At 40.9% G+C, this 72,089-nt stretch overlaps 1 protein-coding gene across 4 annotated transcripts; it reads right to left on the bottom strand.

The window, feature by feature from the left end:
- Positions 1 to 27,016: 27,016 nt before the first annotated feature.
- Positions 27,017 to 33,390, bottom strand: TMEM74 (transmembrane protein 74). Of its 4 annotated transcripts, none has more exons than XM_027657121.1 (2): positions 33,365 to 33,390; positions 27,017 to 32,297 (listed from the first exon to the last, which is right to left on the bottom strand). In XM_027657121.1, exon 2 carries the CDS (start codon positions 32,137 to 32,139, stop codon positions 31,198 to 31,200), a length of 942 nt encoding a protein of 313 aa, XP_027512922.1. In that variant the 5' UTR covers positions 32,140 to 32,297; positions 33,365 to 33,390; the 3' UTR covers positions 27,017 to 31,197. The 4 variants fall into 4 exon arrangements, with proteins under 4 accessions (XP_027512922.1, XP_027512921.1, XP_027512919.1 ...); XM_027657120.1 differs by lacking the exon at positions 33,365 to 33,390 and adding an exon at positions 33,084 to 33,232; XM_027657118.1 differs by lacking the exon at positions 33,365 to 33,390 and adding an exon at positions 33,055 to 33,232.
- Positions 33,391 to 72,089: the final 38,699 nt, after the last annotated feature.

The following is a 72,089-nucleotide window of genomic DNA, read 5'->3' on the forward strand; positions in this document are numbered from 1 at the left end:
AGTCTTGATTAAGAAGAAGATGAGATTTTTTTTTTTTAATCCCTTGCTAGGGAAGCTGTGGAACACACAGTTGTAGGGTCAGTGGCGGATGCCAAAAGGTTTACGTAGCTTCTAACTTGAGTAGCCAAATTTGTAGTAAAAGGAAAGAAGTCCCTCAAGAGCTATTCAACACATAGATCCCTCTTCTGGAAAGGAGGTTGCTGAGCTGCAGACTGCTGTAGGCTGGAAGGGGGGTCTGGGGAATCATCACTATGTGCTTGACCTGCCCTTGGACTCTTCTCTTGGCCTCCGTTACTGGCTGTTGACAGAGTTTGGCCACCAGATCTTTTGCTTGATTCCTGACTGCTGTTTTTAAACCATCACACAGAGACTGGCAGCACTGTTATACCTGTCACTCTGGCCTCTGTAAAAGTGTTCTGCTGGAACACCTTAATTTTGTGTTCTCAGAGTGAGCACAGTACTTGTGCACAGCGGATCATTACACTGATAGTGATATCCATGAAACTATATTGAAACAGACTTATGGGCAACTCTAAGACTATCAATTGTTTGCTGAGGACTTTGAGGATCTAAAATTCTTGGTTTGTATTGGCCATAATAGGCTTCTAGCCATTATAACTCCCTCCAGTTTACAGCTGAGTTAAAGCTGAGTATCATTTGTGACACCTAATTCAACAGGGTGTTTAAGTGATTACTAAGTCATCATGCCAAAGCATTTTCTTTGGTAGTCCTTAGTTAATATCAAATTGAACAATACCATTTGTCAGTCAAGAAATAGAGTACCTATTCTTTCCCTGCATCCTGCACCTCCTGTAAATCTCTTAGTGATACCAGCAATAAAAATCTTTGGCAGAGGCAGCTGCTTTTCTAAAGGAGTGAACTACCAAAGGTGTGAATGACAAAGTGGCTCTTATGTTATTTCTGCCATCCATAAAGCAAAGATGGAAGTGAAAAAAAAGCTCCCAATGTTCCAGTAATCCCACACTGCAAGCATATTTCTACTTCATTTGCCAGCATCTTAAAGTCCCAATATTTGCCTTGCTGACTACAGTAGATTTAAATTGTGGGTGAAGGAGATCTGGGAGGACTGAAAATCCAATCAGCTATAGGATGATGTCTTGGCAAACTGAGCTGGAATCAACTGTTGGGATGCAGCAAAGGCCAATATGAAGTAGTCTGAAGGAGAAGAAATTGTGAAATAGGTAAAAATAGGTGAAGAGAGATAAATGAGGTCAGTAGTAGTTTAACAAAGAGATTGGGAGTGGGAGGATAATTGCTGAAGATAAATTAAACAGTGGTCAATGAAGACTGAGACACTGTCATAATGTATTGTACCTACTGGAGGAGTAATTGAAAGGACTCTGTTAATTTCAGTGGGAATTGGATTAGAGTCTGTAAACTGCTGGAGGAATACTTAAGTTAGTTTTTCACATTAAGTTTTCATGGACATAAAAATGCTTTCAAAGGAAGATCCTAGAACTTCCACCATTGTGGACAATAATGCTCTATTTGAGTTAGTTTCAGGCTAATTGAATTAACACTGCTGAAACACAGAAATATGCGTGGGTGAGTTCCCCTGAAAAACACTTAAGTCTTACAGTTGTTATACAAAATCTGTGAATTTCCCTATTTTTCCTCAAGTATCAAAGCCAAAACCAAAGAGTGCATTTTAATATATAAAAAGATGGTTCACTTTAAAAGTGGTGAAGCTGTAGTTCTAAAATTGTCACATCAAATGAATATTCAGTGGGTCCCAATACTGGATTTGCAACCTTTGAGAAAAGCTGTCAATATTCGTACCTCCGTTTAGATTCACAGTCTTTTAATATTAGCTGTTAAGGTTATGCTCGTTAGTTTTAACCAATGTCTGTAAATCTAAAAGTGTTGCCAAGTGCCTTCTCTGAGCAGGTACTCTAGGGTGGTGCAGAAAGGAAAGCACTGGAACAGAGCTGATGGGCATAACAGCAGATGTGTTAAGTTAGATGAACAGCTACAGCAGGAGGGATGTCTTTAAAGAATAATTTGTAGACACTGGGCATCAATTGTTTCTTTTTCCTCAGATTTTAATATGATTATGAAGCCAGAGCCAAAGAAAGACAGGCAGCAAGGTTACATTTTATCCAACTACCACGTTTGAAATGGGTTCCAGTTGACAAGTGGGTTTTGATTTTATCGTTCTTGATGCCTAGTTCAAGAACTGGAACATCTGTTATTTCAACAATGTTACATACACCCAGCTATGCATTCTAAATAAGCCTTGTCAGTTTGGTGTACACGATCTGAGATGAAAACAGATGCGCTTCTGTTAAAGGGAAAAAAAAAGTTGTGCTAGCAGATGTTAGAAGTGCTATGATAGCTGAGGACCAGAGACTATTTCCCTTAAAATCAATGGAAAGCTCCTGTCCCTTTCAGTGAAAGCCAAGAAATTACAATATCAAGTATTTCTTTTTGTTTTGATGAAACTGTGTCTACAAATGTTCTTTGTTTGAGAAATAACACTGTATCATGAAAAGCACTTATACACAGGGTAATGAGAGAATTTTAGTAGTGTCATTGCTAACTGGAATGTAACTAGTAGAAATGAAAGGGCATCTGGTATTTTCCGAACCAATATGCCCCGCAAAACTGCTCTGCTGATTTTTCGCTACCTCCCTTCAACCTTAGAGAAGGAACCTGTGCATTTGCACAGTCTGACTCTAAAGAACTGAGCAGGTTAGATGCATGTAAATCAGGCAAAAGAAATGGCATTGTGGCAAAACCCAGTCATTTATTCTGGAGGCACCTGTGTCTTCTCAGAGGTGTGGAGCTGTGTCAGCTTAGACTCACCTGATGTGAGGATGGAAATAGAAAGCATGTATAGAAAGTCTTTGAATGAGATTTATTTATAGGCACTATCTCAATAAAAATGTAGTGGACTGCGTACTTTTACATGTTTGCAATAGGGGGACAGAGTAGAAAGCTGCACAAAATCTCTCATCTAGGATAAAAGATAGAGTGAACACTTCAAGAATATTGGGGAATTTGTTTGTTGGGGGTTTTTGGGGGGTGGTGGATTTGAGAGTAAAGAACAAAATACAGAGTTCTTTTTTTATTAATTTCTTTGTGTTTCCTATTTCTTTCTGGATATCCTCTTCCAACTGTCCCCCCCCACAGGGTTTCAAACACAGATATTATTGCACAAGTGAATTAAAGGAAAAGAAAAAAGGGGAAAACCCTGTCAATGACAGTCACTAACGATTGTCAATTTGGTGAAGAAACAAGGACTCAAGAAATCAGATGCTTTGTAAACCCACGGGGCTTTCAAAACTGTATCCAAACTCCTGAGGCAGCAGGTAACCTGGCATCATTTGGCATTCCAGCTGATTCTAGGAGGTGGAAGTAGATATGAATGTGAAAAGCATACTGATTTTTTTTAACCTCAAAACATTTCCTTAGTGCTGAATTATGGTTCAGGTCAGTTTGTAAGTTATATGAGCCAGTTTGCTGATCCCTAGATATGAGACTCCAGGGAGATAAAACCAGACTCCAAAACAATCATTCAAAAATCCAGTCAGAAGAAGGATGAATATGATACTTTTGGGGATGGTGGCCTGTGGAGGGAAGAAAAAGAATTTTAAATGGGAAATTACTCAGAAGATCATAAAAATGAACAACGCAAAATGAAAAAAAATGACAGATCTTTGCATTATGGAAAAATATTTTCCTCTGTGAGACTTTGCAAAATAAAAAGGTATCTGTTATTGTAGTTCATACTTTCCCCTGAATTTCAGGTGAGTCTGCCAGAGTGTGGCACATCCAAATGCATGTTCTTCCTGCTTGTCACAAAGATCCTCACTGTACTCATCAGTAGCAGCATCACCAAAGATCTGTGTTAAAGGTTTGCTTCAGTAGTTCCCAGAACACACATGGATTTAGTGAAAAAAGCAGCATATTTTGGTAGTAAAACAGAAAGGTCACTGAAGCTATCTGCAAGGCTGCATCAAACACACCTACAGATTTCCTTCATGACATTAAATCCTGAAGTTCATGAGTTTAGGGGTTCCAAACCTATATAAATATTTTTATGTTTACTTTGGCCAAACAAGAGCTGGATGTGTATTGAAGGCACCATTCATGTGTTTGTCTGGTCATCTCCACATGTAGTTAATGAAATTAAGAATTGTTTTCAGCAATATGCCTGCATTGTGCATGCACATTTCTGCACTGAAAGCATCTGAAAATTGGACCTATGACCTCTGCCAATGTTTCTATTGGTAAATGTGGTGAAATAGTTCCTTCAGTAAGCACCCAGGGATATTGTGAGGCTAAATGAATTCTTTTTGAGGGCACCTAAAATCCTTGGAAGGAGAGCACAATGTAAGTACAAAGCACTTTTTTGAGTCACATTCCTCTGTCTTATGTATACAGCTGAAATAGTTGTTTAGTATGTCTTAATTAGGAGAGGCCTGCAACATGTTCTGTGGGTTGTATGGTATGATCATTACTGATGTAACAGCACTGGTGTTGAGGTTCTGTGAGCTGAGTGCTTTCTTATGAAAAAAAAAAATCAAACTCAAATATGGCAACAGAACCCCAACACAGGTGACCCTTTTTTTATGAATGTGTACATCTGCTACAGGTGCCTTGAGCCTTGCAATTATATAGATTTTTTTCACAGAGAAAGGGGATGTGAAATTGTTTTGTTTACATTGATGATATATATTATCAAAGGGTACCAATCATGAAAGCATCTGATGTAGGACAGAGGACTAAAAGGGGCAGCTGGATAACTGCTCCCTATCACTCCTGAAGCACACTATAACTACAACAGCCACAGCATCACATGAGCTTCATCTCTTTGGGCATTATCCATGGACTAGCATAGGAAATAAGGTGTGTTTTAGTGAGCTACACAGAGATTGCCTCTTCATTGTAAAGCTGAAAATGAGAATGGGATTTTGAGCTATTAAGTGGAGAGGGGAGCTGGGGAGTCAATTTCTGTAGCACTCTGGCTGAAATTTTCAGAAATAGATCTGTATATTTGGGTAACTGGATCCATCCTCGGCATCCTGGCTTGAATCAGCAATAGTGTGGCCAGCAGGACCAGGGCAGTGATCGACTCCCCCCATACTTAGCCCTGGTGAGGCCGCACCTCAAATTCTGTGTCCAGTTGTGAGTCCCTCACTGCAAGAAACACATTGGGGTGCTGGGGTGTGTCCACAGAAGCACAACATAGTTGGGGAAGAGTTTGGAGCACAAGTCATGTGAGGATCAGCTGAGGGAACTGGGGGTGTTTATCCTGGAGAAAAGGAGGCTCAGGGTAGAGCTTCTCACTCTCCTCACAAGAGGAGGTTGCAGCAAGGTGGGGGTCAGTTTCTTCTCCCAGGTGACAAGCAACAGGACCAGAGGAAATGGCCTCAAGTTGTGCCAAGGGAGGTTTGGACTGGATATTAGGAAAAAATTCTTCACTGAAAGACGGGTAAGCCTTTTGAAGAGGCTGCCCAGGAAAGTGGTGGAATCACCATCCCTGGAAGTGTTGAAAAAATGTGGATGTGGCACTTGGGGATACACCTGAGCATTCAACATGGTGGTGCTGGGTTAATGGTTGGACTCAATGATCTTAGAGGTCTTTCCCAACCTTAATGGCTCTATGATTCTATGATCCCTATAAGCCTAATTTTAAAAAATGCTGTATCTAATTCCACATCTACAGAAGTTCATACTTACTTAGCCTACATGTTTTTACCATGAGAAAAACAGGGACATAAAGACCAGACTGGCTTCTTATTTCTGTTAAAGCATCATTAAAAAAAAAAAAAAAAAAAAGAGAAAACCACCCATCTAGAAGCCAAACCCTCTGCCTGGGACTCCATTTGGCTTCAGTACAGCTACCTGCCAGGCTGATTCCAAATTTCAAGTAGTCTAGTGAATTGTGACAAACTGGCGTCAGTCTTGTATTCCTATCTTATGAAACATTTCCAATGGAATATTTTAATTAAGATCAGCTTTGCACACTGGCATTGGTAAACTCCTAACCTTCCCAACAATCAAATATCAACTGGAGAAAGCAGTAAGCAGTTGACCACAGAGCTGTTGTTTAACTTTGAACCAAGGTGGGAACCTGCTCAAGTTTGCAGACAGTGTTTACCTGCTGCCCTGCTGCTCAGGTTCAACTTTGACTCCTCAGTAAGAAAACAGTAATGTAGAAAAACCAGCCATGTGTCTTTTCCACAAATATTCAACTCACTCCCTGGATTCAGATGGATTTTCTGTTATTTAACAAGTAAATCTGTAATGGAGTAGGGAATTAAAATTAATCAAAAACAGAGCTGTTGAAGAAATTCAGTGTCTGCATTGATTTTTTATTGTTGTTTTCCCCACGGATTTCAGTCACTGAGCACTGTTTCCAGCTTGCCCTGTTGGCAGCATTCACAGGATCCCCGCACAGGCTGTCTGAGGAAATCAGGTTGTTTTTAAACAAAGATGAAGAATGTGGTCACTTAATTTTTTCATCTTATAGATTTCAGGGTACTTAAAGTTCCTTTTAAATGGGGCAGTTGCCTGTGCAGATACAGTGGCCAATCACCACTTCTCCTGTTAATTTGCATATAATGAGTCTATTGTTCATAAGGGATTAGCATCCAGAGACTGCTGGCTGCTCAGTCTGCTCTTTGACAGATTACTTGGACCTGTCATGACTCTTTAAGGATCCCCACTAAGAGGCAGTCAATTACTCTCTGCTGAGCTCTGTGCTGCTGTGGCTGGGCTGTGGTTCATTTAAATCGAGTTCAGCTATTACCACACCGCACAGCAGCATCTGATGCAGGCAAAGAAACGTGGGGTTTCATGCAGCTTGGGCAGTGGGGCTCGGAGGGCTCCTCAAGAGCTGTTGGCTTGACTCTGTTTGCAGGGAGGGCAGATCCATAGGGGCTGATCGTGGTCATACCGCCATAGGCCTGGTGGCTTTGGTAGCCCTAAGGGAAGTCAGTGTCCTTGGCTGTTCTTTTCTTAGAGTCTGGTCACTGCCAGGAGTCACTCCCATTAAGGATCAAGTAAGCATCTTCATCACACTTAAGAGACCACAGAAGTGAGTGGTGGAGAGCTATCAAGTGCAGTAGCTGGATATATTTTGCCTCCTTTCCTGGTACAATAATAGGAGCTATCAAATGAAGCTAGCATGTACTGAGTTCAGGATAAAGGGAGGCAGCTCACTGCTCAGGGTGTGAGGGAGCTGAAGACGCCCTTGCCACAGGAGACTAAGAATGCAGTTCCCATGAGTTCAAAGGGAAGCTGGATCTATTCTTGAAGAAAAAAATTGCTGTAGATATGAAGACAGCAACTCTTCCTCAGAAAGGTCTCAAGCTATCAGATGCTGAAGGCTATGAGAGTATTTTGAGCATGTAAAACTAGATCCTTGTGCTGCTCCTGTCTCTTCCTCAAGTATCTGCAAAATCACCACCTGTGACTGATGGAGACAAGGCACTGAGCTGGACTCACCATCCACTCAGAGCAATTATTCCCCCATTTGTCACAGATGTGCCCCTTGCTCCCACCCACTTTCAAGCCATATGCTAGCCTATTGTTGACAAGCCTTTTAGTTAATTCAGGTATCTTTATTTGTTTTTTTGTAATGTGTTTTCCACATTACAAATTAAGAGAGAGATTTACCAAGATACTGTGGTCACTGCATAATACCAGTGTTGCAAAGTTTGGGAAGTATTGGCTGATACGCTTTGGAGAATCTTCTATACTGATAGAACTACTTCTAAAAGTTGAAAATATAAAAGGAATTTAATACTAAATCTACCAGTTTTAAAACTAGTGAAAATACACTGTTAGTACTGGCTTTGGACTTCTCATACAGAGAACATATATGCCATTTTAATTATCATAAAATGTCATAAGAGATGCCAGAGAACAAAGCTACATTAATCTGGAGTTACTGTTAAAAGGATAAAGTACTTTAAGGAGTAAAAAAATGTTACAGGAATGTTGCTATTATCTCAGAACCAAGCCTTATGAATCCAGGACATGTAAAGTTAAGTTTAGACAAAGTAATTTTATACTTAAAAAATAAATCTAGGCAAAAAATATAGGGAATATATACAGAAGACAGCTGAATGATCATAACAATCTTATTAAAACAAACCTTTAGCCACAATATGAAGAGAAAAAATATGATGAAAGAAAAGTGAACGTGCCTGTAAAAATCTATTTAATCTAATTTGTGACTATGCTTGTTTCTGACTGCAGGGAAGGCCAACGTTCTAGAAAGTTATATAACATTTTAGCTAGAGGTAGGATGACACTTGTTGTCATCTTAACTCAGGGACTGAAAGCCTGAGGTGTCAGTGGCACAGGCTTTACCTGTTAAGCACAGGTAACTGTGCTAACTCTGCATGGACTGATTTACCCTCTCTGAGACTCCACTACTGGGACACAGCTGCTTCTCAGGGGGCAGCAACAGGAGGCTGCTGTGCTGGGTTGGGGCATAGGGATAGGTAGGAAGCATTGCAACAATACCACCAGTGCTGTCAATAAGGTATATGTTTTTAATAATTTTTTAATAGAAATTTCCTTATGTGATAAAGAGGGTTTTTTACTTGTTTTCAAGTACTAAAATATTCTCTTTCGCACTTGTTCACCATCTGACTATCTCTGTGGAAGGCTGATTTCAAAATTCTGAGATTGTGGATTTGAAATTTTTGATGTGTCATGGTAAGAAACATCTTTAGAAGGGCATTTTTAAAGCCGAAAGCTTTCAAAACAGACAGTAGCCTAGTTGCTATATATATGTAACAATATGCTATATTGTTAGGATGGAGATAATATTATGCACGTGTGATTAGTGAGAATTAATGTGGATTTCCAGTACCTGAATTAATAATTCTGAACCAAGAATAACACTGCGATTTTCAATGAAAATTTTTCCTTAAATGGGAATGTTTTGATCCAGCTCATCTGCTGGCACTATCTCCGAGCATCCAACCTCCCTAGTCCTAAATACCAAGCTGTGCTTACAGAGGCATCACACAGATGAAGAGCATGAGAGAGGACTGGTGCCAACTGTTTAACCTACTCTCCCTGCTTCACCCCTCACAATGCTGATTGTCTGTCTATGTGCAAACATTTTTTCTTAAGCAAAGGATTTCTGAGTCTGTATTTCTATTTCGGGTGCCTGGTCCTTTTGAGGCTGGAGCTTGTTCTCCTTCACAAATGAACAAATGCTGCTCCCTGCTGGAAAATCTCAGTACAGTAGTCTGCTGATATTTTCCTTATGAAAAAAAGGTGGTGGAAAATGTAAATATCTCTTAAAAATCAGACAAGTGCAGTCCCCCAGGGGTAAGCTCTCCAAGGATCAATGTTACTGCCATGCTGCCACATCTTGTACCGTCCCTCTTGTTCTGCAAGGCTGCTCTTTCACAGCGCTGGAGTTGGAGCCACGAGGACTGGGGCATCCTCTCTATCAAGGCCTTGGAATCACAAGAGAGGAATGAGAGAAGCCACACAGAGACAGCCTGGTAGCTGCTCTTGTACCTCAGGTGCAATCCAACATACCTGCATGCCTGCAAAGGCAGAGCTGTCCCTATTGACTCAGTGTGTAAAGAGCCATGTTATCCAGCGAAAAGATGAACCCTTCACTGCCTATCTGGTATCAAGTACATAATTCCAGAGAAGCAGGCAAAGAGGAAGTGTTTCTTCTAGGATCGATGGACATTGACAGCAATTATGAACCTGGTCCCTAAAGAATTTAAAGCATTCCCATTGATGTCTGAAGGCCATGTGGGGGATCCTACTGAGGAGACAAGGCTGTAAGAAGACCACAGATGTGAATTACAAGAGCTTGACAAGCTGTCGTGCAAACCCATTTTATGCAGGTTAATTTAAGTAGAAAATACATTCAAATGCTGTACTGGATTAGGCCAAATCCTGAACATCTGTTCCACCCACTTGAGTGAGCTTCGCGGAACGTGCTGGGAGCAGCAGCATCTAGTCCCTCATGGGAAGATACAGTGTACTAAAACATTTCCACAAAGTACAGAGACATCCTTATTAATCTGAATCTAAGAGCTTTCAGATCTGGAAGATGCTACATCCTAGCACTCACTGTACTCCCATATCATCTCTCCATGGACTGCTCCTCCACACAAGGGCTGTGGTGCCAGTGTGCTTAGATGTGTCCATACATGTGAAGAGCTGAAAAGACTGGTAGAACTCTTCTTGGTCAGATTGCATGAACTTTAGTTAATTTAGCAGTGCAGCTGCAGTCAGGACAAGAAGTAGTCAATATGAGCTAAGGATGAAGAAATTTGCAAAGGCAACAGCGTTTCAAGGAATAAGAAGCACATCAGAGTACGACAACATGTTTGCCTTTTAGCTGTAGGTGATACGGGACCAACTTCAGTCTCGCTTTCCTGTCTTTCAACTTCCCTTCCATACCTCACTTTGGTCTAACATCCATATTTTTTCAGCCTTCACCTCTAGCAATCTTTGCCTCAATCTTTGCCTCTACTCCTTCCTCAGTTGTGGTTTCTGAATTATTGAGACATCCTTTTTTGCACCCACAATGTACAATGATTCCTTTATAAATACTGTATTTACTAAGGCCCTAAGCCAGTACTTGGTGACGTTGGTGGGATTCAGTCCACTGACTTCAGACGACTTTGAAACACACTTTCTCTGTGAATTACAACACTAATTTAATTTCTTAACCCTTTTCTTAAGTGATGGAATATCAGCATGGAAGCCAATATGTTCCCAGCTGCAAGCTTTGCCTTGTCAGTTCCCGCAACAAAACCTGGAGAAGGGAAGGCAGCCAAGGCAATATGGAAGAAAGCTGAGGTTCTGTTTTTCCAATTTTGTGGGAAGCAGATGGTAATTGTTGTTAGTTTCAGGCCAGAGTTATAGCTCACGAGCTGGGTCTCAGTCCCTGGTTCCTCTGAGGTCAGGTTGGAAAGGATGAATCAGGGGTGAGATTCAATGATGCATTAAGAGCTCTCCCAGCAAAAACAGATTTAGAGGAACAAGCAAAACCAAATCTACTCAGTTAATGTTCTTTCCTGAAGTCCAAGAAAAGCCCAGGACAACACATGAGTACATCAAGCTTCCAACTGATCTGCAACTGGAAACAGAAAACAAAGACAAGTAGGTGCATCGTTGCAATACTGTACCCTGAAACTACAAAACACTGGGACTATGTGGCACTTTTTTCTCTCTTCCACCTTATATCTCCTGGTTCTCTCTCAAACTTGTCTTTATCCCTGTGCAACCCCATTTGTGGACATTCATGTCTTCTCTGTCCTCTTCACTAGGCTCCCATTACTCCTGGATGCTGTTTGTAGTTGTCTCTTTTGTTCATGCAACTTGTATGAGTTCTGTTCTCTTAGCCATTGCTCAATCAGTCCTGCTCTATCTAAGCTCTTTTCTCTTGCCATAGAATTCATCTTCTCATTCCCTGTGTATCTCCTGGTAACTTCACTTCCAAGTGTGACTAGAAATCCCCCAGAAAGTGGTGTGAATCATATCCACAAATGGATTACATCAGGCAGGCACTACCTGAAACTTTAACTTCCCATTAGATGGAGCAATGTCTATGGAATAGGTAAGATTTCTGCACCTGGAAAGCAATTTGTTATGTCTTTAATGTCTCTGTCTGCTTTTATTTGGGGTTTCATCTTTAATGTAACACTCTTCAGTGCAACATTTGAGCATTTTTATCTTCTTCCTCCTTCATGTGCAGCAGCATCTTTTTTAGCTAAATGCTTTTTTTTTGGTGAAAGGTGCAAGAAGTGCTGGGTACTTTCTGCTTTTTCTTTTTTTTTTTTTTTTTCAGTTGTAATTCAATGTATATTTTACAGAAGATTAACTAAAGGCTTTAATCAATTTTGCAAGAGACATCAAGTCAAATGTTAAAATCTCACTGTTAAATAAAAAAAAAGTCTTTAGGGAGAAGTAAATGTTTGGCTGATAGTTATAAATACAGTATCAATACCACTCAGCCTGAACTATTTCCTCTTTCATTTGTGGTAACTAAAACACAACAAAATGAAAAGAAAGTACGAGAGCAGTAGAGAAAAGTTTTTGTGTTTTGGGTTTCTTTTAAAAACAGATGGATGGTGTTGGAAACTACGATGTTTCAGGACTAATGTTCACAGTGGGAAGGAAAGTTCAAAAGCTTTGGTCAGTATTAAACACTCAAGAATTGAGAGGTTAGAGGTGGTGGTAGAGGACAGGACCTTCTGAAGCACTTTTATTGAGGTAAGGTTGCTGCTCCTGTGTTTCAGTAGGATTTGAGACAAAGGGAAAACAGGACAGTGCTAACAGCCATATTGATGCTTTTGACGTGTTTTGAGTTCCATCACCCAACAGCTAGACTCTTACATTCAACATCAGAAAGTATTTCTAAGTGATATTTTATTAAAACTGTATTTTTTTGTTCCAAATAAGAAGTTAAGCCTCTCTGTAGAGATGGGACATAGTGCCCATTTGAGAGGGCAAAATGGTACTGATCACTTTTCTGACACTCCTTTCCCCTGTGAGATGCAGCAACTCCTGCCAAGCTTAGATGAGGTGTGAGCTGTACCTCTCGCAGCTGCTTCTTGTAAATGCTTTGGCTTCTAGATGTAGGGAGCTGGTTTGTAGTAAAGAAGGGGTCACAACAGTTGTCTGCAGCTACTTAGGGGCATGGTTAGAGGAGAGGCAGATAAAGGGAAAGAGGTAGCTCTTACGACTTGCAACATGGAATATTATGGTTATAAAAGTAAGGAAAAATATTCTTCATATGTGGTCCAGTGGTGAAGCACTGGAAGCAGCTGCCCAGAGAGGTTAGGGAATGTCCATCTTCAAAACTCAGCTGGACATGCTCCTGAGCAGACTAAACTAACTTTGAAGTCAGCATTTCTTTCACAAAGATATTGGCCAAAATAACCTCAAGAGGTTCACACATATTGTTTAACTCCTTTTTTATGTCATATATCCTATATAACCCAGGCATCCATTCGAGAATACCTTTACCTGATCTATTAATTACAGGAAAAATAAAGAGGAAAGAGATCAAACTGGAAGATGAAGGAAGAAACAGTGCGGTTCTGAAATGTTCTTCACTGACTTCCCAAAAGAGAAGAACTTGGGAATTGACTTCAGAAGTGCAAATACCACAGTAATTATGAAATATGACAAAGGATGGCTTCAAACATTGAGCTGTTTTCTCTCACAGTATCATTAGTGAATGAACAGAAGAAAGACATTGGGTTCCTGAAGTAAAACATGTCTCTGAGGAGAATACGTCCCAAAGAAAACTTTAACCCAAGGATCATAAATTCTTGAGTGATATCTATGGATAGAATTCAAACACAGGATACTGCCTGCATGTGTTAATGAAAGTAGTTGATAAAAGTAATTCTGGCTTGGATGATAGAGAAGACCAGGAGACCCTCTCTAACAGGAGGCCTGTGAGGCAACTGAGAATATCAGCAAAAGTGGACTGGACATAATATCAGCAAAAGTACTGAAGAGATTAATCCTACATTTTTGAGGAGGTATAGTGGACAATTAAGATCTTTGCTTGATTATTAAAAGAAGAAGTAATTTGTAAAAGCTAAATAACAGCCTTCAGAAGTGTGTGAGTAACATATGAATTATGAACTGCATTCTGTAACTTAATATAACTGTAAGGAAAATTGAAAAGTTGGGAAAATGTCGCTGTTCACGTGGGGTATTCTTTTTTACAAGTTACTTTATACTTTTTTCTTCCTTTTTTTATTCTTTTTTTTTTTTGTCCCCCATGTTTTCAGGATCACTTTCTGAATACATAATTGGGAGATTTCTTCTTTTTGTAGCACTTCAAGAACACTATTTTGCTTCATTCAAAGTGCAAGACTGAAGATCATTATGTACCTGATTTCTTCCTTATTTTATACAAAGGCAAGACTAATGACTCTAGCTATGAGGTTTGATTTTTTTATGTCTATTAACACTTTATTGGCATGTTTCTTTAGTCAGTTATATTAGAGTGATTGTGCTGAGACTGGATTATAATTAATTAGGGACATTAAAAACAACCAAACCCTAGCAACCCAGTGTTAGACACTGAATTTAATAGGAGATACTTTAACACCTAACTCCCTACTCACCACCATCACCTCCTTCCATTACACAAGTATTTTCTTTTAGTAAGAGTGTGCATTCTTGTTTTTCTTTTGGCAGTGTTTATCTTAGGGCTCTCTGTGGTTCTTTGTCTACTTCCATCTCACAAACAGTATAGAAGGGTTTATAAGAGCTTTGTCATGTAATTGGCCAGTATGGTATTGTAAATAGTAAAACTAATTCCCTGGACATGTAGATATTGTATAGCATTAGATGCACTGAGCGGAAATAATGGATTTGATTATGTTTCTCTCTCCTGCCTGTGAAAAACAGTTCCCTTAAGTCTTTTATCTAATATCATGTGGCTTAAGTGCTGAGGCTCCTGGTAATTGCCTTACAGGACTGTTCCTCATCTAAGAGACATCTGCAACTTGTGACTCACTAGGAGTCTACTGAGAATTCCTTTACACTGCTTTCCATCCCCAACTCCTAATTTGTCTCTCAGGCTACTCTAAGCAGTATCTTTCAACTTTACATTTTTCTAAGAAAATTCATCAAATGTACTCACGCACAAGGGTAGGAACCAGCCTACTGCTCAGAGAAATGCTCTCAGAGGACACACTTGATATCTGTTCATGATCCTGTGCTGAGAAATCAGTGTTACTTGGAAGCAGGTAAGGTGGGCTGTGCTGTGGGTACCAGCTTAGGTCTTAGTTTGGTGTATGGAGAAAGGGGCTGTAGCAGGACAACTCAAAAAAAATCTGTGAGAGGCTCAGCAGAAGCCTCTGCCTCTCTGCTTACTTGGAAGAATGCAGCATAGGTTTGAACTCTAGGTTCAAAACTGGACATCTGTTTGTCAAGTAAGAGATTAATCCAAGGAGATTCTGTTCGTCCTTTCTGCATTTCACACTAGGCACAGGGAGAAGACACCCAGTTTGAGCTTGGCATTTGCAAGCTAATGCTTGTGCAGAAGAATGAAGGCGGTTGGAAGAAGTTCTCTGCTGCCTTTGGCTCTCATTTTTATTGCATTGCTTCAAGAGGTGGAGAAATTGCTAATCACTGAACTAAGAAGCAATAGGTAAGTAATGTTATATAATAACTATGCTTAATAAAATGAGAGTCATCTGTCAGTTCAAGTTCTACATTTCCCAAGAAGTTAAGAAATAACTAATATGAAACTGCAGCAGAGGCAGTACAGAGGTCCTGTTTCTATAGAAAAATATGTCTCTAGTAGAAGTATTTTGTTCTGAGATGACATTAGGCTAGTTTCCTCCTGCCCATTCCAAATAAATTGAATGTTAGTAGTCAAATGACACTTGACCTTGTAAAACTCTGATCACACACTGGAAGAAAACAAAATCTAACAATACAGAGTCTTTCTGATGTAAGTAAATAAGGTTCATTTACCTGTTCCCACTAACCTGATGTTCTATGAGCTGCATTCCAGAAATACTGAGGCAGCCTTTTCTATAATAGCCATTTATCCTGAAAGAGTGCAAGAGAGTCAGAGCACTCAAGAACAGCTGCTGCTTCTGCTTGTTCTCAGGGGTTCAAACAGTAGCAATTTGTTTTATGGGACATGACAACCTCCTGCCCTGCTCATGCAAAGAATTGGCTTTTTGTAAGGCCCCTCTGTGTGTGCTCAGTACCAGCAGATTGCCTTTCTTGGCACATGCAGACGTTTCAGAGGGAATGTGCGTGGCTCTATTCTGCCTGACAGCTATTTTATTCATATGGGGCTAATTTGCCTTGTTAGCCATCAGCCCAAGTAAGTGTGACACCTCAGAGTCCTGGATCCAAGTTAACCTAGGGACACTGTTATCCAGAGGTAGCTTCTTGGGAAAAAGCCTCTCCTCCCCTTTTCCTCCGGAAAACAAGGAGATGCATATTGTACTTCTCCCTGCAGAGGGAAGGCCTTACTCCACTCCTTGTGCCCACTAGCTCGTTTGGCTGATGCATAGGAGCAGAGAAGAGATGCTCAGGCTGCTCCTTCCACAGCCTTGCTCTGTAGGGTAGGGATGTAGAGGGAGGGAAACAATATGTGTTGAGAACTGAAGCAAAGTGGTTAGAGTATGTGACCTGCATGAGGTGAACCCATGGCTCTAATTCAGGCCAGTAAAGCATGATAAGGCTTCAAAGAAGACTAATTACAATCAATTACTGCATGTAAGGTCACAAGAGACTGTAATTACCTCTCTGATCTCATGTATTACACAGTACAGAGGGTATCTATTATGATTATAATAATTATTATAGTTATTATTGCTATTACTTTAAGAAAACCATCCATCTTGATTTCAAAACTTCCAGGGATGCAAAAACTTTGGTACTCACCTGGTACTTACTCCAACTTGTTTAAACTACCAGTGCTGGTCAAGCTGTAAATCTCTCTGCTGAATTCAGTAGCCCTCTACTAACAATTTCTGGTCTACAGTAAGTATTGATAGACCTAGTCAAGAACATCCTCTATTTCTGTGTGTCTACCCGTGGTTAACCAATACAGACAAATGGTTTTCACTCTGTCGTGACAAAGGGCTGGAGCTGATATAGAGTGCTGTTGATAAGGATTTGCTTCACTGGTGCTGCTTGAAAATGCCAGATCACAACACTCCTTTTGTCCTTTGCTTGTCAAAGACCAGTGTATCATTTTCTGTTGAACTGCAGATAACAGTATGCTCTGCTTTCCTAGCTTGGTGCTGGGTAATACAGAGATCCTCTCTGTATTATGGATATATACCATTAGACTGCAAAATAACTTAGAGGCAAAAGGTAGTAATTAATCTGCCTATAAATTTCCCAGGAGGGACTAATGTAAGAAACTTGGTCTGCAAAGTGCCTTTGTTTTAGACCTTGTTTAATCTGTACTTTCTTCCTGCCTGCACTGATATAATTTTCATGGGTAATTACTATAGGAAAATATAGCTTCATCTCTGTACAAGATTTATTAACAAATCAAATATGCTATCAGAATGGGCAATGTTGAAAGTGTGCACATAAAAACCCAAGTTCTTATATACTACGATCACATTCAACAACCAAGAATTGCTACTAAAATACTTAAAAAACCCAAATTTGTTATAACTGTGAATATAACCAAAGCACAAAACCATTAAAAAACCCCCCAGTCTGGTTTGTCCTAGTGATAGACAGTAACTTTTCAGTAGGCCACTTCCACACAGGAAAATAAGGAGGATCCTGTGCTTTTCCCATATATATATATTCACATGAACATTTCTCTTAGAAACTTTTCTTCCATAAAGTTTGATTGCATTAATCAATCCCAGTCAATTTGACACTAGGGGCATGGGGGGTGCTAAATGCTGCATATATTGCTACATTCAGTGAACATTAGCAATTGAAAAGGAAACAGGGATCTTTTTAGTTCTCCATCTGAGAGAACAGCATAGCAACAGCTCATGTCTTTTTAGACACCAGACAATCCAAAGAAGCAGAAACAGCAACCAGATCTCTGGAAAAGCTTCAATTAGCGATGAGACAAAAATGTGCTGAAAGTAGCACTTGCTTCATCCCGGTGTTCAGAGGACTACTTAGCACAGCACATCCCTTGGGGCTTTGCTGGAGGGGCAGGAAACTGAAAGCGCTCAGCTGCAGTGGAGATACTGTGGTACTAAGCAAACACAGGTTGGGTCTCCCTATCAGCAAGATCAATTGCAATTGTAACCTCAAATTTCATTAGCTATATCTGTTTTCAGAGCTATGGAAGAAATACTTCTTCCTTTTGGAGAATTTTGCAGATTGTGGGCCACAGCTCTTGGCAAAACTCCCACTGATTCAGGGGCAGAGAAGAAATGTCTTTACATGCCATAGTTAATTACAAGCTGTTTGCATTTTTAACTCAGGCTAACAATCCAGTTGGAGGATTTTTTTATCATTATTTACTGATTTTTTTTACTGTAGGCCAAGAAAATGGGTATTAATCCAAAAGGGTCTGAACATCTCCTCTGGAAAAAAGAAAGAAGGAACAAAGAAGAGCCATGACACTTAAAATTTCAGAGCAGAGAGAGATTTTATCATGCAGTCACCTCCTGCACAGTTAAAAGTAAGAAAGTGCATTACATCATTTATGAGCTAAGCAACTGGCAAAATAATGATGGCTTTTGTCGATGGGAAGCATGAACTGATACATGCCTCAGATATATGACTCTGTTAATTTAGAAATTGCTTTCTTCAGCTGAAAAGAAAAAAGTTATAATGCCCAATGACTGCATTTTATTTCTGGTGTTTATGAATCAAATCCACACAAAAATGAGGAAATCAAAAGGCACCAGAAAGATGTTGAACTGAGATGGGGATGGTTAATAGTGATGTGATGAGAAGTAAAGTTGCCAAAGACTGCAGTTCATGAATAGTTTTAGATGAGCTAAAGACCGAGAGAAATTCACAAAATAATAACATTCTTCTGCAAAAAGCTTTAGTTTCTCATTTCATGTATTTTAATTTCAAACTGACATAAGCTAAGCCAAATATTCTGGTTTTGTTGGGAGAAGGTAAAAACCTGAAACTCTTTCTAAAGCAAAGCATCTTGTAGTGCTTGCTTGTGTTAACGACAACACCTTTTTTCTTTAGGAGACATCTGTCTTGAAGCAGTGTTTCCCTTTTCATCTGTCTAGAGGCAGAGACCTCTAGATCCAGCCAGAAGGTGCTAAAAGTTGTTTGAAGGTCTGTGCTCATTGCTGGAAGGTCTGTGTTCCTCCGTGTGTGACTGAAAATGTGGTGTTCTGATTTTATTACAGTCAACTGCTCAGCCTGGAGAACAGAAGCCTCAGGGAGCCTTCTGTGTATCTTATCCATGTGTATCAAAAACTGAGGGGGAGTGGGGGGTAGATAAAGGAAATAAACCTAGAGCCTTCTCAGTGGTGTGCACTGACAGGGTAAGAGGTAATGGGCAAAAAATGAAACACAGGAAATTCTGATAATGATCAGAAAGACTGTGCAGGTGGCCAAACATTGGAAACCTCTGCCCCGAAAGGCTGTGGTGTCTCCATTAATGGAGATATTCAAAAGTCAACTGGATGAACTATGGGCAGTCTGCTCTCACTGACTCTGCTTGAGCAGGGACTGGACCAGATGAGCTCCAGAGGTGTTCACCAGCCTCCACTGTGGTTCTGGGAAATGGATGCTTCTCTACCAGTACTTTTTATGAAGTTCTGAAAGCAGCCTGACACACTGAATGTCATCCAGTGATCAGCTCAAAGTAAATGAATAGTCACTGGGACATGTTTCTGAGCAAAGAAAATTATTTAACTTCTAATCAATCTTTATTTTGGCAAATTATTTATCTATCAGCTTGAGAGATAAGATCAGACTATGCCTGTACTTCCCACATGTTTCTTTTGCTGCAGATCATTCAGCTAAAGTTTCCTGAATATCCAAATCTGACTTTTAGATTATTATTTTGAAATATTTTGGATAAAAATATATGAATCAAACTTTTCTGAAGAGGTATATAGACCATTTTCCTACTGCCAGCACTATAAAGATGAATTAGCTTCACTGCAGAAGAACAGAAGGCATTCTGAAGGTTTGCTAGAGATTAGTTTAATTAGCTAATAAACCGAATGGAATACACATATTTCATCGAGATAGCACAAATGCATTATCTTGAACAATAAACTCAGCATTTACATGCAGCTCATGACAACAAAGAGACTGTGAATAATACGAGAGAGATAAAATGAACAAGAGAGGAGATGCTGAACGAGGAGAGAGGTGAGGATACAGGCAGAGCTGGTAGAGCAGTGAGGACAATTGCCATGATGGTTAAGGTTGTAAGGATATAAAGGCAGCTGCATTTAGCTCAAGCTTTCTTTGCCCAGACTATGCATGAGGCAATTCCACCCCACAAACCACAGAGCTGTGCAGTATGCTAAGAGGTACAGCATATTGCTCAGGCACAGTGCCACACCACGGCAGCTCTGTGCTGCCTGGGACCAGAGCTGGCTCTGTGTCCAGTTAGCTCAAAATCTTGCACAGCTCAAGCAAGGGGCTGCCTGTCCCGTGCACACAGGGGTGCCCTGAGGAGTAAATGCCCAGAAGCATCTTAGTTGCTCCCCAGGGTGTTCATGAGGCTGTAACTAGTTCTGAAACAAGCTGAGAAAGGGAAATATATTGTAAAGCAAAGCAAATGCGACATATGAAAACAAAAATAAGAGAGAAAATTACGTTAATAATCATTAAATAGTCTTCTGCTGGACCTAGCACTGGTTTATAATATAAGAGGGCTGGTACACAGGGCAGAGAAGGACTGCAAGGCTGAGAGAGGTGGGGGGAGCGAAGGAGAAAAAACAGAGAAGAAACAAGATTCCTCTTCGGTACATCACAAAACTGTTGGATTTGTTCAGCTGTTCATGAAGACACTGCCTAAGGTTTTGGGGTGATTTGTGCCCTTAGGGGTACTTGAAGAGTGTAGAGTGTCCTCAAATTAATTGCAAAATCAACTTTTATTCTGAAAGACAACAGAATGATGTGAGAGAGAATTTAAGGTCTGTCCAAAGCAATTAAATTCAAAAAAGTCACTAGAAAAATAATTAGTCTTATACAGTGTGGTGTAAGAAACTCCCCACATCTGACTGTCCCCTCCATTAAAACAGAAAAGGGATAGGAGCCTTTGAACACACTGAACATAACTAGAGGACATATTTTATGAAAATGAGTCATTGCTCTCAAAATCAGGACTTTTTATTATTGATGATAAATTGGCTTACTAGGATAAAGAATGACTAATCTGTAAGAGGCCTGCCTTTGGATTTATTTCTTTTTTTGACTCACAGTCTTGACTAGCCTCCTGTACATCAACAGCATCAATCAAGCTGACTCAAATCAATTCAATACAAATTGTGAAATCTGTTTCCCCAATAATTATTAACTGTAGCTATTAACATTATGAAATCTATATTCCTACCTGCTTGCTGTCAAGACCTTCACCTCCCTCTCATTTCTTCTTTTTAGTTCCATATACTTTCTCTGACAAAAAGAATGAAAAATATTTTTCTTATTTTTTCCCCCTTCTGGTCCCCAAGTTAAAATAATAAGATGCACAGGTAACTGTGAATGCTTAAAAGATTTTACTTAAAGGAGGAACTAAATCAAACATTGCTCTATATACATGACAGTAAACATCATGTATGAACACAGCAATTAGCTTGGGGATCCCATGAGGTAGGCTTCAGCCCAAGGTAAAGAAAGATGGTATCTCACTTGAAGTTTTAACAAATTCACATCCTGTGGTGTTTGGATACAGACCTCCTTACTTGGATGCATTGGTTCATCCTGTGTGTAATTAAATGACTTTAGTTATTTATATAAGCTTGTTATGTGTCCTAGCATTTTTAATGGGATGTAGGGCAGTTTCAGTGAAGAATTCTTAAGTAGTGTACTAACTCACCAGGTCAGTCCTTCATGGCCTTCACCGCTGCAAAAAAAAAGCCACTAAAAAACTGTTCTGTTTACTGTAGTAAGATAGACCATGATTTTAAACCACAGTCTTGAGCTATTACCACTGTGCTGTGAAGCTGTTTATCTCTTTGAGTCACAATTCCTTTCCTTTCATCTTGCTCTGTGCAGGAGCAGTAACTTATTACTGGCCTCAAATTTTATCTCAGGCTACTTTGGCCACCCAGCTGAAAGGTAGGCTTAATCCCATTTGAATTGAAGGGAGGTATAACAGAATTGCCTTTTTATTCCTATGCACTGGACCCACAACCAGATAATAGGTAGGACAGCCAAAGAGGAGGAACTAGTTCTTTGTTGGGCCACAGAGCATACAGCATGAGCATGCCCATTGACAGATGAGATTCGGGCTCTCAAATGACAATATACAAATGAGATCTCCATGGATATTTAAAAGGATATTTAAGACTCTCTATGAGAACAGACATGTGTTCCTTTTCCAAGGCTCACGCCTGCACTCTTGGAGCTGCAGTAGCGCCATGTGTCAGCTGGACGCTGCCCATAGCCACCAAGGCAGTGGTGTTTGAGTGGTTCTGTTCACCTGTGTGAAGCTTCTGAAGAACTGTGGAGCTGGCATCAAAGTGTACAGCAAGAATAGCACAAGCAGAAATAGTATGACCCTGAACCACCCCAGACATGAACACAAATGGGAGTTGTCTGGATAGAGAAAGATTGACAGCTCTTTGAATCCAAGCACTAAATAAAGACATACATTTGTGGTGCTCCTAGAATGACTCTGGTTCCAGAAATCAATGCAGAGATTTGTTTAGCCCAGTATGTGGCATTTTTCTCCCCTTCTCAGACAGACTAATTTTACCGAGAAACTTGCTGTCTGCATTATATCTCCTCTTTTTCTGCAGATGATGAGGCATTGTCCAAAACTGACTTAACAACAGCAACAAGAGAGATGGATTGTCACTTTAGGTTACTCTGACAGTGGTTAAAGTTAATAAAGGTTCAGGTTGCTTCTTTGTGCTGCAAATGCTGCGCGACAGACCAGCCCGCTGAGGAGCCCAGTTGGAGGTGCTGGGCCTGTGATTGCTCCTCAGACCCCACGGTGGTGGCTGCAGCATCCATTTTCACAGAAATAACACTGGAGTGTGAATGATGTATGAGGTGAACAGTTCCTGCACCCCTCCCTTTTTTTTTCAGGGGTTGACCATGATCTGTACCTACCCTCCTTCCCTCCTACTGTCCATGGATCTAAAGCTTTGACCCTCACTCTCTGAATACGCTTCTCCTATGCGCAACTGCTTCCCAACAGGGGTTGCAGAACAAGGCATAAGGCAGCAGCATATGACAAATGATGCTTTTCTTGTAGACTACGCAGAGCTGGAGGTCAAGCATGCTATTAATAATGCTCTGACTTTTTAAAAGCTGTATTTCCTCCATTTGTTGGCAACACGATTTGAAAGGTCTGTACAAGCCACTTAAAACAGCAGCTGAACAGAGGCATTTCAGCATTGTCCAATATTGATTTTTGCTTCTAACTTGCCTCTTTGCTAAGGCTGGTTTCAATATCCTGTGAAGTTTAAGTGAAGATATTTCCCATCTCAATATCCATGCATTGTTATTTGATACCATAGACGAGCCTGGTAGTATTTTCCTTAGCAACGTGGCTTGGCTCAAAGAGCAAGAGTGCCACAAAATCTCTGTCCTGGACCATTGCTGCCCACATCGAAGAAAGGCTGAGCGGGGAACAAATGGAAGTGGGCTGGAATGGGGAACCCAGTCACCAGCCTGTTCACCAAGTACAACCTGTAAAAAAAAAAAGAGCACAGTATAGGGCTGCTACAGCAGATTATTTCTGCCTCCAGTCAATTGGTCTCAAGGAACAAGAAACTTCAGTAAATTCAAAGCACTAATTGGCGTGCTCCCACATAACAGAAGTTTAAAGTAAAAAGACACTCAGGAAATTTAGCAAATCCTTAACCAAAATTAAGGAAACAAGAGAAGCATATGTGAAAATATGAAAGTAAAATAGTAATTATAAACATTGGTTTGGCTAACCATGACAGTGACATAAAATTTAAGAAATTTCCCCACTGGGGAAATTAGGACACATATACAAATTTTTTTCTTTTTTTGGGGAGGAAGCAAGTGAGATCCTTATAGAAGAGAAAAGGTCGTAAGGAAGAGCTCTATATTTATACTAGAATGAAAAAAGACAAAGAAAGAACAGGTTTTCTCCTTTGTGGGGAGGGAGACAGAAGTACAATTAAGAATGACATTGAGAAGGCTGAAGTGCTTCAGCCTTTCTCTACCTCATTTAAAAAAATCTAAAACTATTCAGACTATCCATAGACCATAATTTATTAAGAACTTAGACCAGTAGAAGGAAGAAGAGGTTATACAGATACACAATGTATCTTCAAATCATGTGAGACATAAAATTCACCCCAGAGTGCTCAGGGAGTTGAGTAAAGCAATTTCACAGGCATGAGCAATCATCTTTGAGGACTGATGGAGGGTGAAAGTTCCAGAAGACTGGAAAATGACCTCTCAAGAGCTCTTCCAGCCATGGTTACCATTCCTGTAAGGAGGGAAAAACAAAGGTAAGACTGTGACTTATTGATTCCTTCTTAAGGAAGCCACAGTGGTGAAACAACTGCTTGGTATTCTCACTACAGGCAAACCATAAAGTTTTGAGAACACAGGGTCAGGGTGGCTCAGATCAAAGGTCCATCTATCACAAAATTGTCTCTGATAGTAGCCTGCAGCAAATACTGCTGTATCTGAAACAAAGTGTAGGGCAAGCATACAGCAGCATGTTCTCTCAGCTCTTAGCAATCAGAAGCTTAGGGATTTACAGAGCTAGAGACTTTGTATCCTCCTGTTAATAGCCCTCCATGACCCTTATTAGCCTCAACCATTACTAATCAAGAGATCTTGAAAGTGCTGTCTTTATTAAATGAAAACAGAAGATAATACATAAAAACTGAAAATAGTCATATATTTTCTACTATTCTGCCTTTCAGTGAATATACTTTTGTTCCCAGCCTGGATATATTGTTATCACGTATACATTCATTTCATGAACAGCTAATCCTTGAGAAAAGAAATACCAAAATGTCAGGATAGCCACTTATTATTTACATTCGAGCACAGTTACTCTGGTTAGTTTGTCAGAAGTTGCTTCATGTTCAACCAAATTTATTTTAAGCTATAAAGAGACAAGACAATCTCTTGTAGATGGATACACTGCAGTTGGAGAATAGTGATTAAAGAAATTTATTTACATTTCTAGCTGATCAACGTATTTTAGATCCTTCTAATGGGAAGAATTGATTTTTTTCCTCTACAAAAGGGACTTAATCAATTTTCCTTCTGGAAATGTTTTATTCAACAATAGCTAAATTTCCCTGCATACGCATTTGCCAAAGCAGAAACAATTATTGGAAAAGAGAATCCTTTTGTGCTGATAAAATGATATCTGTTTTATTATTTCAACGTAAGCCTATGGATTTTTTATACCATAAAAAAACCCTCCTTACTATAATACAAATGCCTTCAGTGTGCAAAACCTTTTCCAAATTTTTAAAATTTTTTGTACTTTTAAATTAAACTTCAGTATCATTCTTCAGAAAAAGAAAAAAATATTTGCCTTTTGCCTTTTGGATTATTCTAGTGGTTCTGTACTAATTAAGCCCTTTCAAAGTCCCTTTGAACTGGGACTTAAGAAGCCTTGGTTCTCCAGCTCTCCAGCTGGCTCTCTAGGCAGAGGAGGTTTCTTGATTCATCTGTAAAATGGGGGCACTGTATGTTCTATACAGAGCTTAGGCATCTACGTGCAGGAGACTTCTTGAAAATACTACGTATTGTGCCGTTCAGTATCTCTTCTCAATGGAGATGGAAGAACTTTCAGTGCTATGGGTTATACACTGGGTGCAGGTGAATAAAAAATATATGTGTTAGGTTGTAATGCTCTCATTCACAACAATGGCCAAAATGCCTTTGAAGGGCAGCTCAGTTAATGGCTCAGTATTTTCCACCATATGTAAAGGTGGGCAAATCTACACACAAATAAGCAGAGAGCTCTTTACAAGTCTTTAATACGGCAAGTCTGTAAAAGTATTTTAACTATGATTTTTTATTTAAAATCTAATTAAAACTGCATTTTGGCTCAGTTTCTACAGTGGACATTGCATTTCATTTGCACAAATATTAACCGGGTTCATTTCAAATAAGAGTTCTTGTATTGTTTGGTTTTATGCAAATTTATAACACCCACAATTCAATTTAAACTGATAAGAAAATCAGAGTAGGCTTACCTACCTGCAGTCTACAGGACTCTTGACCTTGCGAGGATTCATAAGCATAAAAAGATATGATTAAGAAGAATCCTTTAAAAAGAGTAAAAATTAATTTGTATATTTGCTTTCAGTTACAAAGCCTCCCAGATCTTTAAGCTGATGGATTTTCATATCTATAAATACATCTACTCTCTTAACCTCTTGCTAACCATCAGTTGCACACCATAGGCTGCATTTGGCACCAGTGCAGTCACTGCAGCCAATCTGGCTACCTCTGGGACACATCTATTACTGCTGTAGAGGTAAGAGCAATTCATTGTGAACTGAGGCCCTGTTGTACTCAGTCCTATGGAAACAGGTAATAAGAGCGGACAGTCCCTGCTCCAGCCTGGACTCACACCCACCACAGCGTTCCCACCCACATGGTGATTCACATGACAGTGGCAGAGAAGGGTCCGATCCTGTCACACTGGAATGAAAAGAGACCATAACCTGCATGGCACACCTTCATATCGCATTTGGGAGGGAGTAGAGTTTGTCAAAGGCAGTTAAGGTGCTTAACTGACGTACACTGTAGATCTGAGAGGAACAAAAAAAGCCAGTCAGGAGCAAACTGCAGCTCCCTGGAAGTCCTGCTCAGCTGCTGGTGCTGGTCGCTGCTGGCCCCGCACCATCACCTTCCCATCGCTGCCCACTCTGGCACAGGTCTTCTTGAGGCGGGAGGTGAAGCCGGCCCACAGACCTCCTGGGAACACAGGTTCTGCCTCTCCCTGCATCCTCCATCACCTCCAGTGCTTTCTGGGGACCCCATGCCCACCCATCATCACCATGGCTGGTGCTGGGCCTGGCACCATCTGCCCTCCTGCCCTGGCCACAGCCAAGCTGGGCCGAGGTGAGGACGTGGTACTGAAGTGGTCACGCTTGTGATGATGGTGAACAGCGGCTCAACACCCACCTGCTGCCACAGCACCTCCCCAGCTGCCTGCTCACACAGCAGCCCTGGCTGCTCCCACCCTCCTTTTCTCTTTTTTGTTCTGGTTGTATGGAGTTGGGTGGGACACATGCACAGCCAGGACACGATGGAGGTGTGAGCTGGGAACAGGTCGATCCAGGGCGGCCCTGCTGCCTACATGGGCTCCCAGCTGCGGACTAGGGGTGTGCCTGCGACACAGAGGGCAAGAGCCAAACACTGGAACCAGCGAGGAGCAAAGAGGCCCAGGACAACAGTGTTCAGCTTCACAGACTTTTATTTTTCACTCTGCACAGAACACGTCTGTGATTGTAATAAGGCATCAAATGCACTATTGAACAGCTCATGATGGACTGCGACATTTCGCCCTGTTGTGGATCAAAAAGGAGCTTTACAAGATTAAACCAGTTGCTTTCCTAGTCAGTAAACTTTATATTCATCGCAGACAGATTTTTAAAAGGATTACAAAGACTAAAAAACTGTAAACACATAAAAAACCAGCAGCAACCCAGCATAGCTTCCTAGGAGAGAGTCTTGGAAATTTCTGCCACAGGGCTGGGTTCAAGCTGGCAAGGAGCAGGTGAGGTTGGCTGTGCCCAGGAGCCATGCAGGGAACCCGTGGCTTGGGGGCTGGGAACCACATGGCAACAGGCCTCCATTCCAATGAATATCCATCCCCAGCAGATGCCATGCAGCTCCCAAATGGCCAGCCTCAGCCACATGTGCCTGATCAAGAAAAGGGAACTGAGAACACAGGTTACCGGGGAGCTGTTTGAGCAGCAGGGAGCCAGATGCTGGCTGCCTCCCTCCCTGCAGCACAGGCACCTCCGGGGCCCCTCTGGTGGGAAGGCAGAGGCCAGGGCAGAGCCCAGCCTGCAGACATGTCATGAGGTAGAAAACTGGAAAGTGTCACATCTGGCAGTTAGGGTTGGTCAGAAATGAACTGACTAAGGGTATAAATCCTGATGCATTTCTGGGGTATTCAGAAATCTGTACTTGGAATCCTGATAGTTTAGAGGGCACCTTAAACCCAGTTGGTATATGCCAAAATTTAGATCCCCAAAAATGAAAGCTCTCCAATGATCCCTGTGACAGCTTTAGCTCAGGTAATGAAAAAGCACCAACAATTCTTCCCAAACCTGTACCCTTAAAGCACTTAAATTTTGAGCAGGGGAAATCAAGTTGTTAGGGTGCATGAGAGGGCAATCAGTGTCCCTTGGCCTCAGCCTTTGGTATGGCCTCGTGTGAGGTGAAGGCTTGTCCACTGGCCAGTGGGCTTATACATTCATTTTCCACCATCGGCCATCAGACAGCAAGTGCTTTGGTTTCTGTCGCACCACACAGCACGAGAACCTGAGAGTCCAGAGGTTTTATATCGTACCATCAACTCGCACCATGCTGTAATTTGTAAAGGTGATCAGAGGAATGTCCTGAGAGTTTTTATCTGCTAAATTCCTGCACTCTGAAGGCCTTCCTTCACTTCTTTCTTAGTACACAGTAACACCAAAGTGAAGAAACTCTGTTAGTCCTGTTGTTTGAATTTTCTTACTCCTCACACTCCTGCAGAGTATATTTAGATTATTAGGTTGACTAAGGTTTCCTTAAAATGCTCAGAGAAAATTTCAGGGTTCATTAAAGTATTGCAGGCTCATGATCTGTGACAGGCATTTTACAAAGTGTCAGAAAACTTCTCTCTTGATAATAACATACTGACAGTCGGGGGAGAGTTCGTTTTTCTAGTGCTAATAATCACTATTAAGGTATGCCATGGTTCCTACAAGAAATCTGTGATCCGTACAGCTTTAGCTGTCATCTTTCTGCAGTAATGGAATGTACTCCAATTTCATGCATATGTATCATTAAAAAATAAAAATAATAGCTCTCAAAACCACCACCCTCAGTTTTAGAGCTTCTGTCGTGTAGGTGAGAACAGTGATTCCCACTAGGGTCCCAACCAGGTGAAAGGGTTTTCATCCCCCATGACATCCATCCGCTGCCGCACACTGTCTTGCTCACTCCAGCTCAGCACCATTTGCCCTCTTGCTTGACAAGGCTTTCCCTGGGTCTGTGGAAGCCATAGCCAACCCCTTCCCATCCTCAGGCGAGGATGAGAAGCACTGCTGTCCCCAACACCCCACCTCGAGACATGCGTCAAGCCCTGCAGGCAGCATCCACATACTCACCAGCAGGCAAAGGCCAGCTAAGGAGGATCCCTCCTCCTCTGTGTCCTGCTTCCTAGGCTATTTCCTTCCTCACTCTCACTGATCACAACAGGCTGAAGGCTTCCTCTTACATCTGAAAGATATTTCAGGTATTTACTCTAGAGATGCAATCCTGAATCCCTGATGACATGTCCAGAGGGATGTAAGCTCTCCAAAGACAACTGTGGACATACTGGTCACTGTTGAGTTACTGCCTGTGAACACGCCGTGTATCATGACATAAACTGGGAAAATCATCTACTAGGCAGCAGCACCTCCTAATAAGGCAGCTCATTTAATTACCCAGTGACACTGAACAAAAGCACCGTTTAGAGCAGATAATATCTGAAGCAGCATCTCCTTTGCAGGGCCAGTGCTAAAGCCTGGGTACCACACTCTGCTATTTACAGCGACCAAAGGCATGAATCTGGAGCAGTGCAGATCCTTGAGTCCTCAGACAAAGGCCAGCGAACACAAGGGACTGAACTGGCTGAGTGCCAGACCTGGGTGCTGAACTCATCTCCTGACAGAAACAGCCAGAAAACAGGGAATGAGCAACCAGGTGGCAAAACAGCATTCAGTCTCTCTGAGTGAAGAACCCACGTTTCCACCATCCACTTCTTATTCTGAACTTTGTGCTGCCACATATTCCTGGGTAAAGTGAGCACAAAGGAAATCTTCTCACCCTTTCCCAAGAGAACTCTTCTCTTGTATGTCACAGTGGGGAAAAAAGCATAATTGAAAAAATATTTAATACTCCTGATATTTGAAACCTAACTCATGACTGAAAAGGCTGTGACAGTGAATCACATGCTTCTATTAAGACTCTGCAGAGACTGCACAGACAGAGCTCTTCACTCTGGTTTTGTCAGGGACACATACATATATAATGACAGACATGTTAGGAGGACATATATATATTAACCACCGTTCAGTAAGAAGTGACAGTGGTGCATAGGCCAATTTTTGTTGGTTTTCTCAACACTGCAAGAACACACCTTCAATGTTCCACAGAATCTGCTGATGAAATAGCATCAGTGGTACGGGTTTTTTGCTATGGTGCCACAGAACTGTGATTAAAGTAACATGTACCCTTGATCATCTATGTTAAGTGAGTCTCATGTCAGCCAGCAAACTGCCTGATACTTAACCTTTGTACTTCCTGGTGATTTATTTCTTACAAATAAATTGGGTTTTATTGAACGAGCCTCAGATAGCTCCTTCCTGACCTTTCCTTGCTGGTTATGAGAAAGCTGACAGCCTAGTGACATAAAACTGAAGTTTCAGAAAGGACTAATAAGATGCAGACAGCCCCAGTATAAGCAAAGCCCTGCAGCTGAGCTTGAATTTCTTCTGGCATCTGTATTGAAGGAGAATCAATCTCAGCATACCCATGCTTTTTTACTCTTTGGGTCTTTTGAGACTCCAGACAAGAGCTCTGTTAATTCAAGTTATGGCAGTTTTCATACAAAGACATCTGTCCACCAGGAAATAAACTTCTTTTATATGGGTCACTATAGCTATCAGAAGTTAATGACTATCAATCATTGCTAATCTGAAATGAAATGGAGCCACTGACCTCAAGCTGAAAGACCCTTTTGTCTCCTACCAATACCATGAGCCATATGGTTTCCTGCCCTTTGCCTCTTATTTTATATTTTAAATAATCATCACTAATTGTACAATTGTTTGAAAAGATGGCAGGGTTGTGGCAAGTCATGACCAAGTGGTGTTCTTTCTTCCCTCAATAGAAAAGGGATCAGTTGAAAATCAAAGAATAAAAAAGAATCTCTTTAATGAAATATTAGCTCTGCTATTTGATTATTGGTCCTGCTTCTTAACATTCTATCAAGTAGACTGTTAATAATCCTGCAGGCGCAATAATTAACAGTTTCTAAAGTGTCAAGGTCATTTGTGTTCTATATGGAGAAATAAGAAAATTATATAGGCAAGACACCAGTGGAATGTTTTATATTAGGATAAACGAGTATCTGAGGAACCTAGTTATCACAATTTTTTTTATTCAGTGGTTTTCATTATTTTGTATCATTTGCATTTCCTCTGACATATTTCCTCTTTACAAGTGCTCATATATTGCAAACATCTGATTATAGAGCTTAAGATAAAACTATTCTTGTCAGACAAACAAACTGCATCACCAGCTATCTTTAGCTGCATCTGCTTTCTTTAATGAAACTTATTTTCCTGTAGAAATGCTGCCTTAAAAATCATGACTACACTAATTATCTATGGCAAGCACATCTTCCTCAACTAATGACAGCTCGAGCATATTATCGTTTGCTCCAGACTTCATTCTGAAATTGAAAGATCCATACAGCTTTGCAGACTCCTTGGAGGATGCAAACCTGCTCCTCCGGTACAGCTCCCCTTTCCACATGGACATCATCAACAGGCTGGAGAGCACCACGCCCCCCAGGGTTAAGAGACACAGCCCAGCGATAACACAGCGGTCCAAATGAGCACCAATCCTGGCGCTCTCGTTCTCCAGCCTCTCCATCTCCCGGGCAGCCACAGTGTTGGGATCCACAGTCACATCTCTGGGTACCACGTAGGAAATTATCACCAGCAAAATGCCACTAACCAGGAACAAAATGGCACTAATGAACCCATAGTCAACGGATTTCCCGGCCGCCGCCTCCGAGGCAGCATCTTCCTCCTCGGAGACCAGGGAAGGAGAATCATGCACCCATTCAGGTGGCAGCTCCCTGCAGGAATGCTGCTGCAGAAGGGCATCCTGGCAATGTCCACCTGTAGGAGTGGGGGGACTTCTTGAATGCTCCAGATTTACATTTTCATCCACGTAGGTGAATGATGTCTCGAGTTCCTGGGCACAGCAGCAGGCTTTCTTCTTCCCTCTGTCCTCCTCCCTGGGCAAGTGCTCGGGTGGGTGGCAGGGCTGGGAGCTGCTGGAGGGTGCAAGGTGCTCCTGGGGTGAGGTGTCCAGGGATGAGGACTGAGGTGCCAGGGGGGGCTCAGCCACAGGGTCCATCTGCAAGGGCTTGTAATGCCTTTCACAGTGGAGGGCTGCTCTGGGGTCCACCTCATCCCCCTCATGCTGCTGCTGCTTGTAGAGGGGGGAGGGCAGGCTCCAGCTGGTAGTGGTGCCCAGGGGCACCTGTCTGCTCTCCTTGGCCAGGTAGAGAAGCTCCATGCAAGCCATCAACCTCGTCCCGGTGAGCCTCGACTCCTGGGCTACTTCATCCTCCAGCAAGTGCTGCCCCTGATCTGTAGAAGTGGCTTCCCGGTACTGGAGCTGCTGTATCCCAGAAATCTTCTACTCTTTCACCAACGTTTTGTTAGGGACAAGGCTTGTGTCAGCTGTTAAATGATTAAACAAATCCTCTGTGACATTCATTTTTTTTTGGTCTGCAAATGAAATAACTGAGGGGAAAAAACCCAACAACAAAACCAAACCCGACAACCTCACGATGATACATTAATAAACCAAGGAGCAGATAACGCAAATGTAATACATCAGCCTTCCTCTCAACTGATAAAGGGGAGATGACAAACAATGGTTGTTTTAACCACGCATTTAAAATTGCAATCCTCTTGCTGATCCAAAATCTATTAGGGAGTCTAATCAACCTTTGACACCATTATCCCATTAAGGCAATAAGTCATCTACAAAGCACAGGATAACCAGAAAAACTGTGTAAAATGTCAGAGAAAAGAGACGTCTGTTGTTTTAGAAGCAAGTAACTTCCCCACCCCCTTTCCAAAAAAAGAATTTTACAGTCAGATTCACAGACTAATTAGAGAGAAACATGCAAATCCCATGTAGCTCAATAATCCAGGATCTGTATTCTCCAGTAGAAATCTGATAATCCTATGGGAAAAGCAGTGCTTTCCTATAGCAGATCTCCCATTCGATTAAGAGCTTTTGGAATGAAATTATGCCTCAAGGACTGATGACTCAAAGACGGATATTACTTCTCATCTGCAATTAATTCGTTATTACCCCCTTCGCCTGCGCCCCATCCTCCCCGAGGCCGCCCGGTGTCACGGGGCGCAGTCTCCAGCCCGACGGATGTGTTGCATGCCTAGGAAACACATGTGCGCCTACAGCACATACGTGATCGCTCACAGCCGCTGCTCACTCACGCTCTTCTCGGGACCTCAGCGAGAACCGGCCACGCTGGGGAAAGCGATGCCCGCCGGCGCGGGGAGCAGCGGGATCCACCCGCCACCGAGTGACCCGAGCGGTACCGAGGGTACACAGCACACACGCACAGGCACACACGCACTGCCCGGCAGGCAGGAGCACGCCGCCTTCTCCTCCTCCTTCTCCCCGTGCTCCTCCTCCTCCTCCTCCCAGCGGGGCTCTCACCTGCCCGGCACACACACACACACACACAGACACACAGACACACACAGACACCTACCTCCCACCCGCCTCCGCCACCGCCGGCGCCCACCCCCGCTATGCCCAGCGCCGCGGGGTCCCCCGGGCGGTGGCGCCCGGCCCGGCCCGGCCCGGCCCAGCCCAGCCGGGCAGCGGCGGGGCGGGCGGGCTCTCTGCGGCACGCCGGGAGCTGTAGTCCTTGGGCGGCGGCGGCCGCGCCGCTGCGGCAGCGCTCGGAGCGGCGCACGGAGCAGCGCACGGAGCCGTGCCCGCCCCGCGGCCCCCGGGGCGCTCAGCATGTCCCTGCAGGGACACGCTGCCGGCGTTCCAGTCACCACACTGTCCCCTCCGAGCGCCCGGTTCCTGGCACGTGCCTGGAGACGAGCTTCAGTGCAGCGAGCCCTGTGCGTGTGGCTAGCTCGGTCATCAGCCAGACTTGTTTTCCATGGTCACGGGAGCTCGCGACTTACTCCAGGGAAAGATAAAAATCACATTCTCAAATGATAAGTGATAAAATCGGATTCTCAAATGGTCGCAGCACTCCCGGACCTGAGACTTCAAGAGACGTACTTGCTGCTGCAAGACTTACTGGAAGATCGCAGAAGCTCACTCCATGTTGGCAGACTCCACACACTTCCCCTGGCCGGCACAAATGACTATTAAAAAAAAAAAAAAAAGAGAGACTTTTGCCAAGAAATACATAATAAAATGAATGAGCAGTTGGTACAAACCTTCACTGACCTTTCTTGGTAGTTCTTTATCTGACGTGATAAACTAGAATATGAAAATAAAATGTGGAGGAGCAGGAACTGGAGGTTTATCAGAGCTGGATACTATGCTGTTGGAGAAAGACCAGTCTCTGGGGGAACAAAGAGCATTGGCGGAGGGACCTTTCTAAGGAGCTGAAATGAGGATGCACATGAGAAGTAGAAGTGAGCAGCACTGGCCTGCATGGCAGCTGAATAGGAAAGCAGGGGCACAAGAAAAGTGAGCTGGGAAGGAACCAGAAGAGAGAAGGACAGACTATCTGAAGGACTTGTCCTGACATTAGACGACAGGGTGATTCTGTATAAGGACTCTTAGCCAGTTCTGAAAGAATGCATTAAGTAATTAACTCAAAGTTTTGAAGACATATCCTGCTGAGACTCAAAAGACCCAGCACAGAAGATTCAAATCTTTATGGCAAAAGCTCCCCTGAATGTCAAAATTGCTTGGCAGGACATGGCAATAACAGGGGACCTGCAGTGCCCATCTCACAGATTGCTCGATGCTGTGGGCTGCTTTGGACAGCATTTCAAAGCAGCTCCAGGCAGTGTTTCCATTAGCAGAGTGCAGTTTCAATGCACTGAATAGTGTATTATTCACTCTTTGAAGAAATATTGTAAGGAGAAAATTATGGAGTTGCAAAAAAGGCACAGGCTGTCCTTGGAGCTTTTTGTAATAATGCCCTCTTTGAGATAAATATAAAGGAGAAAATAAAACCTAATCAAAGAAACAAAGAAGCCTATCTGTAAATTGTTCAAATACTTTAAACTAAAAGCAAAGGCAGAAATAAACTCTCTTTAAGGCTATTGTACATTTCCATTTGAGAAGTAGCAGGATATGAACATACAGATGTTGGTGACTGATACCTCAAGCTGCACCTGCCACATCTAATAGACAACTATTAACTAAGTGACTGACGGGACAAAATATGGTGCTCAGCCCCAGCAATGCAGCCTGGAATGGCACAGGCACCTCTCCTGGGCTCCAGCACAACCTGTCAAGGCCTTGGGTGGGCACTTTTTTTCTGGTAGCTGATACAAAGACAGGAAACTCTCCGCACACAACAAATGTTGTTCTTTCAAAACCCAGGAGATACAGCATGTATTCTGGACTGCTTACTAGGGCCTTAGTTAATTGTTATTTAACCACACAAATGTCTTGCTGCTCTGCCACCCACTCCTGCCTGTTGTGTGCCAGCATTTGTTGGGCAAGTATATTAATTTGTTGCTAATAATTGCACTCCCACAAACTATGGAGCAAACAGAGGGAACCACATCTCTACTAAGCCAAGTGTTGTCTGTTCTTATGTTGTATGTTCCCATGTGATGCTGCCCCTCCTTTGCCTAGTACAGTGGACACACTCTTATAGCAAAATCATTGTCTAGCCACAATCCATAATACTGACATTTCTTTTTCGTACTTTGGATGCAACGAGTTAACAGGATTTTCTTTTAAAGAATGTGATTGTTGCCAATGCTCGGAGATGTGGAGGTGGTGAAATGAATGCATAGCAACACATACTCTGCGAACACAAGTACAGCTGGTGAAAAGATTAATCAAGTAAGGGCAGAGAGTAAGAACATTTGTCACAGAAAAAAATGGCTACGTAGAGCTAAAAATCAGAGTGATGGACACACAATGGGACAGGAATAAAAGACTGGAGTAGACTGTCAGGGTTGATGAGTCTTATTCTCTCTGCTGCAGCCTACCACATCATAAAGCCTTTTCAGAACCTGAGCAGGGCTATGATATCAACACAGTGACAGTATGGGATGTGACAGTATACTGATAAAGGTGTCTCAGTTGAGATACATGCAGTTAAATTTAAACCATGCTCTGGACCTACTTGGAAGCTCTCTTCCAGTTGACCCACCTATAAATGAATATGCGAACGAGATGTGTATGGCTTTTCTGTTCTCAATAACCTATGCTCAGTATAAGACTGGAAGGAGGCTTGTGAGGACCTAAAAGCTGTTTCACCCTTTCTATTTGAAGCCTTGCTCAGGGTCTGACCAGACCTGAAGGCATCAGAAACTGGAACAAGACCATTCCATCATGGTCTGATGAAGGATAAGTTTAGAAATATTCTGCTTGCCGTTACCAGTTCAGTGCTGCATGGGATCCTCAGTAGAGCGTTCCCCAAACATTTTTATTCTTTTTATTCCTCTCAGCTTCATAACATGTACACAGTCCTTCAGTGATCTTTTTTTCACAGAATCTTCAATTCCTTGCCTCGCACAGTCACAGGACCTTGAGTTTCCAGTGGTCCTTTCCAATGCATGTATTGCAACTGCACAGTTTCTAAGATAAAGGTGCACTCCAACCAGTGTGACCCAGAGCATAATATATTCAGAGAATTCTAGAGAGAATATTGCATAAAATTCCCATTTCCACTTGAATAGATTATACTGCTGAGTAAAGGAAATTGTCTAGGAGGCAATAACATGGCTCTGCAGAAAAATTTAGAACCTACTAAAGAAATATATGGACCTGTGTACTGGTCTGTGAAAAATAACAAAGGTAATAGAAGGGAATGAAGAGGTAAAGCTAAGCTTATATATAAGTGCAAAATAAAAAACAATATAATTTTTTTTTGCTTAGAGAATATAAGTATTCTGAGGATAACGAGCAAATATTTGGACAACTCAATATGAAAAGAGGTATCTAGCATTTCTGTGTGTTTAAAACACATTACTGTCACAGATTTATGGATTTATAAAGCAAAAGTAGACAGGAAAGCAATTTAATTCTGCTTTGGTTGCTTCACTAATGCACATCCATTGTGCATTAATAAAAAACACAATAAGTAAATAATTTTACAGAGATAAAAGAAACTGTAGATGTGTGATATGATGTTCCAGAATTACCAAGTCTAGATTAAATCCTTGCTAAAGCCTTCTGCTTCCCATGTCTGAGTAAGTGAAATCATGGTTTGGATAACTGGAGCTCCTGAGGATGAACAAAAAAAGTCACACTTGGTCTTAAAATAAAGGATCATCTAGAGGAGCAAAGAATGGGAGAGTGGTGTTGACCACTTGAAAAACATGTTTTTTGTAGCCCAGTGTATGAGCTAACAGACATGAAGGACAGGTGAGATGTAATGGGCTGTCAGGCTGATGTCTGCTCCCCAGTGCAGCACCTGTGGAGCCTTCACTGGCCTCAAGAGCACCAACAGGGGAAGGGCCAAATCTGAATGTCCCAGAGCTGCTGTTTGCCACCTGCTATGCCCACACTAGTGACTTGATCTGATGACCTGACCAACCCCACTGCCCCAAGTTTTGCTCTTCATCCTGACCAGCCTCCCTGCTTTCCTCCTTCAGGAGGTCATACTCAGCCATTTTCCGTCCTGAATCCTTAAGCAACTGAGCACCCAACAGGCCTATCCTTGACTGTGCTTTAATTTTTCTAGTGTCCTACTGACTTTTTCACAGCCCTTTCTCGCAGTCTGGGCTCAGGTTGCACAGTGGGACATACCTGAGCTGGCCCTGCTGTGCCCAAAGCAGACTGACTGCTTAGTGCCAGGTACCTGGATACCACTTAAATGCCTAAACTTTGGACACCAGGGTGGAGGAGATGCCTTCTACCTCCCTGCATGCCTCCATGAGGCTGAGCACTGAGCTGTGTGCTGTGCTGTGGAGGAGTCTTGGCAGTGCCCAAACAAGTCCTCCTTGCTGTAGACCTGGTATTGCTGCATGTCCCCATAGGTGTCTGCCACTGATGGGAAAATTCCGTCACTGTGCTGTGAGAGCCTTTATTTCCCACCATGGTCATACCTGAGACATTAAGGACACATTTCTCCTGGGTCACCCCATAGATTGAAGGCTACAGCCCTGAACCTTCTGTGGCTGCTGAGTGCCAGATGTCACGCACATGCGTGACTCCTGTCGTTGGCTTTTCCAGGTGTATTCCTGGAGGGTTATTCTCTTCATCTTCCTGCGTGCTTGCATTGAAAGACAGATTCACCTCCAGTAACCACATGGTAGATCTGGAAGTTGCAGTGCACCTTTATTCAGCACAGACCTAAAAATACTAATTACGGAATGTAGTAATTTAAAGGAAAAGTGAGATAATAGACTACCTTGGAGGGAAGCCCAGCTGAAACTCAGAGGCTGCTTGGGGGAGAAATAAAGAAATCACCAAGGAGATTTTAAGCAAGGGATTTAAAGGACAGAGGATAGTGCAGGAGAAAAGGGGACTGCAGCATAACATGAGAAGGTAATAGCTTGACCCATAAACTAGTGATTTTTCTTTATACTGAATCTGGAAACAAAAATTACTCATAGCTGTTGCAGTACACATAAAACTGTGGGTGAAAGAAGAAAGTGAAGGCTGCAGTTTCTGACAAAGCAAGGACACACAGCCTTCAGTAATATATATATTATTGGTGACAGAATGAGGTTTTATAGAAATTATCAGGAATAGTACGCAGAGATTCTAAATTATCAGCATGTGTTGAAGAGTATCTTCAACTGCAACACAAAAGATGTGTTCACATTGAGAGATAATGCTGATGATTTATGGAATTTACCTGTGTTAAAAAGATTAAACATAAAAAAATAGTAGAACTGTCTTCTCTTGGTGGTGTTTTAATGTCCACACACTACAAAGTACATTAAAAAGCTGAAATCAGTATTCCCATTTTAAAGGCGAAGAAAATGAAACACGGGAAACTTGTGTAATTTGTCACAAGCCAGACAACACAGAACCAAAATGAAGGCATCAAAATTAAGATGAAAGAACTGGGCCTTGAGCCTTGTTCATCTTTCTACCCATTTTAGCTCACTGAATTGGGCAAGTAGTGACATAGGAGGGAACTAAATTCTTCATACCTAACTAGAGGAGAACCACTGTCATGAGGGAAGAGAGACATAGAGCTATTTTAAGGTCAAAAATCACAACATCAGAGTAAGATATGCGAGAAAAGTGCATCAGTGAGGTTTTGAAGCAGCGCTACGGTCCGTGCAGACTGCTAATGGTAGCATTTGTAGTTAAATTAGCAGCCACAACAACCCATATTCAAGAGGGTGCAAGGCAGAGCTCTCCTCTCCTTTCTCTTCCTCTTTTCCATAGTCCCTTAAGCTGAGTATCATGCTGAATTTGTGTGGAGCAAAGCCTTGCCCATGTATCTATTCCTGGCCCCATCCCAATCACTATAGCATTTCTGAAAATAATTTCAGCTTTAAAACAGACCAGGATTTCTCACTCTCCTTCCCCAACTCCTAATAATATTAAGGTTCCCTGTAGAATGGTTTCTGCAAGGAGTGGAAAAAAAACCCTAGTGAAATACAACAGCCTAAAACCTGGGGTAGGTGGAAAAGAAAACAAAACAGGAAAAATAAGACTAATCACAGTAATACAGGCCCTGACGGATCTGGCAGACTTTTCCAAAGGGCAACATTTCTTGTACAAAATTGAAAAACAGTTTGAACAAAGTGCTAGAAAATAAACTACAAGGAGCAGTCCTTCTATGGGGCCACATGAATGAGCTAGACCATCTATCTAGACATTTTCCTCTCTGACGTCCAGTGATTCGATCCTGTTTACTTTCCAAGGGGGTGTGATCAGAGTTAAACTAGGAGGAAAAATATTTCATCTTTTTAAACAGACAGACCTTTAATGTCCAGTCTGTCCCCTGAATTTTGAGAATCCAACTTGAGGTTTTTAAACAAGACCTCTATTGATATCAGTGGCAGGCATTGCAGACGAAACACCCACAGAGCAGTAAACATTTAATTCATCAAGTATGGTTAAAGTTGTTAACATTCTTTTTCTTGTCACATAGCCACTGTTCATATTCCTAAGGTCATTCTGTTTGCTGTCCTCCTTTGATAGCCTTGGAGGAAGGAGTAACATCTCTTCTTAAGGCTGAGTTTAACAGGTATCTGGAATCAATGGGGGAAAATTAAAACCTGACTTGATGGGTTTGCTTTTTTTGAGTTAAGAGGCATGGAAGGAAATATGATGTCATCCTCTGTATTAAACCAGTTCTTTGAAAGCTTTTAATTGCAATGTGTTTTGGAGCTATATATTCAAATAGGGACAGAACACTATGTTGGCTCCCTCACAAACAGTCTTAGAGTCACATGCTGCTACAGAAAATGTTTCAAACTTTTTTGTTCTTGACTCATCAGAGTCATTTTTATCTGATTACTATGTTGTGCGTGCAAAAGAACTGCAGTGATAGTAAAATCTGCGACGTGCAGGCAGGACTGTGGGTACTGTATGAAAAAAAAGCAGTCGCTTACTTGAGCAGTCGAAGAGCTCCTAATACATTATTTATGAGAAATCGATATTTTTTGTAATAAATACATACACATATCTATCTATCTATCCCTTCAAGAAAACAAAGATGTCTCTATCCCATTGTTGGTGAAAAGCAGGACCATAGAGACATTAGTTCACATTGACTACTTACCAACAGTTCCTCTGTCAGTGTCTGGGGAGCCAGCACAGACAGGATGGGTTTTGCAGGAAAGCTGGCTCTTGAAAAAGAGAAGATAATTTTTGACTTGTGGCAAAGACCTGGTTCCTGAGCAAACAGGTCTCCATCACACAACCCTGAATGCTGTTTCCATTCTGATGGGGTTTATTTCAGTGTGAGATGGATATGTCTGGTGAGAAATGCCTTAGTGTGAGACCTCCTTGAATGCAATCAGAACAAGAGTGTTGGTGTGGAGGAGCCCAGAAGAGGATTGTAGTGATCTAAGCACCCATGGGGGAGTCCCTAGAGTCGGGGTGGGGAGACAGGACAGTGCCTGGTCAGACTGAGAAGGCAGCTTCTGCAGATAGATAGCTTCTCCTGTATAAGGGGCATTTGGAGGTGGATGAGCAAGGAAGGAGGATTTGCTCTTTACTGTGTGCTAAATATATTACTGTTTTGTCTTTCCCTGAATAAAGTTCTATTTGTTTGTACATTTTCTCATTCCTCATGGGTGGGGAAATCAGACCTAATGAGGGTATGGATTTTCTGGCACTTCTTGGGTGGGAATTCCAACTTGGTTTAATCATTTGCCTCAAGAGATGTGAAATACGTTGATGCTACTGGTTTCTGCTCTTATTAACCACCTGGCTGAGGAATATATCTACACATTATATTAAGGTAATAAGAATTTTTCAGTTATTCTCACTTCTGAGGCATCCAGGCATGCATACACACATATACACTCACAAGTAGTTATATAGAGTTTTTCATGGAAAATGGGAGGTTTGGAAATGAATCTCCACTCCTTTTACTCCAAGTGACACACTCTCTCCCCCGCACAATATTGTACACAAAATAAACCATGGAGAGCTATTTTCCCAAGCAGACAGAAATGCTGTATTTTGAGGTGAGGAATTACATTTCAAAGCCAGAAATATGCATGAAAGGTATTTGTACATTGCCATCTGGACAAGTTTTTAATTAACATGGAAAATAAAAAAATTAATAGAGGGACTAATTTCTTCATATTCAAAGGCATAATCATGCAGGGGAAAAAATACCCATGGTTATACTTCCAAAGGATTAATAAAGAGCATCTAACATGGATTTATAAAAATGAAATCAGACTAAGAAAAAACATTTTTTTAGCTTTAATAATTGATTTATCAAGTTAGAAGAATTCTGTTTTCTTTAAGAAAAGATAGCAGGAAAAGATAATGGCAGTAGGTGAAGAAAAAATTGTTTGTGTTCTGAATGAGGGATTCTTTCCTCCTAATCAAATAATAGATAACTTTGGAGGAGGAAGAAAGGAGAGGGTATCGCTCTGTTTTGGTGCACACAATATAGGAGTTTAGCTATCTATCCATTGCAATGTGATCACCCTTTTTGCCACCTAAGCATCAGGAGTTAATAAAACATGGTTACACTGGAGACTGAGTTTTCTGCCTGTGTGCTGAAGTTTTGAAATATAGGAGTGTGAGGACTATTTAAATTGGATTGCTTTGCAGTCTTTGAGAAATATTGTCACTTTTCAACTACTGATCTGCTTCTTCATCTGATTTTCTTGTGGTATTTTTAAACCAGTAGCATTTACATCCCTATTTTTGGATGATAGGAGAAATCAAAGGTTACTTGTGACCATGAAAATTTTTATTCAGTTTGTCTCAGAACAGATATGTCCTTCTATATCCGTATATACCCACATATCCTTCTTGTCTGCTGAAACTTATTTCATGAGTTCCAATCTGAGAGATTGGTTTTACATTCTGTGGTTTTTTGCATTGCTACAAATCTGTCTTGTCTTTTTCCTTCCTCACCATATTCTGTAACAATTTTCTTAATGCTTAAATGATGTTCATATCTTGGAATAACAAGACAACTCACAGTTGAACACAAATGATACACTTTTTTATGTTGAAGGAGAAACAAGCAACCAGTAACTCTGCAAGTGTGATACCAAAGGGGAGGGAACACGTCTCCCATTCGGAGCAGGAGCCAACTGATTCAATGTGAGTAAACGAATGAGGTAACATCTGGACTTAAAGTGATCACTATCCAAATTGGCCAGAAGCTGGGACAGGGGGAGAAAAGACTATGGCTCTGATATTTTGGTTGCTATAAAGTTACTTCTTTAGTCGGCAGTAACACCATTCCTTAAATAACTTATAAGTACAACATCTATGGCAAAGTCTAAATTTAGAATACATACTTCGAACATTAAGACAATGAGTGTTCAAGAGAAAATCTTATTTTATTCCTAACATTAGTCAAGTTTGAAAATGAAATTGTGTCTACTTAGCATGTTAAACCCTATAAAATGTAGTTTATGGATTAGTGCAAGATGTTCCTGTGTCCTCCATATGTTCCTCCCTCCTTGAGTATGTTTATTCTGTGCAGACAGCTAAGACTGTCTTCTTTTTCCTGCTGCAAATTTCTGACTGTATTTTAAAGTTTGGATTTTTCCCTGGCTTGCTCTACCACTCAACATCAAAAATGATCTCTTTCATTGCAATTATTCAAGTGGATTCAATGGAGTCAGGTTTCCCATTCATCTGACTAAATGTGGAGCTGCGCAACAGAGACTTCTCTGTTTGAACCAGCTATCTTGACTAGGGTTGTAATTGTGAAGATCAACTCAACACAGTCAACAGAGTTAACAAGATTCATCTGACCAAATGTAGGCACTAACTTTAGGATTAGGTGAATAGTGCATTAAACTCAGTTGGTTGTGATGGTTGCTCACATTGCTCTGTCACTTGGCATTCTCTCTATAAAGAGATGTGTTTCAGTTAATATCACAATAAATGGGCAGTTGTAATTGGTTTTCAGGGGGATTATGGTAAAAATCCCATTTAAAAAATACTACCTGCCTCCTTGTCAGTAAGGCTCCAGAAACCCCATGCCTGATCTAGAGTGAGGAGGTTTCAGTTTCTCTCATATCTTATCTTCTCTTCCTCATGGCTCATTGGTTTTCTCTTACTCTCCCCTCTGCTTCTTCCATGCTTGCTTCGTATGTTGTAAATGACTCCTCATATGTTGAATATGATTTTACAACAAAGAAAAAGGACTGTTTTCACCTCTCTGAGCCACCACTGCCTGACAGATGTTTTTGCTGAACTTATATGTGTTTTGATCCAATACCTGAAGCATTGCTTTGAGTAAGAGACCCAGTCTTCTTGTGGGACTGCACCTGCAATACTGCATACCGTTCTGGAGCCCCCAAAATAAGAAGGACATGGAACCCCCAAAATAAGAAGGACATGGAACTGTTGGAGCAAGTCCAGAGGAGCCCACAAAGTTGATAAGAGGACTGAGTATCTCCCATAAGGAGACAGGCTGAGAAAGTTGGGTCTGTTCAGCCTGGAGAAGAGAAGATTGTGTGGACACCTCGCAGCAGCTGTCCAGTATCTGCAGGGGCCTAGAGAAAAGGAGGAGAAGGACTCTTCCTCAGGAACTGTAGGGATAGGACAAGGGGGAATGGGCACAAATTGAAAGAGGGGAAATTTAGGTTAGATATTAGGAAGAAATTCTTTATGGTGAGGGTGGTTAGACTCTGGAACAGGCTGCCCAGAGAGGTTGTGAATGCCCCAACGCTGGAAGTGTTCAAGGCCAGGTTGGATAAGGCCTTGAGCAACCTGGTCTAGTGGGAGGCCCATGGCAGGGAGGGTTGGGACTAGGTGATCTTTAAGATCCATTCCAAACCCTTAACATTCTATGAATCATTTTATGAATCTATGATTCAGTGGTGAAATGAGTAACAGTTCTCTAGAATCTAGAATTATGAATAAGAAATAGTAATTTCACAACTTTGCAGTGAGTATATTTTATTGACCAAGAACTTGTGTCTTACTCACTGCCCGTTGAGACTGTAAATGCCTCAGGGCAAGTGTAGGGTTTGTGTTCTGCATCCACCTCATCATCCACATCCCACTGTAAAACATGGGTAGATGAGTGGGTGAAAGAGGGAAATTACTTGACTACTTTGCTTTCTAGGTTTATATTTATTCATCATTCTTATTTAATCCTTATTCTGCAGAGCATAGAAGCAGCTAATAAGGATGTGATCAATACTCTGAGAAATTCACATGTAACTATAAATTTGCATTATTTTCTATTACAACAAAAAAGAGTGAATGGATTTTGTATGCAGATGTAAAGATGTAATTTTGGAGATGCAAGCAATAAAGAATGGAGATTGCCAATTAGACAAGGTGTTAAAACATATGTATAGCTGCCAGCATATATATAGTTTCACTCATGTGTTTAAAGTGCCTCTTGGATATGAGCCTAGAAATTACATTTCAAAATAAATGTATTCTCTTATACTAAATTGCATTTCTGTTTAACAATATTTTTTTCTGCTTACAACTTTAGCTTTTGATTTTTTTTCCCCATAACCAAAATTTAAAATTACCATTTTGAATTATGAATATATATTGATGGGCCAGTGCCACATAAAACTTACTTAATTCCCAACTTCAGCTGCAGTGGAACAGCAGTTTTATTTAACTTTTGTTTCCAGGGTCCATTCTAACACCAGTTACCAGAGAAAATAGCCTTACTTTCAGATGTTGAATTTAACTTCGCAAATAATGCTTCATAACTACAAAGCAGAGGTAGGCAAGTTGTTACATCCTTCTATTCTGCCAGTCTATTATGTGTAATGTCTATCCATTCTTCTTTTGAGAATAAAATAATTTGCTATTGTGGAAAAATATGTTTAAGTAAAGCTGATCTTGAGGCCATGAGGTTATCAGAATATTGTTTGAAAAAACTACAATGTAAAATTAAACCACGGTGCTTGAATTCTTCATTTTGGACCATGTTTCTTTAGAAGCATGAGATGTCAAGAATTTGGTGGAATAATTGGAGTTTCAGAAAATAACTCTGTAGAAACTTACAGGAATATTCATCATATATTTAGGTAGGTGGTAGACTATGATTCTTTCAAGCCTCTTAGACACTTTAGAACTTATTTTAAATAGATTTTATGATGTTTAATAATAAATAGTTTTTTTAATGAAGGGACCCCTGTGTTTGATGTTGTTAAAGTGAATATATTTTATAAAGAAGGGAAATTGTAACCATTCTCCAGCTAGAGTTCCACTCAAGAACTCTAACCATGTTTTTACCCTTCACAGAGAGGCATGCTGAAAATAAAATGGATCAATACTGTGCAGAGCAGAAGAAAAAGAGCAGCCGTACAGAGATACAGAGATAAAATAACTTTACAGTGATGTTCAAATATCTTTGAAGATGATGTTACAGGAAAGGACAGAATGAATCATTCAGGTATGTAAATACAGACTTCTAGCATTGGTTTAGATACCAAATAGGAGATATGACAGCAAAACCCCAAGTGTCCTGCAATGTCAGGTGTAACACCCTAAAACATCTAAAATGGCACTAGACATCCATGTCTGGCGACTGAATCCCACGCAGAGAGCCTGCCTTGATTTGATAAATAATTCCAGTGTCAGTTTAGAAAACAGATTTAAGTAGCCAGAAGATTAACTTCCAATGGGAGATATCTTTTGTTTAAGGTAAAAGCAAGTTCTTGCAATCGTGTCAAAACGATTATCATTGTCTGAAGAGCTGGAGGAAATTTGGAGGCTCTAAAACCAAAAGACGAATTTAACCAGTGATGCAAGACATGCCTGGGGCCTTGATAGCATCTCCTGCCATTGTGACTGAGTGCCTAAACATGCTTATGCTCTCCTTGCAGAGCAAAAGTCTCTTTTTCCTTCAAGATTTCTAAATTATTACCTTATAAGATAGGGAGAAATCAAAACTCGTGCTCAGAAATTATTGAGCAACTTGATGGGCTGATGCAGTGAAAGACCAAAGCATACCTAAGAGAGTGGAATTAGTCTAGCTGAAGGTTTGAACAGCTATGAAAAAGATCTGTTGCTGTTGTTTTGTTTGGATGAAGCATTTTTTCTTATGCTTTTAAATTCTTCTCAACAGCATTTAGAGCACTCACTGGACATACTACAGCATGGAATTTTAAAATGGGAATAAGTAATCACTGTCTTATTTTTTACCCATAATAGGGCACGACCCTCTAGCACAACATGGGTTGTTGAGGTCAGGCAGAAGCCAGATGTGAAGGTCTCCAGGCATTATCAGTGTTGCAAAGGACTGGGAAAAAATCCCAGTTGGACAAGATGCATTGGATTGCCAAGAACAACTTTACATGATGTAGAGGAATGTTGTTTCCTCCATCTGCATGGCTGGGAGAAAGGCCATTGGATCTTTGGCAATGGTGATGCAAAATTTGTGGCTTTGAAAACCTCAGTGGGGCTTAACTGATGGCACAGAAGTTCACTCAGGGCAAAGTCTGGAATTATGTTAGTTGGAGACACCTCAGCCAGACAGAAATGATGTGATGGGAAAAGGGAAGGGTGGGAACAAGAGAAGAAGGAAGCAATTAATGCGATTGCTGAAAGGATCAATATGATGTAGATAGAAATTTTCTTCCCACCCTTACTCAGATTGTCATGTTTTCCTCACTTCTCTCTGCATTTGACTTCCAGACCTGTAGCACATCTCACAAAAGATCATCCTATTTTGCTTTTCTATTCCTTTAAAGTGGGAGGAATTAAGTGCAAATGCATGTTTTAATGTTATGTGATCATTCCAATGCCACTACCAATTTAGGTACAGTAAGTTGGCTTTTGTAATCTTTATGCAATGCTACCGGTGTGTGGATTTCTGGTTGTAATTTATTTAGTGTAATGGAGACAAATCAGGATAAAAAAGCCCAAATAAATGACTAATAGCAAATGTAGAATTCAAGTTTAACATGTCTGTATTAATATAAATTCAGTTATTTCACTGCAGCCATTGAGTTATATGCCGAAATCTACATATTTCCTGTTTGTTAAGTAACCAATGATTCAAGCATGTTTTGATATTGATGTGCTTGTCCTCATCCTCATTAAGCCTTTACAATGACATTTATGCCAATGATATGTAAAAGAGTGTTATTCCATCAAAGAAGATATGTCATCACTACTGTTTAGTATTGGAATGTGTGGGAGTTTTCTAGTCCAGAAGATTTCATGTTGACATTTTTATAGGTAGCAAATTAATCAGGCAAAAGATAGAATGGCATTTAAAAAAAAAACTCAAACATCTGCTAGTGTTGTTATTGCCAGCTTCTAATTCAGGAATGACTAGTGTATGTTTTTCACAGTGAAAGATTTTATTTTTCATTTACTGGGTGCTCTGAACGAATAGCTGAACATGTGCTGCTGACATTCATTCTGAGCAATAGAAATGTCCAAACAGTACTTTTATCACGAGTCAACCTTTCTTCTAATCCCCAAATCCATCCATTGCCTGAACATTTATTCCACTGATAAGCTTGCTACTGCAAAGGGCAGAGCAAGACCTTCCTGGAATAAGAGGATGCCTATTGGTCACAGGGTGACTTGCATTTTTTCAAGGGTAATGACTGTGCTGTGAACTAATCCCAAGGCATCACAGGAAAAATAGAGGTTGCTTTTACAAAGTAAAGAGATTATTAGGTCTGCTTGCTCATTTTTCAATACTGACACACTTGAGAATTAATAGCTTACTTTTAAGCTTCCATCTTTTTTTTCCATAGGTGTTCTGAAATAGGGCTCTCTTCCTAAGATCTCTACAATAACATCAGAGATTGACTTTCTTGTAAAAGCTTGAGGATCCTGAGCGCACACAGCCTCAAGTTCTGTCTCTAAGCTTTTTTCCCCCATGCTTGTAAGTACCTCCTCATATCTACAGGCAGTCAATAAGTACTGGTATTTTGGGAGGGTTTCAACTGGCTTCATCTGGGCTCCACTGTCCCTGTTGTGCCTGGTGGGCTTCACTCTGATCTTACTGTGTGATAGTAACCTTAGCTTCTGCCAGGAGCAGAAGTGGGTGCAGTGAGGAGCACCCTGTGCTGTGTGCTGGGAAGGGGGTGCAGCACACACAGCACTGTCCTGTGGGCTGTATATAGGAGGTATGGTGCTAAGCAGGGAGAATCTGAGATGGAGAGGAAACCCACAATATTGTTCAACACTAGTCGTAGACAATTCTTGTTGGATTAACTAGAGAGGAAGAGAATTCTTTATCATAAGATTATAAGGAGCAAAAAATAATAGAGCACCTGAAGATATGGGGAATGCTAGGTGGCAGTGCCATTTTGAACACATGCTATAATTATTTCTGCCTTTTTGATTATACACATACAAATATCAAAGGGGATATAATTTAGAAAATCACACTGGAGTGAAGTGACATTATGACCATGTTACTCTTCAGCTACTGCACAGTGACCCATGTAGTCTTCACACAAATGTTCTGGGACACCACTGCAGCAGCAGCAGATGTAGGGTCCATGGACTTGATGCCCAGCTCTGGAGTAAGTAGCTGGTGAGGCATCATCACTATGTAATTTATGGAAAAGCTTTTCTCAACAGAGATTTGAGAGATATGTACAGCATGTTGGGCAATATCACCACATTTAGGCCTGAAGTTAATAGGTGCTGTCACAGCTCAGCTGTCATGGCAGCAGGTTGAGGAAGCTGATGATGGGCTTTGGTACTAGCTGGTTTAAAGAAGTTAACCCTATTAGAAACAGCCTTTTTTTCCTTACTTAAATATTCAGGCAATGTGTACAGGCAATGAAAATACTGGGAAATGAAGTAAATAAAGAGAGATGCTGAAAATACTATATTTATTAGTTAATATATCAATTAATTAAACATATTAATCAGTATATTAATTAGTTAAATTTTACATTTATTAGTGAATGCTATTTATTTTTAGTATTTATTCTAGAAAATACTATATACCAGCCATTACACTGCCAAGCCTGAGAGGTGGGCAGGCAGGACGGTGGCTGACCAGCTTGGTGTGGCATGGGCCAACAGGGAGGATGGAGCTGCGCAATCCAGGGAGCCTCTGTGAGGAAAACAGGATCCTGCACAGCACCACCCCAGAACTGTATCTGTAGGGATTGAGTTTCCCAGCCTTCATCTCCTTGAATCTGTTACTCCCATCCATCATCTCCTTAAATGCCAACTCCAGCATGCCATCTGGAGCAAACTCTGTTGCCACCACGGCAAGCCTGCTCCCAGGGATGAAGGAGGAGTTTTCTTATTCCCAGTCCCTCTCAAGGAACTCTGCCATTTAAAAATATTTTAAGCAGAGGATAACCAGAAGAAAACTGAGGGCAGGAGGCCTTTAACATTGCATCCTAAAATTGTTCAGTGACTTGTGTGAACCAGTGTCAGGGCCAGTGTCCCCACTGGCACTGGCTGAGACTGGCAAGGGACAGCAGACCTCCACAATGGCCAGGGGCCAGTGCCAGCTGCAGTAAACATGGATTCTCCTCTTAACCCCAAGCAGGACTGAAATACTATTTTTTCTCAGAGGATGACATGGTTTCAGGAGTCAGTGTCAAGGGCAAAATGGTAATATAGGACTATCTGGAAAAGTTATGTGAGAAGCGTTGCCTGCTTAATGGGCTTAATCTATGGAGAAAGCGTCTGTCATTTATTTAAGATTCTGGCCTCTATGTAATTATGTTTTCAATTAGTTTGCTTCATGAGTACTTATAAATAGATTTTCCCTGAAAAATGTAATGACTTCAAGTGAGTAATAGATAATTCACTGACAAAAAAAATGAAATAGTGCCTTAAAAAAATTAATTGGTAATGAAATTCTTCTATTAAAGTCAGATATGAGACATGATTTATATGTAATGCCATTGATGCCAAGAGAATATTCTTTCCATCTCTCCTGAAAACCTTCAAACTTGTGACATGGTATCCAAACGCACACTTTAGTGTCATTGCAAAAAGGAATCGATAGTAGTTCCAGCTTCCCATTTTGATTCTTCCAGATAGAAATTTTTTTTTTAAAGAAGAGTGTATAGAATTATAGAATAGTTTGAGTTGGAAGGGGCTTTTGAAAGTCATCTAGTTCCAACCTCCCTGCAATGAGCAGACATCTTCAATCAGATCAGGTTACAAAGCCCCATCCAGCCTGACCTTAAACACTTTCAGGGGTGGGCCATCCACCACATCTCTGGCAACCTATTTCAATGTTTTATCACACTTGTAAAAAAAAATTAGTTTAAAGCCACTACCTCTTGTCCTATCACTGTATGCCCTTGTAAAAAGTCTCTCTCCAACTTTCCTGTAGGTACAGGAAGGCTGCTACAAGGTCCTCCTGGAGCTGTTTCCAGGCTGAACAACCTCAGCTCTCTTAGCCTGTCTTCATAGGAGAGGTCCTGCAGCTCTCTGATCATCTTTGTGTCCCTTCTCTGGACTTGCTCCAACAGATTGATGTCCTTCCTGTGCTGGGGACCCCAGAGTTGGATGCAGTACTCCATGTACTCACCAGTGCAGAGCAGAGTGGGAGAATCACCTCCCTCAACCTGTTGGCCATGCTGCTTTTGAAGCAGCCCAGGATACACTTAGCTTTTGGTTTGGACACCGGCAGCTCATGTCCAATTTTGCATCCACCAGCACCCTCAATATGTAATATATACTTATTTCCACTGTAAAACATTTTTCAACTAATACAGATTAACCTGCTGATGCATTACAAAAAAACTTTCTTTATGAAATTAAGATCTGAATATAATCAGCAGAAGTTACATAATTTACATATATATATATTTCTTCTGGCAAAATCTACAGCTAAGTTAAAAGTTTTTTAGGATGAGAAACATTTTTATCGTAGAAAATTGTGAAAAAGCACTCTTCGTTTTGTAAAAAGAAGGAAGACAAATTTGTCTTCCATATAAAAATTACTTTCCATAGCTGGGTAAGTTGTTTATTCATTTCTAAGTGACGGCCTTCGGATGGTTTTAAATTCTTCAGAGACCCCACCCAGTACTTGAACTCTCTCTTAAGGTAAATTTTAAAGAGTTTTTTGTATCAAGGTTCATTTATTCTGGCAACCAGGGACATATACAAAGAGCCAAGTCAAAAAAACAAAACAGCATCCAGCATTTACTAAAAGTTTGCTAAATTACCTAAGTTACACAGATGTTATGTGACTGAATTAACTGAACACCACTGTAGTTTAAACCAAAGTTTAACTAAGGAGTTTATCAACAGGATCTTTCTGTGCTACAGAAAACCTTGAAAGTGCTGGAATTGGCTGAATTGCATTAGATACTTGAGGACAGAGCATATCTTAGACAGCAGCTTTTGCTTTCAAAGCTAATTGAGGAGGGGATTCCAAAAGGCTTGTATTGGCCTTCACATTATCTACGTGTCTTATTCAAACCTATTTCAGATGCTGATTTTCTGGCATGGGCATGCTTAGACCCATCTGCCAGAGTGCCTCTGTGCTTCTTCACATCATGAACTGATGCAGCAGTTGCAGATGAGCAAAGCATCAAGCCCGTTGCAATGTATGTTCTGGGATGAAATGTGCAAAACATGCATATACAATCCTGCTGGGAATGACAAGCTGCAAATTTTGTCTATGTGCTTCCTGAAAAGGGCCACGGTAGGAACATTTGGCCTCTTACCATTAGCAAACACTTTTATCCTTAGTGCCTTTGCTGCACATTTCTGATTTTGTGTTTTCACAGAAAAGCAGAAGCAGTTCTCTGAATGCACATGGTTATTTGGGAGCTCAGCCCTCTGCACAGCCACTCTGTGACAACTAAAAATAACTGAGTTTTCAATACAGTTTTTAATATAGTGTTTCTTTGTCACTCTGAAGGAGTACTTGGAATAGCAAAATTTAGACCTTTTTTGTCAAAATCAGAAAACGTCAAAACATGACTATCACATGTTCAGAATGACACATGCCCAAATCCATGACTTCCAATCCCAGCTACAGCCAAAACTTTCCTCTTCTTTATTCTTTCTGTCTGCTCCTCCTAGAAAGAAGGCAAACTACTTTTCCTTCTTCCTCTCCGTCTACCTCATATAAATAAATGACCATTTCACAGATGGGCCACATCTGCACCTGCTCAGTATTTCACCAACACAGAAAGAGGACTTAGAGAATTCTGTATAAACTAGCATAAAAACGAATGAACAAATAAAACTGATTATACTGAAATGCTGCATGAAAAATGAAACAATAAGGAGATGGAAATATAATTCAAATGCCAAGGAGAAATGTCTGGTCTGCTAACTAGGAGAAATGTCTGCTGACTAGTTCAGAGATTAATTCATCAAACTCCAAATCTGTATATGAAAACTCCCTCTGAAATGGCTCCTAAGATGGGTGTTTAAGAGAAAAGGCACCTCAGATAACCCCTTTCAGGCAAAGTGCTTTCTGTCTGATTCTAAATGAAGAGGTTTGCATCAAGGCTTGGTGATATGCACCCAGGCTGACAGCTACAAATCTGTGTGAAAAACCATATGACAGAAAGGACATCACTGGATGGATGGATCATGGAAAGATTTTAATGTATTTTTGCCTAAGCAAACCCCATGTTTGGGTTGTATATTCCTTTATTGTATCCTCTGTCCATTTAACTTGTCATGGGGAGGATCTGTGATTTGCTACAATGAGTGACTTCCAAGAGGAAAGGATTGCCACCCCACCTGTGGGCTGTCCTATAGGCTGTGCAGCTCATAGTATCGGATGTCCTTGGGATCAGTAGGCGACACAGTAATATGGCTCAGAAATTAGTGAGACTAAGCAGAATCCAACTCCTAAGGCATCTACAATCCTACTTTTGTTAATTAAAAGAATATAAAAGGGATGGAAAATGTGATCAGGCTCTGAATACATTTTCCAGAACTCTTCTATGAGGGCCAAAAGGAATTATTTTGATAAGAGGAAAAATATAAAGGATGTTTTTCTGAGATGTTTATTGCACTGAAATATACACAGAATAAAAATAGCCCTGAAGAAAAAAAGAGGGGGATTTTTTAACTTGTTTTCAGCATATTTCATCCTCTGACTAAATTCACCAGACTTCCCAAAACATCCTTTCGGAACTATATAATCAGCAGTGGGGTGACTTCAGATATACTGACTGAAAGACAGTGAAGTTCAACATTTTCATTAGGAGGAGTTTGTCTACATGAGAAAAGAAGAACAACGTGGTATTTAGTTTTGTTTACCTCTGAGAGAGATTGTATGAGCCAGGTACTGTAGTTCAGGCCCTGATATCTATTCATGTCCATGCCTGTTCCAGTTGTTGGAGTCCCAATGGCACAGCATACGAATCACTGTCATGTCAGTGAAAAAAAAAATGAAGTCAACACAGATTAGAGGATTTGATCACATTTGTGCTTGTGGTGTTTCAATACTGCTCATTTTTTGCAGAAGTCATGCAATGTTGTTCATGCTTACCCATAGCTGTCGCATTGGCTTTAAAACACCTTAAGGCATGGTGCTTAGCTAAAGTTCATTAACTGAAGATACAGCTAATGACCACAGAGGAAACTGTAACTATCTCAGGCTTTAGCCTCGGATGTGTCTCATCGTATTCTGACCTCTTTAGCTCAAATGAGCCATTTCTGATGCTTAGGCTGGTGCCTAAGCGGGAAGATGAAGACACAGAGTGAGAGGTTAATAAGCCCAACATGGAGCATGGGGCCAGTGCTCTTCTCCTCCTGATCCCATTCCCACCTCCATCACCCAGCCAAAGCCAACTCAATGAGTACAACCTTTCCATAGTATGTGGAACTTGTGAAGTGACAACAGTCTCTATGGCTGCACAATTAGAAAACTTGCACATGACAAAGCAGAAAAGTGCCCAGGCTTCTCGTACATTCTGCCAATTAAACAGACGGTCTGTCTAAGGCAGACTTTGAAATACATTCTAGGTTTTCATCCTAAGGAGAACAATACTTCTTTGTAGCATGTTCTGGCTCTGGGGCAAAATACATTTATATTTACTGAACGCTAAGAAGCATTCAGCTAGCTTAAATGATATGAAAGAGAATGATGTATTTATACCCCAAGGTTTTACTTCTTCTAATGTAAGACTTGTATTAAAAACACCCTCCACACTTAGAAATCTGACATTGTCTGCAGTCTTGCCCAGGGATTCACACCTGCAGGTCTGTAATGAGCTGGGGAAGAGGAGAAGATATGCTTCAAGTTGTGCCTTTCTTTCCTTATGATCAGCAGTTGCACAGCGAGCAAGGAAGGCAGTTATTTTATTTTTTCACAATTTTATCTGTTTTCTTTCACAATTTTCCTAGGCCCATAAAAATAATGATGAAGAGATCAGCAATCCAGTTACAAAATACATATTTTTTTCCCAGTGAGGTAGCTTCTGGCCCTTTGTATTTTACAAAATAAAAGAGGAATATTAAAAAGGCACAGTTAAAAATGAAAATATGTGAAATAAAATAGGGTTTGTCATTTAACTCTTGGGGTTTATTATACTTAAAGTGATCTCGGACATATATCTTTTTCTTCTCCCTTAGCTCTCACTAGTATCCACATAATGGATAAAAAAAATAAATGATTACTGCAACTTTTAAAGCGCCTCAAATTTTCACTGACTTCTGGAAAAATGAATAGACTAATAACCATCAAACACCAAGATTACCCCCATACATCTACTATATTTCTGTGAAGAAGCTGTGCAGCAGGTGGTAACTTCAGCTAGTCTTTATTATGCTTACTTTATTTACATACAAGTTAATGGTTTCTTTTCCTTTTTATTATTTTTTTCATCACCAGCTCTCCCCAGACTTGGCAAGGGGAGAAATACAAATGACCTTGCACTACAGATATTTGTAACCATAAATGAAGCCAGCTGTGAACTCCACCTCCTAATTTCAGATGGGACATGGAAAAGTTAATTAGATCTCTGCCTTCATCCCTATAACAATGCTTGTCTATCTGTGAAGGATGATGCATGCCCAGATCTTTTAGTGGAACAGCTGAAATCAAGGACAGAAATTATTTTAAGTGCAAATATTAAGAAAAGACAATAGTGTAACAAATATTTTCTCTTTAGAGGTAATGAGCCTGTCACTTCTGAAAGTGAAAATATTAACTTGTTCTAGTGATTTCTGCCCTTCTATTTTTGGATTGATGATGGGCCACATATTTATTTAGAGATTTCTCTACAAGGAAATAAGATCTAGTGCTGAGCTGTTATCAAAACCTGAACTAATAAGACATACAATGTGTCTAAGCATCCTATACGATTACTTGCAGGTTGGTAGCTTTGAAATGCCCCAGAAAGAGAAAAAAGGCCACAGTGGAAGAATTCTGCCTACTGTGAACAGCAATGTCCAGAAAGTTTCATTCCCTCTGCTTAATCCAGGTCCTCTCCGGTATGGATTTGTCTGATGACTAAAGGTTACCAGCATCTTGTCCCAAGGATTGTTCCCAAATTGGAGCTATTTAGTGTGTGCCTGTGTCATCAGATATGACTGTGGTTGTGCACCCTCTGCATTTGCATTGTGGCTGTATCTTTTGTCTCTGCACCTCTATGACTGTTTCATCCTCTTTCCCTCTCTGCCATCTATTCTGGTTGAAATTTTTAAGGACAGCAGTTCTCATTTGAATATGCATAGATGAAATCCACAAGAAGGGCTTTTTTTTATAGCAGCAACAGAGTACAGATACAGAAACATGCTCCAGCATCAGATTACTGTTGTTTCATTTCTCATGTTCCTATTGAGCCCTCTAACAGACTGGAACAAAAATTTGTTTTAACAACTTCCTTGTCACAGTTTTAATTTTTTCACCTCTAATATTTGTGTATTAAAAATTGTCTCACAACTGTAGTTGATCATGACTTTTTGAGTTCTCTCTCATCTTACTATTTTATCTGTTAATTATAGATATATACTGAAATTACAGGTTTCCATGTCAACAAAGTTTCTCTCTTTCTATCCAGCGAGTGAGCTCTTCTTGAAAGCTGGACAGCTGGCTTTGGGTTTTTTACCTTGGCCTGCGTTTGTGGTGAAAGTAGAGGGCTCCTATTTCATTTTAACTGTTTGTGTGGAGGTTGATTGCATTGTAATGAATGTAGGCATATTACCTCATATTAAATATAAGCAGAAGACATAGGACACCAGCCTTGACTGTTCTTGGCTTCAAGCATGTATTTTAAATTTATGTACCACTGGAGTACAGAGAAAAGAGGAGCAGTCTTGCACCCAGGAGTGTGTGTGTGAGCTGTAACTGTGCTCAGGCTCTTTATAAAGAATGAGATGCATATAGAGGGAAGGTTCAACAAATCTGTCCTCCCTGGTTTATGTAATTCTAAAATTTTTGAACCATCTGTCCCATAAGAAATGTACTCCATTTCAGAAAAAAAACTTTAAAAATACCAAAAGAGTGATGGAATAAAAAGAAAAATACACTTGGAAACAAAAAATACACTCAGCAACATTTCTTAGACCTTTTTCCTGAGGGCAGCAGCTCTTGAAAGGAACATATGTACAGTCAGTGTCAGATCAGGGATTTACAATCAGAAAAATATTTGTTTTATTCATAAGCAAATTAAAGTAGAATTATTAAAGTAGAATGTGGCTGGCAAGTTGGAGACCAAGACTGAGTCAGATCAGAGCTGTTGGGGGCCCAGGCAGTTCGATGGTGCAGCAGATCGTGCTGGGGGTCCTCTTTGGCACTAGAGGGTCTTTTGAGCACCAGAGGTCATCTCCAACTCCCACTGACCATGAAGTAGGAGGAGCATGAGGGTACCACAGCCTGGAGGGAAGGCCAGTGGTCTAGGAGGGAAAGTATGTATGGGTCACCATCTGGCAAGGCGAAAGGCAACACTCAAGCAAAGAAAAATAAACTTTTAATCATTCTGCAGTCATTTGGTTTGATTAATTTGATTATATTTGTAAAATGACACCTCTGTGTCTTACACACCCTACACACATGTTGTTTTTGATATAGGTGTTACCAGGTATCCAGGTGAAGGCCAGTGAAAGTGTGGGGCTTTCAAAATTATACCTTCTTCTCTGGACCATGCTGGAGGACAAATGTTTTCATTCCTGCCTAAAGGAATAGAGAGAGTTAATAGATTAAAACTCAAAAATGTAGGATGAAGCCTATGAATAAACTCTATGCTGATGCATTTTAATGAACAACTAATGTAGTTGCAAGCAAAATACAACACAAATTAAAAGTGCAGGACTTACTTACAAGGATATTCATAAATGTAAATAGCTGTAGAAAAAATGAAATCTTTCAGAAACACAACCAAGGAAATGAAAAGATACAAGTAATTCAAACAAGCATCAAAAGCCTGAATTTCTGAGTATGTTGCTAATGAAGAAACAATTGACTTCACAGTGCAGCCATGCTAATGAACTGTGCTTTATAGATGATAATGAAATACTTTTTATGAATGCCTAATAAAGACAAAACTGTTGAAACAATGAATAATAATGAAAATTGAAAATCTTCTAGAAATTAAAGGAATTGTGAACAAATATGTTTATGCTGTACTGAGAGCAATAATTACTTATGTTCTTTTTGCATTTTCAAAAGTAAGAAATATAAAGTCCCAATTCTCTACAGTATTTAAGCATAAACTTAAAGTGGAGCAGCAGATTAAATTTGGGTGGCAGCAGGCAGAAGAATGGCTTAGTATCCATGGAGAGAAACATATATCCATAGATAATGAAATGCATGATCTGATATGAATAAGCATGATGTATAGTTGCTGTGCTGGGCCATATGGGAAGCCAGTGGGCAAATACACTGTGCTGTGTGGCTGGCAATGGGCAGGGTCTGCCCCAAAAGTTAGGTAATCACAACTGCATAGATGCTGTGGACAAGGGCAGGAAATGGTTTGCAAACTCCCAAAATACAACATGCTGTTTGCAGTCATGAGGTCTACATGAGGATTAAAATACCACGCTCTGAACACAGAAAAGATCATACAGACTCCTACTTGCAGACTGTAGATTTTATAATCAAAACTGTGGATTTAGGAAATATTAAAACTACATATGTGATATTTTTCAATTTGTTAAGATTAAACTATTTTTCAGTCATTTAAAGATATTTTGTCAGCACCTGTAAGCATGAGAGCAGTTACATAGTATTTCTTTCCCAGACTGACATTCAGTTGTATAATTAACCTCCTTATATTTTCAAGGTTTCCTACTTTTGAAGTTCTAGTAAAAATACTGTTCCCTACATCAACTTTGGTTCCAAGCACTCCTCAAAAAATAAAATAAAGCTAATCAAATAAAAAATTTCACAGAAAATAAGCAAGTCCAGAGGCTTGCAGAGCTACCAGAGCTACCACCAGGTGTCAGTCTGCCAGCGCTGGTTTCAGAACAGCTGTCACATCTGGAAGTAACGCCTTGGGGAGGGGGGTGTTGAGAGGTGTTTGGGAGAGTGGAGGGTTTATTTGCAATTTTTTCTGAACACCTACTTTTCTCTAAACACAGATGTAGCATAAATACTGAGGCACTGGAATATTCTACCATAAACCCAGAAAGCCCTTACATGGGAATAACTGTATATGAATTATTATGGCTACCAAAGGTAGAAATAAAAATTTGTTTAGCAGTTAAATGTAAAAAAATTTGTCATGTTAGTGTGGGATGTAAAATGTTTTTACAGGGAAGCCACCAAGCTTTTTTTTGCCTGATGCTGAATCCTAATCCTTGTTTCTGCAAAAAGCTCTGTAAGTTTCTGGATGTTTTTCCACGTTATCTTGAAATATGATTTTGAAAGTTTATATGCTCCCAACTTTTTACTCATCTATTGATATGTTCTATTATTTAAAAAAAATTTAAAAAGAATCTTCTACCTCTTCTTCCTACAAACACTGTTTCTGCAGAACAAGAGCTGTGCTCAGTCCCTGGGCCCATTGATGTTTTATCCAGCACAGCATTTATCCCATTCTGAGGAATGTAGGACTCAGCCTGTGAGCAGAGCTGTTCCAACAGGAGGATCCTTGGGCTTCAAAAGGAGATATAGGTCCTTCTTCTAGTCTAGAGGGACAAATTTATTCCACCCAAGAGATGTCATGCTTACCTTTCACAGGAATGATTAGGCACTAACACAGCACTTCTTTCCAGAACATCTTTGCATTGACTCACACCGCCGTAAGGGTTCCTGTTGCCTATATGTACTACCAACTTCTTTGAGCATTTTGCCTCATTCCTGGTCTCTGGGATCTTGCCACAGTCACTCTTGGGTAACACTCAACATATTCTGTCCATCTGTTAACAAGTTTGCCTTAAAGCCCACTCATATGGGTGCACAGTACATGAGGATACAGCCCGTGCTCACACGGCTGGTTTAAATCTGGCTGAGATTTGAACAGCAAGAACCCTGGTATAGGTTGAGTAAGTTTCCTGGGGAGGGTCATCCCATGCTTTGCCAAACAAGGGCTTTAAGTGTGTGATGAACTGCAGGAGCACACTTAGAACCCACCAGGCATAGGCCTGTATGTCTTATTAATGATGAGAAGGTTTAAACTGTACTACCTTATTAATCAGCTGCTTATTTTCTTTGCTGTCCTGGAGTCTCAGACTTTGATGTCTCCAGCAGACAGCTTTTAAATGTTTATTTCAGCATCTGGTGTTATTTAAGTGATCAACATGGAAATGTTGTCATCTAGGAAATAACATAATCTTTTTTCTCCTATTTAGGTATAACTTCTTTATGCAGACAATGAGAGTATCAAATGTCAATAGCTACTCTTACTCTAAAATCAGTAAATATGCTTTGTCACATCACTAAAATATTTCTAGATGTTGCTCTCTGCAGTTTGTGCTTTAAATTTGTCTGAAGAAAAAAAAATGAAAATCATTCTGAGCTTCTTCTCAAGCTTCCAATTGTGTGACAGGCACCCATCACAATCTCTTTGTTGGGTTGGTTTTCAGTTGGGTTTTTTGTTTGTTTGTTTGTTTTGTTTTTCTTTGGGGTTTTGGTTGGTTGGTTGGTTGGTAAGGATTTTTAGTCTAATAAAACATCCTATTAGATACTCACTTTTCAGTCTGAGGGCAGTCTGAAAATGAATAGATGAGACTAATAGAGTCATAATGGCCTGCAAAAATGAACCTTTTATTGTGATATTTTGAAGTTCTAAATGTGTTCTCTTTCTTCTGTTTCTGAGTGCAGAATATGTGCACAGTGCTTTAACATGCCAAGTGAATTTGTGTCTTGCTAACAACTTCTTTATCTCAGTATGTATAGTGCAGACTGTGTTCATATACGTAGGTAAGCAAATAAATAGAAATATATTTAATGCACATATTTAAACTGAAGAGTTCTTATTGCAGTTTGGGTGACTAGTAGAAACCAAGACTATAATTGCTAGTTACATCTCTGTGTTCAGGCTTAGGATGAGTAGGCAGGACTTGGCACAAAGTCACTATATGCCCAAAAAAGGAATACATGTGACATTTTAGATGTTGACAGCTTAAAAAAAGTAGAGCAGAGTAGCCAAGAATTATAGTATGACTTCAGTTATTTAATTTATTGACTGACTTGTCTAATGCCAAATTAAAGTGGTGAAGCACTTAGCTGAAGCAAGACAGATGGTCAGTGAATCAACATTTCTGTGGAGAGTGATGCTTTTATCCATTTTTTCAGTTCCCTTAGTGTTGTTATCACTGTATTGATCCAAACATTGGATTTTGTATCAATTTACATCACCTGATATCATATGATCAGGATAAGAGCAAATGTAATCTTTCTCCAAGAAAGATGCAATTTTAATAAGCCTTCTGGAGAAAACAGCTGTGGCAATTTTCATGGAAAAATAGAGGTCAAACCATTGTTTACATACATATTTAGATCCCTTAAAAGCATTATTCTGCATACACATTTCTGCTACATTACCTTTAAAAACATTTTGTTCCTTGCTTATGAAGGTATCAGTGATCCATAATGCAGAACCTCCTGTTTTGAGCACCACTGTACTGAATAGTATTAAACAGGCTGCTGCTAACCCTGTTTTACAATTTTTCAAAAAGAAAGTATTTTAGGGTTTGGAGATTTTTTTCATCATCACAGTGAGTTGTTCATATTTTTGTGAATCAGCAACTTCTAAGATACAAAATGTTCCAGCTGCGTTTTTGTGACCAAGTTTACTGCTCAGGTGAGTGTTAGTCTCTGCCCTTTCCTGCTTTGGTGCTCATGAGTAAAAAAGAACAAAAAGGGGGTTTTAATTTCCCTCCACATTGTGTATCTGGGCTCTGTGGCACTACAGACCGCCTGTGTAAAACAGGAGTTATGGATGCATGTGGCAGATGGTGGCACTACACCTGCATCAGTTGCTCCTCTTGGCCATGCCTAAAACAAGCATTGCTCTCAGCAAGACAGAGACATGGCTGTGATCTGTGAGATGGTCTGTGAGAGGTGGCCAAGTTACAGCAAACTTTGGTATTTATTCAGTGTGTTTAACTGCAATATTTATCTTATTATCTCTCTCCTCCACAGGCATGATGGTTCCCAGTGTGGGCTGGTCAGTGAGGCAGCCCAGGCAGGGAACTTCAGAGACTTTAGTTTTCTCCTACTTGCATTCTCTCTTCATATTTGCTTTTTTGCAAATTATTTTTGATCAGAAAGGTGAAAAGGGGATGCCAGAGTACATCATGGTAATTGCAGTTCACTGCAATTCAGTCCCGGAGCTTTCACCGGGATGTAAGGAGAGCAGGGCATACACATGCACTACATTAGTTTTATGTCCACACCTTTGTGTGGTCAACTACTTCCATTTGGTGTAGTCTCATTTCATAAAACAAAATAAAAAACCCAACAATTTTAAGAATAAGTAACTCTCCTTTACTCTGGCTTTTTAGTAGAATATTGAAGATAGTCTAGAATACAGGTCCTTTGCTTTCAAGGCATCCAACCACTTGAACTATTTAAAATATCAAAAGTTGCAGGAAAAGTAAGATATTCTTAAAGCATACTGGAAGTAGAGTTTTATGTGCAGTTCTTGCAACAGGCTGTTGCAGATGCTAAGAGTTTATGTGCATTAAGGGTTGATTTGACAAATTAATGGAAGAAAAATTCTCTGGGGTTTCCTAAAATGCACACAGATCATGGGACTTGTGAAGCTCATGAGCTGCAAATGACTGGAGAAGACCCCCAGGTTGTGTTCTTGTGCTTTTGCCTATATATCCAGTTCTGGTTTTAGATTGATTCAGTATATTTGCTCTTGTGTTCTGACACAAAAAACTTCCTGAAGAGCCACACCAAAACAGAGGAAGAACTTTTGACTGGAGCATGAAGCACAGTGTCCTACACCATCCTGAGGGAGTGAGTGGTAGGAAACAGTTTTATAGACTCAGAATTTGTTTGTGCTGCAAAGGATTTTAGAGATCATCTAGTTCCAATCCCCCTACCATGCAGGGAGAACTTCCACGAAACCAGGTTGATCAAAGCCCCGTCCAGCCCGGCCTTGAATACTTCCAGAGATGGGGCATCTACAACTTCTCTGAGTAACCTGTTCCAGTCCCTCATCACCCTCACAGCAAAGAATTTCTTTCTTATACCTAAGCTAAACCAACCCTCTTCAAGTTTAAAACCATTACTTCTTGTCATATCACTACACCCCCCAATGAAGAGTTCCTCCCAGTCTTTCCCATAGGCTCCCTTTAAGTACTGAAAGGCTGCTTTAAGGTTTACCTGCAGCCTTTTCTTCTCCAGTCTGAACGACCCCAACTCTCTCACCTGTCTTCATAGGAGAGGTGTTCCAGCCCTCTGATCATCTTTGTGACCCTCCTCTGGACTTGCTCCAGCAGGTCCACATCCTTCTTGTGCTGAGGACCCCATAACTGGACGCAGCACTACAGGTGGGGTTTCAAGAGGAGCGTAGAGAGGGAGAATCACCTGCCTCGACCTACTGGCCACGTGCTTTTGATGCATCCAAGATTACCTATGGCTTTCTGGCTGCAGCACACATTTATAAGTCATGTTGAGCTTCCCGTCAATCAACACTCCAAAGTCTTTCTCCTCAGAGCTGCTCCCAATCAATGAATCCCTCAGTTTGTATTGACATCGGGGACTATTCCCACTAAGGTGCAGGGCCTTGCACTCAGCCTTGTCAAACTTTATGAGCTTCACCCAGGCCCACCTCTCAAGCCTGTCAAGATCCCTCCAGATGGCATCCTCTCCCTCTAGAGTATCAACCACACCTCACAGGTTGGCGTCATCCACAAACTTGCTGAGTGTCTACTAAATCCCTGACAAAGAGGTTAAATAATACTGGTCCCAATACCAACCCCTGAGGGGCACCACTCATCACTGGTTTCCACCCAGATCATGAGCCATTGACTGCCACCCTATGAGTGTGACCTCCCACCAGTTCCTTATCTACCACCTGGTCCATCTGTCAAATCTAATTATCTACAGTTTAGAGACAAGGATACTGTGCAGGACAGCATCAAATGCTTTGCAGAAGTCCAAGTTTCCAGGCACTATGTGGTTTGGCTCAGAATTAAGAAGTTGCTGTCACCTGTGTTGCTGGTGGTGGTGTTCAACACACACACTAAAAAGAAAAAAAATCCCAGGAAATTGTTGCTCAAATCCAAACCTAGCAGTGGTCTGCTAAAGAAGAGCAATTTTACACATTCCCAAATTAAGACATTTTCAGGTAAAACAAACATTTGTCTCTGTCCTACGCTTCAGAAAATATGGACTGACGGATTTTGGTTGTGTCACTTAACAAGCTATTGAAAGCAAATCTCCTAAGTATATGAGTGATGAGATAGTGCTAGAACTGTTGTTTATACAACAGACCATGTCTCTGCTTTGACTAAAATTTCCTGAACTGAAACTCAAGAAAAACAATTAGGAGTTATTTAAAAGTGACTGTTCCTCTAGAAAGAGTTTCCTGAGAAATGATCCCAACTGCACACACAATCAAAATAATGGCAACGAAGATTCCCTCCTCCTAATCACTTTATCTTTTCTTTTGCTTTTTAGCCTTGCAAATATAATGTTGAAAAATTACTGAACAGAGCAATTACTATGCTGAATCAATAATGCTTCTCTCAATTGAAAAAGAAAATATCTCTCTCCTTTGTTTTGGGATGTAAGCGTTAGAATCACTAGGAGACTGAGAAAGGTCCTGCTTTCTCAGAAAGTGCTGCACTGGAGAAGCGGGATTAGTCATAAACTCAGTGAGATTTCTCAGTGGCCATGCCCTCTCAGGGCTGAGCAGCATTACTGCTGTTATTAAAACATGAAATTCCAGTGGTATACAGCAAGATGAAGTGACACACTTGGGCACTGGGGTCATCCTCATCCACTACCCCAGTACAGCTAAGGCTCCCATTAACCTCCCACCCTCTCCAGGCTTTCCTATTAGTGCCACTGTCCTATAGCCCCCTCTTTGTGGGTGATGGCAGTAGCTGCTGGCAGGGGGATGCAGAGGCACAATACATATTTGGAGCCCCTGAAACTCTCAGAGGTTACCTGAAGCAGGTATCCCTTTCACCCTGCCCTTGCTGCAACTCTTAGTGTGCAGCTAGCAAAATCTACATTTCAGGAGACGATATCCCAGGTTGCTGTGGATAGTGTTGTCTCCTGGCAGTGAATATGTACTGCAACCTAAATTTCATGTTAGTTGCTAGCAGAGGAATTCTGGATTTGAGTTGATCCAAGACAGGATTTTGAGTGAAAATATCCAGAGTAAAACTCTACACCTCTAGCATCTGCTGAACGGGGGCTGGAACAGCTCAGTTCTGCCCCCAGCTGAGATTTGTGTACTTTTACTATCAAGTATGTCTTTTTAATAGATCATGAGGATGTAAATCCTTGCACCAACAAGGTCAGATTTTGTACTGGTGATGTTTAATCACCAGTTCATTGTCCCTGTGGGAAGGGGTTTGGGTACTGGGAGAGCAGGACAGAAAGCAGCAGGTCGTGACAGGAAGTGCAGGAGCAAAAGCATAATTGTGTTTAAAAGTCTGAACAGTGGTTGATTCCTCTTGCAACTGCTTCTTCCTGAGGCAACCTTTACCTACCCAGACCTAAGTCTTTCACTCACAGGACAGAATCTGGACTCTTTTGTGTACAAGGAAAGAGCAGAGAATAATATGAGGGTGGCCCTTCAGATAGTGATCAGTGCTGCCAACTGTAAAATAATGACAGGCTAGGGACAGATCAGCACTTCTTCAAGGGCAAAATGCTGCTCCTTTGAAAGCAAGGATAAAAATCTCTTTAACTCAGGTCTGGGACCTGCTGATTTGTAGGCAAAGCCACTTAACTATTGCACTTACGCCATAGCGTATTTTAGCTACTTTTTCATTATATTTTCTTTCATTTTCAGTTCTCCCAAATAATAGGTTGTTTTCCTTTTCTTTCCTCTCTAAAAGAAGAATTTATTTTCTGCCTTCACTAATATCCGTTATTAGCATTTAGATTATTTATTTTTTCTGGTAATTTTTCTTTGCTTGTAATTTTTCATAGTAGACAGAAAATTTTCAAGATTCAGAAAGCATTTAGTTATCATGTTCCTCCTCTGGCCAATAGATGGGACTCTTACCTCTGATATCCCTTCTCTCTTTGATCTTATCGCATAGGTGTTAGTGCAAAAGCCATTCTTGAAATCTGAAACGTGAGGGATACATTACCCCACATCTCTGAAAAACATATAAACAAGGGACCTCTGGAGCTGTTAACATCTCAAATAAGCCAGATATGCAGTAGGTTGGAGACAGCAGAACTTGGGTTTAGAACAGGTTTGTCTTTCAGACAGTGTTTCACGAACAAATTAAAAATACTTGTCATCTGGTTTTTTTTCCTCCCAGGAAGGATGCATATTATAAGAGTCAGTTAATATAATAAATAGAAATAAATTACCAGACAGGTTCAGTTGATTACGGGAGTTAATCATGACTTTGTTCCTGTTGCCTTTTGCTCTCAGACACAAGACTGACACACACATTGCTAAAGCATATTAGAAGCTCACCTGCATTGGAATAGAAACAGTGAATTTTGTTGGGAAGTACTTGTTTTGGATGAGACATAGTTCCAAGGTGAAGTGGTTCGTGGATATATCTGTTTCCTAATATATCTGGTGAAATGTTGGTGGGACATCAGTGGATTTCAGCCTAATTGAAAATGCACCAGCTCCTGGGGTAGACCTGAAAACTCCTGTTTTCCAGCTCTCCTGGCTGAGAAGTTGTTGGAAATACTGGGTTATTGTCAGCGGTTCTTGCAGTCAGTGCCCTGAACTCAATGGTAAGAAGGCTGGGACCTCTCTGCTGGCTGTTGTGGCTTGGGGATAGCCCTTTTGCAGACAGTCAGGGAGCTGAATAACTGGAAGACCTACTACAGTTAATGTGATGTTCAGAAGGTCGCCCTCTAGGTTTAATTTCCATTGCTTTTCCTTTTCCCAGTGAAATGCTTTGATTACTTTGTCTTTCCAGGTTTCAGAATAGAAAGGAGAAGAGGAAATCCTACAGCAGAACTGCAGCGCCCCACAATGCAATACATTTTATTTTCTAGCCTTCGAGATGGCTGCAAAATAGTGAGCAGTTTTGTCTTCAAAGGTGCATTGCTTTCTATTTCTCTTGTTGCAGGGTTATACTTGCACATTTCCTTTTACAATGTTCCCATGTTTTTGGTTCACCTGTGTATTGTGCCTTGTGCCTATTGCCTGAGCGCCTTGGGGGATGCTCAGCAATGGTCTGGAAAACACCACACATTAAGATACAAATGTGAGTGTGTGCAGTGTGTATGTACAACAAATACACAATACTGCCTCAGAGGCATTTGTCCACATTGGTCATTTGAAAGAGGATGATGCCATTAGGCCCCAGCTGATGGTGTTGAAGTCGTAGATGACCATCAGTCAGATTAAGCAGCAACCATGCATGACTTCTGATATGAAGGAGTCACACAGAAAAGAGATATATGAAAAGCACATGAAAAATTATGACACGGCTGGGTTTGACACAATTAGAAGCTGCCCCACCAGCATCACCACCTCTGCCCAGGCCAGACAAAGCACTATTCCTGAGAGCATTGGGGGGTGCTGGGGAGTGCCCATTGGCAAGGGAGAGGACAGAAGCACTCTGGGGGACCCATACCTGTAGCATGCAGGACTGAAAACACAGGGTGGTGACATTTATAGATGTATTAACATTTCATTAAGCGCCTAGCATTGATATATTACTGGCATCATCTTAATTTTATAGAAGACTGTCAAGAGGCTTTGCCTCTATGTGTGCCTAGCTGGACCTTGTGCCCTGAATGCCCATGGGCATTTGGAGAGCAGCAGCTGCACTCCTGGAGTGTGTCTCAGCTCTAAATTCATCCAGATGAAATAAGTTTCACACACATAGAACTCAGCACTCCAAAACCATTCCGAAAGCATGGAAAACAGGGGCAAATGGGAGTGTTGCTAAATCACCCAGCAGAGCAGCTAGTGCAGATGTGCGCTCAGCTGAGTTGGGGTATGTTCCCATCACATGGATGTCTCAGTCAGCAGGTAGGAGGCAAGAATGACCCACAGCAGAGGGGCACTGAAAACCTGAATGCTGAGCTGCCTGCAACCAGCACAGCTTTGCAGGTGGCATCTGCTTCTCCCACCCATGTTTCACTAGCAAAATGAACAATGGTGTCATCATGGCCTCATGCCTTTCTGTAATAAAAATCAAAAATAAACTAGATTAGTGTTCTAATTCTTTTTAAGTTAAAAGCAGTCCTATTTTTAATTCCAGATAATTCAAATCCCAGATGACAAGGAGAAGAATGTGAAACAACACGTTGGCTACAAAACACGGCAATCTCTTACTGAGTCATCATCACCTGTAACTGATGACTGTAGCCCCCCTAAGATACCTTCTTTATGGTTTTTTTAACAACTAGTATTTCACCTTATCCCATCTTTGTGCAATAAATGAGCTACTGAAATTCCATACTACAGGCAAACCTGGCAGCTGGTAAAATGAAATATTAATATTTTTTGGGGTTACAGTCTCAAGAGACTTTCCTTACTTTGAAGCAAGCAAACTCCATCAGCTGCAAGCTAACTCTCAGGTGAGCTGGGTGTACGTTAGTCAAAGGGCTTTTGGCAAGTGTTCTAGCATCCCTTTCATGGCACATGAAAAGGGGTGGAGGCTTTGATCATCCATTGATTAAAAAAGGAAAATAGGAAAGGAAGAAGGGAATTTCTTGATCATGTTGAAGTTCTGCAGACAAAATGTGTCATTCTCTTTAACAAGGCTTTCACTTGTCCCCAGGCCATCAGCAGGCTGGCCAGACTGCTTAGTCAGATCAAATGTCATGTCAAATGATCAAAAGTTCTGTTTGTTTCCGCTCTCTGCTCTCGGCTTCACTTTGCAATGCTCTCTAACTGTTGTTTGCACAAAGGCTTTGCTCAGGGCTTGCTTTAGTGAGAAATTGTGAAAGTGTATGTTCTTTACAGGGCAGCTCAATGTCCAGCATGTAAGTATAGCAGAGCATGTTTAGGCAGCATACATGTCTCAGTTGTTCCCTGGAAAGAGCACACTTTGGCCCACAGAAACAGCTCCTATTGCCACATTTTGTCTGAAGTTACTTCCTTTGTTTTCTGAACCAAGGCAGTGGGGTTACAGAATACTGGGTTTTCCCGACTCTTTAAGCTCTTAAATATTTCTCTCATGTCCTAAATGATGTATTTGTTTCCCTCCTCCTATTTGCCTACCCTGCACTCCCCAAAACATGATGAAATTGATGACCTGTGCATTTAGAGAGATGAGAGGAAATATCTCCTCCTGTTGGAAATGATGAACCTCTAACTTCACCAGTGGAATAGAAAATTACTTCAACCCTACAGATGTACTTTGAAATGGGCAGAACAATTTTAATATCTAGTAACTTTATGGACAAATTTAATTTATTAAGAGTAATCTGTCATTCTACTTTTAAATGCTGCATGGCTGTACTGGAAGACAAGAAGCAATATAGTTTTCCTCCAAAAACTGTCCAACATATTAACTGTTTTTCCATTATACTTTCTCCAAAGTATAATTGTCAGTGTTGATGGCCTGAAGCTGAATTTATTGAAAGAATAACCTGAAATGTAAAGGCAAACAGTTCTGCTTTTCATTGCAATAATGAGATGCTGCTGACTTATGATGCACCTGTGTATAGTTTTCCTGGCCCTTATGCTTGAGAATGATGAGTAAGAGCCTCATTAAACCACTTGGAGGCTGTGGCTGTTTGGGTGAGAGGTTAATTCTATATTGTATCTGTGATGGGGGCTGGAGTCTGGCAGCCCAGGATTCAGGCAGGCTGCAGTGCTTATCATCCTCTTGTCTTTGTGCCTTTTACTTTCCTCCAAGGGCTCCACACGTCATCCTCAGTGCACAGAATGTGAGGGCATTTTACAGTGTTTTGTATTCCTGGGGAAATGTGAGTGCTGGGTCTAATGATACTTTCAGCTCCCTCTGGATAGATATATTGATTTAAGTGTAGTCCATTAATGTAATAATTATGAATTCATGACACAGTGTTTTGCTCTCCTGTACAGAACAGTTATGGTCTCATAATGGCTTTCCTTGTTTTCCAAGTATACTTGAAACCCTTGGCACTATCTACTAGAATGACTGACCTTCTTTGACTCCAAGTTCAGGTAAATTACATAACCAAACATTTCTACCCCAATTCTCAAAAAAAGATAAAAGCTGAGTCAAGCAAACAATGACAACAGAAGTGCCAAATAAACTAAGGACCCAGGATGGCCTCACACAAAACTGAAGCTGATCAGTTTAATCCAGGAAAGGGAGCAGTTCTCTCAACACTACCTGTATTTAAAAATGAGTGTATTAATGAAACATTATAATTTTTTTTCTTTTACTACTGGGAAACTGGGAGACAAGGAAACTAATGCATAACAATACTAGCAATTTGTAAAAGTATCTGTTTTGCGAGGATATCTGGCTCCCTACATCTTGCACGTTCATGTTTCCCTCCTCTTCTTCTTTGCTCCTTGCAGTGGAAGAAGAGCATCCATCACAGACATAAGCATTGCACAGCTTAGAGCACAGTTTCTCACTCTGAATTGACTCTTTAAGTAATGCACAAAGGCACAGACAAAAAAGTCAGTCTGCTTCCCTTCTGTGCAACTTTCAGACTCTTCACAGGCAAATCCCAAAAGGTCCCAGGATGTTTCACCTTTCATAAGAACCACTGCTGTAGAGACCTAGGACTTGGTTGACAGCCGTCACTTTTGGGCGTTTGCTGTACTTTGCAGTTACTATTCCTTTCCTTTTGGTGGCTGGACTTACCAGTCATTTCTTTTTACTTTTTACCCCCAGGAAAAAGGAGTTGTCTCATCTTCACTTCCAGTCTCAGTTGTAGGAATACTAAGCGGCAATTTGAGAGCTGGTAGAGACTTCTCTTTCACCATGCTGTGGTGGTAAGGTATGCAAGAGAATGACCATATTGTCTAGGAAAAGAGGGCTGAATTGCCCATGTCTACTGGCCGTGACAGCTGGTGATACCTTGTCTAAGAAAATGGAAATTAGAAAATATGAAAGTTGCCTTTCTGAAGATTAAGACCCACTAGTCAGGTCAGACTGTTTGCAGGGATCTGGTCTTTGCCAAGACAAAGCAACCCACCCTCCCAGGTTCCCTCGTCTTTAGCAATCTAGTGCAAAGGAGGGGCAGGTGGACTTCTGCCTGCCCTGGCAGCCAGGAGGGAGGAGCACCTGTGAGTGAAAGCCACCTTGTACAGCTGAGCCTCCTCTTCAGCTGGGAGATCTAGCACTGGAAAGCACTTGTGGAGCAGAATGGCACCTAAGCACCTTGCTTGCCACATTCTTGCAGCCCAAGAGGGAAAGGTATGATGAAGGGCACAGGGTGGGAATCAGAGTTGCCCATCTTCATGCAGAAGAACAGTAGGGAAAGCAGTTTCCAAAACCACCCAGTCAACTTCTCTTCAGACAGTGGGAACAGCAGATTGCTTAACCTGCAGATTACTGTACCTGACATGTGCCTAGTGTGCACTATAGTCTGCATAGTTTGCAGCACCCTAAGGGGCTACTGGAATGAAGGTGAGACTCAACAACACTAATAATTCTGCAGACAAATGAACAAACAAGCATTTGCTCCATCTGAAATGCACAAATGGGTTTTTCCTTCTCCTCCCCCCCCCCCCCCCCCCCCCAAACAAGCCAGTAGTATAAAATTATTGTGGAAGAATGTTTTGTTATCAGTTCCACAAAGCTGCACCTTAAAGGAGAGAAAACTCCCTGAAGCATTCAAAACTGGCAGTGCAATGACTATGGTAGAGGTACCTGTCTGCAGAAGGTTCACATCCTGGTATGCGTCTCTACCTTGACCTCACGAAAAATCCTTTCATTGCAAGTGAATCCATGAGCTGACAACAGTTTCACTGAGCTGGACTGGAAAGGACTGCCTGTTTCACAATAGCTGCTATGCAAATTACTTACATTAATAACAGTACTTACATTACAGGTCTTTGGGATAGAAAGAACTGACTTTTTTTCAAGAAAGGGGAACAAAATAGCTTTAGTCAACACTTTCATATTTTTAAGATGGAGAACAAGATGTAGTCCTTTCCACTCCCAAAATATAGTTAGTTTAATTAGAAAATGCAAAATGTAGTAACAGCTTGAATTTCTTGCACTTCTATTTTCCATTCATTGGATTAACTCTGAGAGCAACCCCTCTTAGTTCTTGGTGCTATACAAACATACAATAAGGG

Source organism: Corapipo altera, unplaced genomic scaffold (genome assembly GCF_003945725.1).
Source record: "Corapipo altera isolate COAL_440 unplaced genomic scaffold, ASM394572v1 52b, whole genome shotgun sequence".
Lineage (NCBI taxonomy): Eukaryota > Metazoa > Chordata > Aves > Passeriformes > Pipridae > Corapipo > Corapipo altera.

Bases quoted from the DNA above. Each gene is read 5' to 3' on its own strand.
- TMEM74 (XM_027657121.1), bottom strand. From the start codon at position 32,139: ATGGCTTGCATGGAGCTTCTCTACCTGGCCAAGGAGAGCAGACAGGTG.